Consider the following 72,089-nt stretch of genomic DNA (forward strand, 5'->3'; position numbering starts at 1 on the left):
GAGCTGCCTCCTTCCTGCCCTTCCAACATCTAAGGTTCGTCTTTGAAATCCCTCCCTGAATTGACCTGATTTCACCACAGTGGGTTCCTTTGTGTAAGCTTGACTTTGAGGCAGTCAGAAATAGTTGTTGGTTTCAACTACCACTGAGCAGGCTTTAAGGGTTTAAACAACCATTTAAAACACAGTGCTGGGCTTCCCTGGTGGCGCAGTGGCTAAGAATCCGCCTGCCAATGCAGGGGACACGGGTTCGAGCCCTGGTCTGGGAAGATCCCACGTGCCACGGAGCAACTAAACCCGTGCGCCACAACTACCGAGCCTGCGCTCTAGAGCCCGTGTGCCACAACTACTGAAGCCCGTGCGCCTAGAGCCCGTGCTCCGCAACAAGAGAAGCCACCGCAATGTGAAGCCCGTGTACCGCAACGAAGAGTAGCCCCGGCACGCCCCAACTAGAGAAAGCCCGCACGCAGCAACGAAGACCCAACACAGCTAAAAATAAACGAATTAACTAATTTTTAAAAATAAATAAAACACAATGCTATGGATCCATACACGCAGCCAGAGGTTGAAATGGTGAGATTCGAGTCCAAATCCCACCTTTGTGACTGAGGGGTCCTTTCCTAAGGAAAGTGGGATCTGGACTTTGGCTTGACATGAAAGCAATATGCTCACTGGTGCAAGAGGAATAAACAGGGTAATTTCCAAGAAAAAGTCACATTCTTAGAGAGTGATGGGTAGAAGGTTTAGCTTCAGCAGGAAGACCTCAGCACAGCACCCTCTGCAGCCCGAAGTCCCGGGGTGGAGGAGGGAAATGGAGGGCCTGGCGGAGGGGACCAGAGCAGGGATTGGACACAGCACACGAGGAATCTGGGCAGGGGAGGCTCTGAGGGCCCAGGAGGCAGGGAGGGACAGAAGAGGCGTAGAGGGAACAATAAGGAATGTGGGAGCCACATGGAAGGCTGGAAAAGGGGAAAGCAGACCAAGTGCCTGGGGGAAGAGTCAGAGAGCCAGAGAATGGCTTGAGCAACAGGAAAAGAGGGAGAAAGCGACACAGAGTTAGGGGACAGAGAAGAGGTCAGGGAAGTTGGAAAGGAAGAGTGCAGGAGGATGGGGGTGGGCACAGACACACACAGAGACAAGACTCCCTGGTTCTGACACATTCTCATCGGTGACCCCTGCTCCATGGCATGGCCTCTCCCCATCTAGATTGTCCTTGTTTTCTGATTGGTTAAAAAAAGAGCTACTAATACCATCCCAGTCTATCTCAGAGGGACGTCAGGACCAGGGGAACACACATCCTACCCCTTCGCACATACTATTTTCTCTGACTGCACCATTCTGCAGCGTGTGCACTGGGAGACCAGTGCAGCTGGAATGGAGGAGGGTGGTGTGGGATGAACCTGGAGGGCTGGGGGCCGTGGAGTCCATGTGAAAGGTTTTGATCTCTTTGGGGTAGTTGTGGTCAAATTCATAAAGTCCTGATTCCTCTTTTCCATTATCTGTCCATCTCTGGCATGCCTGCTTCACCAGTTGCAAGTATAAACACAGCTGCACCTCTTTTCTTTTTCCTATTAATTGCTGGAGCCCCCATGTCAAACAGCTCACATGTAAAGCCTCTCCATCCAGGCATCCAAGAACCCCAAGGTCTTACTTGGTCCAAAGGGGAATTGGTCTCCTTCCAAATACCCCAGAGAAGATGAGAAAAGCTAGTGAGCTCAGTTGTGGTCTGCCAAGCCTCTGGTCACTGTCGAGCACTGCCCCACACATATAGATACTTGAGTGCTGTTGAGGGGAGGAGAGCCTCCAGGGATAATTTGGACTTACCTCGCTCACGCTCAGCCACTGTCTCCAGAGCTGAGTGGGACGTGGCTGGGCCTACAGAAGTGTCCATCTGTCAGCCCCAACTGTTCAGCACCAGCCCAGTGCTCCTAGAACCCTTGGTGTCCTTTCTCCCAGGGGACCCCACATGGATGCTCCTAACCCTTCACAAAGCTCCTGAGTGTGGAACGTCTCCATGAAGCCCGGCCTTACTCCCCTCCCCTCCACTACTTCTGTAGACCAAGGGCAACTGTGGAGCATTTTTGTCAGGGCACAACGGATCCCATTACACTCCAGCCAACAGATACCAACTGGCCTTAACTTCATAAGACCAAACAACCTTTCCCATGATAACAAAGTCTATCCTATGGCTATGGGTACCAGCCAGCTCCCTCTATTTCCAGACATAGGTGATGGTGGCATTTGGAGTTTGTTTTCATGGTTTCCCTCTCCAGCACCTCATTATTATATTATTATTAATATATAAAATGATGAAATCAGAAAATTTCAATAGAAAAACATTCCACGTTTCCAACCAAATAAAGACATTTATACCAGCATGTAAAACACAAAACTCACAGTTTCCATGGGTGAATGTGCTCCCTAGAAGCGTAACTGATGCATTCCATAAAGCCTTATAGGACATAGCAGCCCACAGAGCAAGCGACGGCTCTGGGCCCTGCCACTGCGAGTCCCACTGTGAAGAGAGGTTTTATTGTAGAAACATTTACTCTGAAAAAATGTTACTGCTATACATATCCTGAACCTTAATTTTTTAATAAAATGAAAAATTGCGACATCTTTACTTTTTTACTAACGGTATTAAATATACTTTCAGAATGCTCTAAAAGCTTTAAATATGTATTTTTCCATGGCTTCTTGGTCATTGAAATAAAAGACCCTAAAAACCTATATATTCTCATATCCAGAATATATAAAGAACTTTCAAAACACAATAAGAAAATAACCAAACCAATTAAAATATAGGCAAAAGATTCAAACACACACTTCACCAAATAAGAGATAAAGATGGCCAAATAAACATATGAAAAGATGCTCAGTTAAAGTCACAATGACATCTATTAGAATGGCTAAAATTAAAATAAATCAACAACTGATGCTACCAAGTGCTGCTGAGGCTATGGAGCAACAGGAACTCTCCCCTTCATCGCTGATGAAATGAAGGGAATGTAAAATGGTACAGCCACTTTGGAAAATAATTTCACAGTTTCTTATAGAGTTAAATATATATTTACCATATGATCCCACAATTCCACACCTGGGTATTTACCCAAGAGAAATGAAAACACATGTCCGCACAAATTATTATAGCAGCTTTATTTGTAACTGCCTCAAGCCGGAAAGAATCCAAGTGTGGGTGAATAAGCGGTGGTACATCCATACAACAGAACAACAGAATACTACTCAGCAATAAAAATGAACTAACTGCTGATGTACCCAATAACTTGGATGGATCTCAAGGGTATTATGCTATAATATTTAAAGAGTCTAAATTATAAATATAGCTATTTCTATACAAAAAGGTTTTTAGAGAAATTTTCACTATAAACAGTGATATCAAGCCATAATGTAGGCTGAAAGGGTTAAGGAATTCTTTTAAATTAAATAAAGTTATGAAGGAAGGAATAACCCATTTCATTATATTAATTCAGCTCCATAGCAGGAGCTGCCATGGGAGCATTGGTCCAGGGTTTCCAGAATATGTGGCTCCCCTGCACTTCTGAGCTTGGCTTCAGTGATAGCACCTTACATGCTTGTGCCCACTGCTGACCCCACCCCTGCTCAATTTCAGATACCCACCTATTTTTTAAAAAATAAATTTATTTATTTATTTATTTTTGGCTGCATTGGGTCTTTGTTGCTGCATGTGGGCTTTGTCTAGCTGTGGCGAGTGGGGGCTACTCTTTGTTGTGGGGCACGGGCTTGTCACTGCAGTGGCTTCTCTTGCTGCGGAGCATGGGCTCTAGGTGCACGGGCTTCAGTAGTTGTGGCACGCGGGCTCAGTAGTTGTGGCATGTAGGCTCAGTAGTTGTGGCGCACGGGCTTAGCTGCACCACGGCATGTGGGATCCTCCCAGACCAGGGCTCGGACCCGTGTCCCCTGCATTGGCAGACAGATTCTTAACCACTGTGCTAGCAGGGAAGTCCTACCCACCTATTTTTGGAAAGGCTTTAGTAGTTGCAAAGTAGTCTCTTCACCAGCATAGCCCTGGGGAGTCAGGAATTCCACAGATAACCCATCCTTGTGCCCTGGAGCACAGCAATGTCCACAGTCTTCCCCAGAAATCTAGGACATCCCAGACTCCCTGGGACTCTGCAGCTATCTTCATCTCCTTTCTCAGGGATGCTCGGGGCCCAAGCATCAAAAGCACATTAAATAAAAATGATGACTCACCAACCGAATGTTTAGGCCTTTGAATGATTTACCCTTTCGCACAAAAGGTTATGCAACTCATGCCCAGAGAACCCCAGAGCTCCCCAAAGCAGATGGCCAAGGAGAGTCATGTGCCATCAGAGACGGTCAAAGAGCAAACATTTCAAAATTATGCCTCTTCCACCAAAGACAGTACTTCTGCTCAAGCTCACCCTTTTGCCCAGTACCCAACCATAAAGAGTTTGCTTGTTGAATCAGCCTAAAGGGTGAACACGACATCGTTTATCTGTTTATGTAGCAGGTTCTTCTACCCAAAGTATCTGACCAGTTTTCTTGATTTTACAAATCGTCACTTTTCCACCATCTGTGCCAATGGAATGCAGTAGTACCATAGACCCAGTTCCCTCATCATGGATGTCTGGCTTTGGAAGGAACCTCAATACTCATTTGTAGGAACTGACTGTACTCTGCATCAAGGCATCTGGTCACCAGAGAAGGAAGCACTTACTGGGGGCTGGGAAACGTTCCTCTCCTGCTCCCAGCTGCACTCTCCCCAGCACCATTTGGTTATGAACAATGTTCCTGTGATGGAGGTGGCAAAAGGGCCCCATTCTCCCCTCCTTGTACCTACCACTCTCTCAGTGTCACCCTGCAACTCTGTGTACTCACCCCTTCAATCTGGCTACCCTGTGTCTTACTTTGGCCAACAGAATGTGGCAGAAATGACAGCACACCAGTTCAAGCCTAGGTCTCAAAAAGCCTGATACGGTTTTGTTTGCTCTCAGAACCTAGGCACCACCATGAGAAGAAGGCCAGGGCAGCCTGCTGGGAGGATGAGGGACTGCGTGGACAGGGTTCAGTCCAGCCAGCCTTCCCCGAGCCAGTCAGCTTGCAGACTGCACGCAGGTCAGCCAGCCCAGCTGGGCTCCTCCAGGCCTAATGAACAAACCAAGCTGAGCCAACCCACAGGGCTGGGAGCTAAATCAATGGTGATTGTTTTAAACCACTGAGTTTTGGGGTAGCTTGTTACACAGCAAGAGCCCTCTTTTCCTTTGCCATAGGAAGGTTCCAATACCTCACATTCAAACTACTCTTTGTGCTTGCAGGCAGAGAGAAGAAATTAATTCTTCCTACTTCTTATAGCTGAATTAGGTGTGGGTAGAAAACACTAGACTCCATTTCTGTTTCAACTCTTTCACTGCCTAGCCAACCTACATTTTAAAGAATTTTACTTATGAGATCAATGGTAGATATATTATTTTAAAATGGCACTTTCTGTCCCAACTCTTGTTGAGGTTTCCACCAATGACACCATATAACCAACATTTGATACCACAGTACATCATAGAGATCAGAAAGAAGTCAGATCATTATTTCACAAAAAGCTTTGTTTAAACAAGCCGTGAAAAAATTTTTTTATCATCAAATATGTTTAATAATCTCTTTATCACATTCCCCAGTTTTTCATTATTGTCTTCATTTCATTCTGTTTACATTTGTCATATACATCTCTATAATACACAGACACAGACCTATATTTGCTATATACCTCCTATCATTTAATTGTCTTTGGATCAATATAGAATTAGTAGGGATCAGCATGGGAAAGAATACTACCTTTTTCTGAAAGTAGATTCTTATGTATTTATTTAGCACCTTTTATTTAAGGATCTCAAAATACTTTAACATTCACTGTAGCATCCTTATGTTATCTCTAGTTTGGGAAAATGTCAAAAATTAGTGCCTTTTTATAGGAAAGAAAAGGAAAGTATTAGTGAGATGATGACAGTCACAGTAGAAACTTGGGTCTTTAGCTCAGCCTTCTCCTTTGTAAACTATACTTTGTTTAATATGTCAAAAGGTTTAATGGCGTCTTCCATTTTTATAACATCTCTCTTTGGATGGATGTGAACTAAAAGGGCAGCACAGACAGTAAATTCCCACCAACGGATCATCCTGGCAACACAGTTATTTCCTGCAGTTTTTCATGTCAGCTAAGAAGCCCCATAAATTATAGAACCACCTCTGCTTCTCCATTAAAAGTCATAATTGATGGCTACTATTCTAGCATTTCCAAGAGACCTGCAACCGACAGGGAGAAACCAGTGATCAACGATCATTCCCTTCAGCTGGGCATTTGCGGCCATTAAAGTCTGGACAGTGACTGCTATCACCACTCTTAAAACCAACCAGATCTGCAAAATTAATTTTAATGTGCTTAGATATTTTAACTTTAGTATTTGAGGAGAACAAATGCTCACTGGCCACAACAGATGAAACATCCTAGGTAATTCCTTTCACTCTGACTCACATTGTACGTTTCCTCACAAGAGCACTGATGCTAAGAGAAAAGCACCTCTATGGTAAGTTTTCTTAAGTTCACAATATAAGGATTTGGGTTTTTAATGTAAACGCATGGAAAATAATAAGAATGTTTTCCACTTCTACAAGGCTAAATTACAGATACACGATTTTTTAGGAAGAAAATGGTGCCTACTGCCTAAACACATTTATGCTATTCTTGTTTAGAAAGAAAACAAACGCACAACTTTATTCTTCCTTTCTTGAACTTTCCTGGCACCTTCCTTTCACCGTGTGTGCAGGCCATCCCATGTCCTACTCATTTTCCACACCTTTTCCAGGGACACATCAAGAATAAGAATGCCAAGTGCAGCAACTTGGATTTTTGAGATTTAGTTTCCCAAGTACCTGATTGCCTCTGCTGGGGAGGGTACTACATTCACCCGGGGGAAATGAACCATTTTGAGATGGAGTAAAGGAGGCAGACACGAATTGCAACTTAGTGCTGCCTAGAAATTAACACAAACTTAAAAAACATTCAGGGTGAAAATGGGATTTCCCCTTTTCCTTCCTTTAGAAAACTGAGAACTCAGAAAAGTTTTCGAAAGCTACAAGTCCCTCCTCTTGTTCTCTGAGCCTCCCCCCAGGCTTCACATTTCTAGCCTTCTTCCAAAAGTGCTTAGTACAGACTCCTCACCTCTCCCCGCCCCCGCCATCACCAAAACACAGTCATCTACTTGTGAAAAGGGACCAAAAGAAAACATATAAAGAAGACCATCACCCTTAGGAGACTTTTCAAGAAAATCGTTAAATAGTAAAAAGAAAAAAGGGCGGACAGTATCAAGAGAAACGTTATGAGAGACAGTGAAATACAAATATCAAACATGGAGGACGGGGTGGGGGAAGGGATACAGATCCAAATAGAACAGGACGGCCATAAAAACAGATGTCGTAAAGAGACAAACTACTGACGAACTAATAATGGGAGGTGGAAGTGGAAGAGGAAAAACTATAGAAGGAGGTAAAAAGTGGAGTAACAGAAGAGAGCAACGTGTACCTGTGCAATTAGTAGACACGTGACCGTGGATGGAAGTGAGTAGTAATAACAAATGTACTTTTGTTTGCTTGTTTGTTTTTAAAGTCCCTGATTCTATTTAGAACAAGATGGATAAAGAACGTCCGGTCATTTGACGCAGGTGTACCGAACGGAGGGGCTCAACGGCACACCTCTGGGGCCACGGCCCCGCCCCATCCCAGGCCCCGCCCTCAGCCCCGCCCAGGCGCGGGTGCACGGCGGCGTCGTCAGCTGGGGACGCGGCTTCCGATGTGCGCGGCGCGGAGGGCGGGCTGGAAGGCCCGCAGCTCCGCGCCCGCCCGGCTGCAACCGCAGCGGGTTCTCGGCTGCTCAGCGCCGCGTCTCGGGCGCGCCGGCCTCGGCCTCCCCCTGCTCCTGCACCGGCCGCGAGGCCTTGTCGGGCCCGGGGGCGCCTCGCTCCTGCAGCCCCGGGCCCACCTCGAGGCCGGCGCACGTGTCCGGGAAGCGCGGCCCGAGGCCGGCGAACGAGTCGCAGCACGGCGGGCTCTCCTCCTGCACCGGGCGGCCCACCGGCTCCCCCGCGCAGCCGCCCGGCCCCGCCGGACCCTCCTGCGAGTTCTGACTGACGTAGACCACGATGATGTCGCCCTTGAAATTCATCACCTGCCCGCTGGAAATAAACGTGGAGTTACTGTTTCCAGTCACATTTCCTACAAGGGGAGAGGAAGAGAGAACACGCAGAGGGTGAGTCATCAGTTCTGGGCGAGAACTTGGTCTTGTGAGAGGAAAGTTTCCCAATGCATGGGGGGCCCGGCCCTCTCACGGGGGGCCCTTCCTCACCCACCTGTCCCCTAAAATGCATGGGGCACTCCCCGTGGTTCCTTCCTTTGCCGTCTCACCGGGCCTGACTGAGGTGGAGGAAGGAAAAAGGGAGGGAGAGAGAAAGAAGACAAGGGAAGAGAAGCAAGACAGTGGGCCATCCTCAGGTTTTGTCGTTGGCCACAATGACCTCGGGGGACACTGGCAGGAGAGCCCGCCCGCATCGCAGAATCACGACGGGATTTAGATGTTGCAAAAGGGTGTGCGCATGTGATGGATAACGCAGCAAACACAGCCAATGGTTCGGCAATGGTCAAATGCATCAGGAAGGGAAGCAAAGGCTGGAGCGAAGGTTGCGGCCTGTTAGGACCCTGGAGCCCACCGCAGCCCAGCCTCCTCTCTGACCAGACTCTTTCACATCTTTTCACCCTCCCTGGAGAGGTCCCTAAGCTCAGCCCTGGTGGGCCATGGGGCCACCCGGGCTCAGTATTTAGCAGAAATTAATTTCCTTAACATTTTTTCAAACTCCTAGAAAAAAGAGAGATGCACAAGACTAAAATGGAGAAAAGCCAACCAACCAAACAAAAACAATCTTACAAATCACTCTTTCCTTCCATCCCTGGGAGGTGTTTTGTCCTCAGGGGGTTCTGTCATCACTTTTTGTGGGTGACTGTATTTAGCCAGTCTTTAATTAGTGGGCCTTTTGAAAAACAAATAGAAAGTTCAACAAATGTTAGGAAACCTACTGCCTCTTATTCTCCTATGTCAAAGACTGATGCTCTACAAATGACCCAGGTGAAAATAAATGCCACAAACCAAGCAGATGCAGAAATGCCCGAACACTCAGCATCGCCAGCAGAATCTTTCAGTCTGACCAGGGAAGGTGAACATAAAAACAGTGCCTCACTATTAACCTCATCTTTTTTTTTTCTTCTCTGTTGTGACAAAGCTTAATAATAACTTACACAAATAAAATCGTTTCTGTCATTACTCTCCATGAAGAGATTTCTCCCAAATGTGGAAGGCATATTTTGGATGGTCTCACTGAAATACCAACAGCATACAGGAAATACCAGGAGCCTTCCCTGCACCCACAGGGTACCTTCACAGATCCTGAGACAAGCACAGTGGCCCATTACAGGGATTTCAATGAAAACAGAGATTTCAAATATGAGCAACAAATTGAAAGTCACAAGGGAGGATTTGTGACTCACGCTCCTTCTCCCGTTGGCAGTTGTATTGGGGATGTTACTAGATGGATGGTGGCAGGGATTTATTTGCCTATTAATTTCCCCAAGCGACTTGGGCAAGTACAGCTAGTATTCCATTCACTAACTAGTCAGATTGACCCATGTTCTCCATTCCCTCTAAAATACACAGACATGATCCCACAATCCCATTCCTGGGCATATATCCAGAGAAAACTATGGTTGGAAAGGATACATGCACCCCAATGTTCATTGCAGTGCTGTTTACAAGAGCCAAGACATGGAAACAACCTAAATGTCCATCAACAGATGAATGGATAAAGAAAATCCATTGTGGTACATATATACAATGGAATATTACTCAGCCATTAAAAAGAATGAAATAATGCCATTTGCAGCAACATGGGATGGACCTAGAGATTATCATACTAAGTGAAGTTAAATGAACTTGTTTACAGAACAGAAATGGACTCATAGACTTAGAAAACAAACTTAAGGAAAGGTGGAGGGGGGGGATAAATTGGAGGTTTGGTATTGACATATACACACTACTATATTTAAAATAGATAACCAACAGAGACCTGTATAGCATATGTAACTCTACTCAACGTTCGCAATAACCTAAGTTGGGAAAGAATTTGAAAAAGAATAGATATATGTATATGTATAACTGAATCACTTTGCTGTACACCTGAAACTAACACAACATTGTGAATCAACTATCCTCCAATATAAAATAAAAATTTTTAAAAAACATAGGTGTTCATAACATCGAGCATACTCTATGCTACAGGTCTACTCTCTACTATGCCTATGTCTTTCTGCTCTCACCAGTTACCAAGTTAGTTCTTAAGTCTGTTTTTAACTAGTTGAACCTATTAGGAAATCTAATGAAATACAAGCGTACCTTGTCTTCTTGCTCTTGGGTTTATTGTGCTTTGAAAATACTGCGTTTTTTACAAGTTGAAGGTCTGTGGCAACCCTGCATTGTCAGATGATGGTTAGCATTTTTGGCAATAAAGTGTTTTTTTTTTTTTTGCGGTACGCGGGCCTCTCGCTGTTGTGGCCTCTCCCGTGGGCCTCTCACTGGTGTGGCCTCTCCCGTTGCGGAGCACAGGCTCCGGATGCGCAGGCTCAGCGGCCATGGCTCACGGGCCCAGCCGCTCTGCGGCATGTGGGATCTTCCCAGACCGGGGCACGAACCCGTGTCCCCTGCATCGGCGGTGGACTCTCAACCACTGCGCCACCAGGGAAGCCCGGCAATAAAGTATTTTTAAACTGAGTATGTACATTATTTTTTTAGACATGACATTGCACACTTAATAGACTATAGTGTAAACATAACTTTATATGCACTGGGAAACCAAAAAAATTCGTGTGACTCACTTTATTGTGGTGTTTGCTTTATTGCGGTGGTCTGGAACTGAACCTGCAGTATCTCCAAGGTCTGTCTTTATGTAAAGTTGCGAAATGTGAGTAAGTGTGAAAAAAAGGCAAATGTTTCTAAGAAAACTGAATGCTTTGCAAGGACCCAAATAAATGTGAGCCACTAAACGCAAAACAAAAGACATCAGCAAGCTGCTGAACTGGTGTGTGGTGGCAGCTGTTAAAAGAAAAAATGAAAAAGAGACTTTAAAAATGCAGAAGGAGTTTGCATTCAGACTTGTTATGCCTGGAAATTAAGATGGTGTGGTTAACGTGAAAAAGGCTCAGGAAACTATATTCAGCCAACACACATGTCCCTATACTAAAAAATCAGTGTGAATGCAAGTTATATGTTTTAAGTTTAAAAAGATGTTGAAGAGGTGAACTTGTAAATGACTTTTTCAAGTAACTCAACAGCTGCTAACTGAGAGCTGATATAAGGTCTCTACTGTAGCAGCAGCAGGATGAATGAGCATAATAACTAACACAGGAGAAGTCTTCCTAGTTGAGGGATCACTAGTTAACAGAAAAAGTCAAAGTGAGAAATCAAAAATAATATGTGTATACCATAAACCATATTCCAATTTAAAATGTACTGTGTTTAAAAATAAAAAATAAAATAAAAAATAAAATAAAAAATAAAATAAAATACCATGATTATTTAATAAGAGCAGCAAATTTAAGTTGCTTTAAAGTATTTTTTTTCTTGGTATAATTCCTTTAGCTTTTTATTATTACAACATTGAAGAACAACATGGTTCTGTTGTTCTTCAGTATCTTGTAAAGCTACATGAATTTAATATCTTTTTTGTCCTCTTCATATGGCTTTATCTGTTTATGTCATGGTATATATAATTTCTCCATCATTTAAAATTTTATTTCCAACAAATCATCATCATGACTCCATTGTTGTTTACCTTCCTCGTCAGAATCTTCAGTTTGTCTGAACTCAGATAAAAACCCTTTTTTTTTTTTTAACCATTATCTTACACATCAAGATTTTGTGTTAAACTTTTCTTCTTAAGAATTTCATTCCAGGGGACTTCCCTGGCGGTCCAGTGGTTAAGACTCCACGCTTCCAACATAAGGGGCATGGGATTGATCCCTGGTCAGGGAACTAAGATCCCACATGCCATGCAGCCAAAAAAACCAAAAAAAAAAAAAAATTTTCATTCCATGCCTTTGCCTCATGGTAAACAATATATTTTTGATATATTCTGTAGGATCGATATACTTATTTTCTATTTTTTTTTCCAAAATGGAATTCAAACCCTTTTTCCTAAGAAATATATGTAAACATTTCATAATTCTTCGATCCACAGACTGGATCAAGAATATTATTCTTGCGGGGGGCACAGTAGGGAGGGGAGGACCAAAAAAAGGCCTTTAAACTCCTGACGAATAGGATGTAAAGAAAAGCTACCTAGAAAGAATATGAGATTCTCAGTTTTATTCTTCACGTGTTTCTTCATCAAAAGTACAATTAATGACAAAAACGACCTTCGATCAAGTCCAAGTCTGTTCCATTCACACTGACTTTTATGGGAGTAGTAAACTGGTACAGACTAAACTTTAAAAAGCTCTACTTATTTGCCAGTAACAGTAAGTGACAGCAGAGCCATCTTCGGGGCATGTGACTTGTGCAGTTGCACAGGGCCCGCCCCGTGCTTGTTTAATGTTCTGTTGTCATCATCTTGAAATTCTTACTAATTTTTGCACAAGGGGCTTCATATATTCACTTTTCACTGGGCTCTGGAAACTTTGTAGCAGATGGCAGACAGCTATAAGGAGTGCTGCTCTGTTTCCCCCTCCCCCCCTCACTGATGCTCTAATTTAATGCTACTCTTTTTGGAGGTAACATCTTATAAGTTGGACATGTTTCAATATTGCAGACACATTTGCCGATCTAATTTTCTCTATTGATAAAGAACTCAACGTTCAGTAAAACTCTGAGTTGCAGAGGCTACCCATCGGTGCTCCTAAAACGTGGACTCTATGATATGTTTCCCTGGTGTTCAAGCCACTTGCCACCTGCTATAAAACTTTCAACACCCACTTTCTGATAGAGAACTGAGGCTTGTCCCTTTGAGAAAAGGTCTGCTGACTGTATCAGTTATACCTGTCAGGCTTTGCCTCTGATCTCGTTTTGGTTTCTTTAAAGTGAAATGAGAACCAAGCCAGCTGCCGAGCAGTCTAAGTGCAGAATCCTTCCAGAGTTTTATTGCCTCAACCTTTCATCATCTCACCCTCTCAACTTCAACAGCAAAAAGATTTTAGCAGCTCATTCTCTGAATCTTCCTGAAGCACTTAATAGTTTCATAGAAATAATTCTCATGCTTATCAACTTCATTTTTTTCTTTTTTAACTAGTTAATGCAACAGTTAAGGTTTTAAATTACAACAGGATCAGCTCACACTCATAAGACTGGGCAGATCTATGGATTTTAGTAAGCGCGGCCATTCTCTGGGCGGGAGCAGAAGGTCCGGGGTGTCCTAGAGTGACCCATTAGTTGTGAGTAATCAGTGTGCTGTCTGTCGGCTTCCGTCAGGTCACTCTACAGAGGTTAGGGGGATGTGGGCTAATCTGTGGTTAAGTGAAGCTAGATTAAGATTAAGCTAGATCACTATTATAATACTAATAGTGATGGAACACCTCAAATCCAGAATTTACTGCGTGCTCCCTCTGTGCCAGGCTGGCTGCATTACAAACGCCAGCTCGCAGTTCCTCCGCATGTGAGCATTCCAGGCTTCTTTTTCCCCCTCTACTGACTGACATGGCTTCAGGGATGAAAACTGTCCAGCCTTCTTTCTCCAGCCTCATCACAATACAGACTCACCTGCAAGTAATCTACTAACATCCATGGCATCCTAGTCTCACCTGTCTCAACTTCAATAGCGAAGAGGTTTCAGCAGCTTAGCGTGGTGTTTCACGCTCTGAAGAGCATGACTGGTGACTAAAAGGGTGGTGGTTTCAGTGGCTGCCCGAGTACAGGAGGGACAGAAATGGGGTTGGGATAGAGGAGAGCGCAGGACCCTGAAAGCTCTGGTCCTGCCCTGGCTCGGCCTCCACTAGCTGTGGAGTTGGGACAAACTACCTAACAACTCGGTCTCCTCTTTATGAAATGAGCATCAATTTTCAAGCCCAGCTAGCCTGGCAGCGTGCAGCCGCCCAGAGCAGGCATATGATAAATGAATGAATAAATGAACGTGTGAATAGCCAGCAGGATGGCATAGGGTCAAACGAGACAGTGGATTTGAAAATGCTTGGGAAATAGCACAGAATTTCTCACAGGTGCAATGCTGGCATTATTACTCCCAGAATGTAATGTTTGTGCTCATGGAACTCCCCAGGAAACGAGATTCGGGAAATGTACTGAGCGGTCATGTTATCTTTCCATCCCTGTCTTGTTGAAGGACTTCAAAATACCTTGAAGACTGAAAGGGCACTTACCTCTAGCAATCTAACCAACTTTTATTTTCTTTGCTGAAATAATACATCATTCTGACAGTCTCTGGTTTGAACACTCATCTATGTAATTCTACACAAATCCCCCACCATCTCATTTCTCATCGTGCAAGTCAGCAGCTAGTTGAATGTAGCACTAGAGTAGGTCAAGGTTTTGAATGAGTTGGTAATATCCTTACCCTGCATTACGCCTCAGTCCTGAACTGTCTTTGTTTACAAACAATCGTTCCTTGAAATCAGCTTTCTGCCTTTCAGAGGGTTTTACACGGTTGTGTGAACGGACCTGAGAGGCCAAGGCCCTGGGATGGCAAGTCAAAAGGATCCCACATCAGCAAGGTGGGTGCTGCGGGCCCCCTCATCAGCATGGTTGCCGGGGTTTCCACAGTTGGTACATGCCCGGAAGGGGTAGCCCTCTCCACTGAGAGCCAAGGAAACCCCAGGACGTTCTGATGTCAGGGGAGACCTTCTCCCTTGCTGGTGGCTGGCTAAGGGGGGAATGTGGAAAGGGAGGGATGGGGTGCATCAGGCTTGTCCAAGATGCCTTAAGAAGGCTCAAGGCTTTCATAGGTCCCATTAGTCCACAGACCTCTGGGAATACGAGCAAAGCCAGGCCTGTCACTTCCCTCTTCCCTACTCTCCGGAGCTGGCTTTCCGCCAGCTTTCCCCAGCAAGCTGCCTCTGGCATTTATTTTAGTTTTATTTTACTTTCAAAAAAAGATGGGGTTGGAGGCATGTGGAAGAAAGAGCTTTCCTCCCAAAAGAACCGGTGACAGTGAAAACAGTAACTTCCTGAGACAACTGGCAGAAGAAAGGGGACTCAGAGGTCAAAGTAGCCATCACCTGCACAGACACTAGCGCCCCTTCCTATAGAATCGTCTGGGCCTGGCCTGGCCACTGCCCTGCGCTCAGCCTGAGGAGCCAATGATCCCAGCCCGAGTTTGCCCTTATTCTACAGCACACTGAGGATTCTCCAGTGCATGGTAAACAAATGAAATCAGTAACATTGGCACTGATTTATGGGGAGACAGTGCCATGGTTGAAGGCACAGGCTTCAGAATCAGAGAGCTGAGTCATGGTTTCATCGCTGACTCGCTGTGTGGTCCTGGGCGAGGAACTTGCCCATAGGATTCCTGTGAGGAAGTGGGAAGGTAATACCTACACGAAGCACTTAGCCAGCACCTGCTAACTAATACCTATGATGTCATTGATAAAAATGCAACCTTCAGGATGTCAGAACAGGCTTAATGTGTCTCTGAACACAAGGGGATTGATAATGTGTCTTAATGTGTCTCTGAACACAAGGGGATTTACTTCTATGTGAAGGCTACCCAAAAGGATGATTTGAGAATTAGCATGACATGAGGGTTTTTATTAAATTAGAAAATCTGAAGAGTTTCTAACATTTAAAATGGGTTGGTTGGCTTAGCATTAATATTTAATATGACTTAGCTAGAAGAATTTTCAGGTCACTTGAGAGAGTTAAAAATAGCATTTTAAGTCAACAGAAACAATGAATAAATGAAGTATCTCATCATGACCAGAAAGATGTTTATAGTTTGCTAAGTCTCTGCTTTGCATAGCAGGCCCCGTGGAATCCCTATTTCTCCGGCAGAGAGAACAAAATTCCTTTTAAGAACTCAAACCTTGACACAATTTACATTTTTTAAGCAAGGTAACGCATACTTGTCTTCTCAAAGGCTTATTATGTTGTTTAAAATGTATAACGTATGAATATTAAATCACAAGAACTATAGCAAATAATATCACCCAATTGTCATGTAGATTTTCTTCCAAGGAAAAGAACTAAAAATATATACAAATCCACTCAAATTACCCAGGCTATATTGGGTTCTTTTGGAATTTTTTAAAAACTTATTTTATATTTAACCCATATGCTTCTCATGTGATTTTCCTTTTTATGGAAATGCAAGATCTGTTTCAGGCATTTGGAAGAAACTGGGTCTATGATGATATGGGAAGGGAAACAGTATTTAATAGTTCCATTCTGAATCATGCTTGAAAATTACTTAGAATGGCTGACAAATGAAACCCTTCCAAAATTAGAAGAGAAGGAAGGGAAGTAGGGCTAAACTAAAAGATATAGTGAACAAATTTTTCTTATATTTTGAAATAATGCATTGACCTTTAGCATCAATGAATGCTGAGTTTTATTACCAAATAACTGAATTTAAAAATATTTTTAACTTACAGAATCTGTGAGCTAATACCTGCCCTTATGATACTTAGCTAAAAGTCAAACACAAGTTAGTGGATGGCATTGCAACAGGACAGAGAAGACAGTTAGAAACAGAGGACTGTCCTTTGCTCAGGGGGTGGGGAGGAACAGGAAGAAAACTGAGGTAAGAGAATGTTTATCTGTCTTTCAGGATGGAAGTGGATGGTCAAGAATAGTCATTTCAGGACGGGGTGGGGCCCAGGGATGGGAGACTAAGGGTGGGAGTCAGGCATGTACCCTAATCTTCCAGTGCCCTTGGCTCCCAGGCATTAGCCTAGGTACGTCTATGCCACTTGGATGGACCAGGGCATCCTTTTTTCTGCCATCTCTGCCTCCTCTGCCCAGGACACCTAAGTCTGCCCAGGACAGCTAGCGGCCATCCTTCCATCCCCTGCCTGGTCCCCTGCTCCCCTGAACAGACCGAAGAGGTAGGAGGCTGAGAGTGAGTTAGGGAACAAACAGGAAGCTATGGGCTCTTATTCCTTTAGTTATTCATGACTGGATGGATGGAGGAATGAATGAATGAATGAATGAATGAGCTTATGAACATTTATTCATTTATACTGTGAGTAAGCTGCCATGGGAGAGACTAGAAAGATCGGGAGTGGTGAAGGTCACGGCAATTCCTACCAACTAACTGTTCGTGGCTGCCTGAAGATGGCTGTTGCTAAAGGTATGAGTGTGCTGGGCTCGGTGAGAAAGATGCCAAGACGAATTACGAGGGGCTGCCGAGGGCATGGAAGGGGAGAGTGGCCACCCAGGCAGCCAGCGTGCATCCCTGGTTTAGGAAGCAGCATTTGAGCTGGGACTTGAAGGTCAGGAGGAGCTGGGTGCTCTGGAAAAGGGGACCGTGCGGGGACAGGGTGGCCACACTTGGGGAGGCCTTTTACAGTGCAGAAGCCGGAAAGTGAGAGATTCCCACCAAAAATGGCTGAGGCTGGTGTTGGCCAAACTTAGGTGGGTGAGCAGGTGAAGAGGCTGCAGTTTAGGGGGGCTGGCCATGGAGGGCATTGCTTTCTCAAATTATTGATTCTTTTTGTGTTGTCCATTCCCTAGCACCAATCCCTACTTGTTTTCCAAGCTTTTCCAAGTCTCCGTGTCTCAGTGGACCCTCAATAAAGATTTGATAGAGAATCATGTAGCTGGTGCTCATGAAGAATCGTTGTGGGCCCTGGGAACAAACACCTCTCTCCAGTTCAGAAGTGTCTGAACCAATTAAGTGATCTCAGGAGCCAGAAGCAAGTCACAGGCCAACTAGTGATCCATTAATCATAAGAAGCTGTTTCTTCACATGACATCATTTTCTAGACACAGAATTCTCCAAACTCCAGGTGAAAGGGCTTATAACCAAGGTAACCACCGTCATGTCATCAGGATAATTTAAGATGTAAATCAAGACATGGTTACGCAAAACAAAACCACAAGTATGTTTTCCCCTTTCATTGGTTTTTGCTGATAACCCTCCTTGTGCTTTAAGAGCTGTGACACTGCTAACACCGACTTAGCGTCGGGTATTATTTTTGAAAGATAGGCTTGTGGAGCTGTTTGAAGAACAATCATCCTCTTCAAAAGGAAGCTGGGTGCAAAGGAGATACTTTTCCCTACTTAGGTGGTGCCCAACCCTGTCATTTCTGCAGAAACCACTTGATTTGGCTGTAAGTTTTTTTCTTCTTAAATACTCACATATAAAATTCCAAAAGCCAATAAAAAGGTCACCTCCCTCAAGTCCTGAGAGCACAGTGGCTTTCAGGAGATCATGTAGAATTAACCCCACCCAAGCTCCATCCTCTTTCACACATTTTATAGAAGATAAACTATGACCCAAAAAAAAAGCAATAATGAGAAAGTGCTATTTTGACCAGGAATCAGAAGGCCTGTTTATGTAGAAGTAATTATGGAGAGACCTGCACAGCCTCAAAAATCAGTCTGGCTGCTACTTCTCCTCAGGCGAACATGAATTTGGCCCACTTGCTGGCAACTGTCTACGGGTGTTTTACATGGCTGAGCACCAGATTAAGACAGAAAAAGCAGTGTCAACTTTTTGCAAATTAATACCACTTAGTTGATGACACGCTTTTTTTTTTTTTTTTTTTTTCTTCTTCTTTCCATGCCTAAATGTTTAGTGCTGGAGAAAAGAAAGATAAAAAAAGCAGAGATGGGCACTGCTTTAACTCCTTATAGGAGAGCTCGGATCCGCCTTTTTGGTTTCATGACACAATGAAAAAATTGATCTCCTTCACTTTGGCCAGTGCTGTTCTTCCAAGAACTGCTGCTGCTTTTCACACAGCAGCAAACATCACCTTCCTGATGTTAGCAACTGAAAAACAGGTCTGTCCCCTGGCAGCATCAAGAGACGTGGCAGCTGCCAAACTGAGGTTCCGCCTCCCTCCTCCCCACACCCCCAAATACTCGTGTTCTCTCTGTGTGTGCAACCAGTGGGAAGAAAATTAACCCGTAGAAAAGAAAGAGAACAATACAAACGAACCACAGAGCCAAACTTTTAGACACGGAAATTACTTAAAATCTTTGAAAAAATAAGTTGAGGTCTTCTGGAGGAAAAACACATCAGTTCTTTGAAAAATATCCCCAAGCCCACCTCCTCCTTTCAGTTGGACTGAGAACTGATAGAGAATTTACACCTCAGTGAATCTGTGTAGTTGCGGCAAAACCACAGACCTTGGAGAACAGATTCAAATTCACTGTTCTACCCAATAAGCCAGGAGCTACCATCAGCATGGGGCAAAACAGTCTCTATTTAGGGCCCGACTGAGCTACCTCATGGTTATAAAATAATTCAAAGACCAGCTGCTAGACCCGGTGGCGGTCTAAATAAAGAGGCAGGAAAGAAAAAGAAAAAGCATCCCAGGATGAAGGTGGTCCATGAACGGGCTTTGTGGTTTTAGAGTTTGGGAGGATTCTGTGAAGCCCCTTAAATAGTACATATGCATATATTCATTTTTCTGGAGAGAGGGTCTATAGCTTTCAGAAAATTCTCAGAGATCCCTGACCACCCCCTTCCCATAATACAGCAAATAATCCCCGGAACCAGAGGAAGCCCTCACCATCAGCAGAAAAGTTCCCTGTAACTACATAATAAAACAGAGGATGTTCTACCTTCGCAGAAAAAAGTTATAATATTACAACTGGTGGGCTATTCACGCTCAAGCAGTGGTGCAGCAATAAATCTCTATAATGATTTTAAATTGTAAAACCATCCTCCTGGTTCCATAAATATATCCTATGCAGTGTTTATAAAAGGGGCTTCTCATAAAAAGCATCAAAGGACAGCCACTGCCTCATTAATCTGGCCCAGAATCAACAAGCTACACTCAATAAATATTAATTAATCAATGATTAACTAAACAATTTTGTTTGTTGTCCTGAAATTTATAAGAGCTTTTTTAGGGCGAAATTTGAGGCCTAGGTCACTTTAAAGAAAAAACCCAAACCCGGAAATCTGAGGGAACGCCTTGCCTTCAGCCAGTCCTGTGGTCAATGTTGGCATTGTCTTCAGGGGTCAATGCGGGGATTTGAGGTCTAATCCCATTGTGAGAAACCTGAATGCAAAAGGGCATGGGGCACATATAAACCAAGAGAGAGCCCCAGGGGTACAATCCACAAACCCAACATGTGGACTGACTCAAAACCCAGCCTGTAAAGAGGCTTATCAGGAGGAAATGCTCGAGCTGAACTTTTCCCACATTAGCGTCCCTCTTTCCTGAACAGCACGTGACGCTTGTCCCCAGATACTGCACAGAGACCAGGCCTTTTTGCTCAGAAGGGAGAAACCAGCAGAGTCACTTACCTGATGCAGGTGGCTGCTCACTGGAAGGGCCTCCAGAGCCAGGACCTCCCCTTGTGGAGCTGGGAAGCCGTGCATCAGCCCCATCCATGGGCTGGCCTCCCGCCTCTGCCCCTTCAGCTGCTTCGGGAGGAAGGCCCATGCCATAGGCGCTCTGGGGCAAGGGTCCACTTTGGGGGCAACCCATCAGGGGTTCCCGGTCCTCCCCAGCAGGGCTCCTGCAGCCGGCACAGCCATCTGCAGAGTTGGAGCTGGCTGCCCAGTGGGGCCAACTGCCACCCTCCACTTCTCTTTGCAAGTACTTTTCGGAGGACATAGGAATCCAGTCAGTCCTGCACAGAGGCTCAGCGAAGTGGCAGCTTTCGGAATCCACCAAGCTCTCTGTCCCAGTGAAGCACTGGCTTAGACTGTCATTCTCTCCCACCTCCAGGGGTTCAGGGAAAGGCGGTGTGGATGTGCTTCCAGGCTGAGTGAAGAATAATATAGAGTCTGGGGTCCGGGGGGGCCTGTCCACGTATTCGTCTTCTGTGGGAATCTGCCTGAAGGGGTCCCCCTCAATCTCGCTGACCAGGGTGAGCATCCCGGCATCTTCTCCCGGCACACAGGGACCGCCACCTGCACACGCACCTCCACTGTCAGGACAGCACATATCTTCAGAAAACATCTTCTGTTCCAGAGTCAGCAGTAAGACACCCTCACAGATTTCACGCTGACTAGGGGCTTCCACACGAGTGCCGCTAAGATTGCTGCCTGAGGACTCCTGCTGATTTAAATTCAGAAGGCAGAGCATTAATCCAGCGATGTTAGAACATGGGTCTGCTAAACGTGGCTGAAAATGGTGCTTATCGTAATTATTTCCACCATAACAAGTACAGATGGAATACTCACTATGTCGCTTTATTTGGGTTATTTAAGATTAGGGGGTGGGGAGAAGCCTCAGATAGAGTACAACCAGAATCAGATGAATCTAACTGCATTTCCAATGGGATAGCATGTTTACACTGAAGCAAGGGGGAGAGCTGACCCAAATAACTTTAGAACACAGTATTTTGTCTATACCCTCAATCTAAATTTTTAAAAAACCCTGTAAACAAATATTGAACTCTGGTTAGTAGCTTTGCTTTTTGCTGTGGTATGGCTTAGGGATTCTGAAACTACTCTCTGTGTATTCTGGAACTGAGTAAATATACTGAGAATAATCGGAGCTGGGTTTCTTACTGTTGGAGAAGGGAAGATTCAAATACAGCTAAAGAAAGACTACAATAAATCCTGTAGTGTTGGGACCAGAATTGGAGAAATCAGTATGAGCTCAAGGTTTACAATTTGTATGTCTTTAGGGACTTCCCTGGTGGCACAGTGGTTAAGAATCCACCTGCCAATGCAGTGGACACAGGTTTAAGCCCTGGTCCGGGAAGATCCCACATGCCACAGAGCAACTAAGCCCGTGCGCCACAACTACTGAGGTCGCAAGCCACAACTACTGACGGCCACGTGCCTAGAGCCCGTGCTCCGCAACAAGAGAAGCCACCACAATGAGAAGCCCGAGCACCGCAACGAAGAGTAGCCCCCGCTCGCCGCAACTAGAGAAAGCTTGCGTGCAGCAACAAAGACCCAAAACAGACAAAAATAAATAAATAAATTTTTAAAAATGTATATATCTTTATACTTAAGAACCTAGACCTAAAGGATATAGTGGGATAATTAATGAAATTTTAAGATCAAATGTAAATTATTGATATATAATAGTATTGTACCATTACTAAATCTTTTGATTTTGATAAAGGTACTATGGATATATAAGAGAATGTCCTTGTTCTTAAGAAATTCACATGAGTATTTAAGGGTAGAGGAACATGATGTCTGCCACACACTCTAAAATGGTTCAAGAGGGCTTCCCTGGTAGCACAGTGGTTAAGAATCCACCTGCCAATGCAGGGGACACAGGTTTGAGCCCTGGTCTGGGAAGATCCCACATGCCAGGAAGCAAGTAAGTCCATGCGCCACAGCTACTGAGACTGTGCTCTAGAGCCCATGAGCCACAGCTACTGAAGCCCGCACGCCTAGAGCCCGTGCTCCGCAACAAGAGAATCCACTGCGGTGAGAAGGCTGCACACCGCAGTGAAGAGTAGCCCCCGCTAGCCACAACTAGAGAAAGCCGCGCGCAGCAACGAAGACCCAACGCAGCCAAAAAATAAATTAATTAAATAAATAAACTTTAGGGCTTCCCTGGTGGCACAGTGGTTGAGAGTCCGCCTGCCGATGCAGGGGACACAGGTTCGTGCCCCGGTCCGGGAAGATCCCACATGCCGTGGAGCGGCTGGGCCCGTGATCCATGGCCGCTGAGCCTGCGCGTCCGGAGCCTGTGCTCCGCAATGGGAGAGGCCACAACAGTGAGAGGCCCGCGTACCACAAAAAAAAAATAAATAAATAAATAAACTTTAAAAAAATGGTTCAAGAGAAAAAATATACATATGCATACACAAACGTACAGATAGCAAATAATAAAGCAATGTGAAAATATAAACAATCGGTGGATCTGAGTATAGGGCAGGTGGAAGTTTTTTGTACTATCTCACTGCTTTCCTACAATTCTGAAGTTATACCAAAATTAAAAGCCACCAAAATAACTACAGAGTACAGGAATGTGACTGCTCTTCCCTCCTAGGAATCTGTCCTAGGCAATAGAGATTGGCATTAAAATAATAATATAAATAATACATGGGCAGAGAGATGACAGAAATGGAATGAAATACAAAGAAAACAGCATTTAGGATGAGCACTGACTTGGGCTTTGGGTTACTCTGTGGGGATCAATCCTGGGATTTGAGGTTCCATCCTCTCAACGAAGTACCCATTCACAATTTGACTCAATATTTGACTAATAATAGTTATATCAGCCAATTTTTTTTTTTTTTTTTGGCCTCGTGCACTCGGCTTTGTGGGATCTTAGTTCCCCGACCAGGGATGGAACCCGGGCCCTGACAGTGAAAGCGCCGAGTCCTAACCACTGGACCATCAGGGAATTCCCCCAAATTGTTAACAGTACTTAAAGGAGGCACTTAAGACTTTTAAATTTACCTTATTTCCACTTAGGCGGCCGCAAGCTTCATTGACCCAGTGCCACAAATTAGCTAGAAAAACAAAGTAAGGATAAGCGCTTCACATTATTATTTCCTATTTCTAATTCAGCATTATTGACCACTATGTCAGATCAATATTGTCTTTAAACAAAATCGTCTGCAAATCTGAGAGTGAAACATTTAAAAGAAAATCAACCAATTTAAAGACTATGAAGGCATCTTCCTCCTCCTATCAAAAACAGAACTTTTTGATCTACGTAAAGCCAAATCTGATGCCCTAATGTTCCACTGAATACCTTCAGGCACATCTGAGGGCTGTCAGAGCTGCTGTTTTGACTACAGACATTCTCATGCCCTTAGCAATTTTTCTTTGACTATTAGGGACGCTGTTAGGTATTGTAGGGGAACAAAGGTGACGTGGGTCTAGGGGACTTAGCACAAATATATGTGTGATAAAAGTCAAGTGCATGCCAGAATGCTCTGTCAGGCCCCACTGAATTCCAGCGGGCCCCGAATCCTTTTCCCCCACACCCTGCTGCTTCTCAGAAGAAAGAAGAATATGTTCTGTGGCATGTACAAAGTATATCTTCCTTAACTTTTTAAAACAGAACTGATGAAACTTAAAAGGTCAAATCTATGAATTAAAAAAATCTATGAATGTATAGAATACAAAGATAAAATTTTATCCCACATCCACTGAATATCTGATGGTGAATTCACTATAAAGACTAAAGCTAAGAGGTTGTCCATTTTCCACTGGAAGATAATGACGTCATCATAATAGGTAATGATGCCTCTTATGTGACCTTGCCTGGTCTATTTAACCTCTCTGAGCCTCAGTTTCCACATCATAAAACGGGGGAAATAATATCGCCTCCCTCTCAGTGCTGCTGTGGAGACTTAGGACACGTAAAATATGTAGAGCAGTGTTGGCACATGATAAATATTTAATATGTCAGTTACAACTATCATCATCATTACTATTCGTGCTTATTTTCTATCACTTTAAAATTATATAATAATAAAGATACTCCAAAAAAAGGAAAGTTGCAGCTCTTTCCTTTTAGGGATCAGGAGTAGACAATTACAGATGATACTAAAAATAACATTTGTACACAGAGGTGGTAACTGCTCCTAACTACTGTGATAATCTCTCTCCTGGTTGATTGCAAAAGCCCTCCTTACTGGTGGGTCTGCATCCACTCTTTCTGTACCCCCCAAATTTGTTTTAATTACTAAAATAGCCAAATACGAAAACCACAGGGTTGTTCTGCCTCCCTCTGCTCAGGATGGGAGCACATTTCTTAGCAGTTTCATGTCACACTGGTTCTGACTTTCTGTTCCAGCTGCGCTAACCTTCCAATCCCCCCAACTTGCTCTGCTTCCTCCAATCATGCAATTCTCTTTGCATGGAATGCTTTTGATTCTCCTTAGCTCCCCTTGGGCTAGTTCATTGCAACTTGTATTTCAGATCTCAGGTCCCCTGACTCCGCCCTGGGAGGCCCTGGCTGACCCTGAGGCTGGACAGGCAACTCTGTCACCCCTGGAGCTCTTGCACCTCCCTTTCCACACTCAGCCTCATTCTATGGGCCAATCCTTGCCTTGCTCACAGAGAAGCTTCTTCCATGAGGGCACTGGCTCTGTTTGTGTTGCTCAAGGTTTTGAGACCCCAGTGTCTGTCCAGTCCCTGGTAGCCAAAAAACGTGTTGAATGAAGGGATGAAAAGAAAGCTGACAGTCACACATCCCGACCTAGTGATGGGCGGGCCCATTGCCTTTGCCATTGGTAAGATATGGCCAAAAGAGATTATCACAGAGAAAAAAACTAAAGAATAAAACACTGGGGGTCTGTTTATCTCCTGAAAACATGGCTATATGAGTGAGCAATCCATCAGCATCTCTGAACATGCATTATTCAAATCCCCAGTTCTGATGCTGGGGAGGTGAAGTTGCATTAAATGACAATATTCAATAATGACAGACTTTTTAAAAAGTTAATTCCAACTTTTCCTCTTCAAATACTCTCTGCTTAACACTGGCATCGTCAGTCACCATCTTCCCTCTTTAACCTTTTGATTGCCCAGTGTTACATTAGACAATGGAATGTTAATGGAAATAGTAAGATACGCAGGATTTCATGAAGTCTATGGATGTGACTGTGAGAGAACTGATGGAATCACAGCAAAGCAAAGGTGGACAAAACAAGTGAGCAACTGAAAATGGGAAAGGATGGTGAGACCACAGGTGCTTCAAAAGACAATGATGTGCACTAGGTTTAGGAAACGTAGCGAAGCCTTGGACAGTTTCTTAAAAATTACCCTTTGTAGCTTTGTAGTATAAAAGTCAAACAGGATGTGATGTTAAAAGACACTATCAAACCATTTTTTTTTGTGGAAAAACTATTCCCAATAAACAAGACAACACTTGATTACTCATTCTAAGAATGATCACCTGCATTTTACTGAATATAAGACCACTTATTTCCAGAATTTTAAATTCACCTATCAGGGTAACACCCCAGTCAAAACTTTCCATCTGTCATTTACCTGAACATTTTGTCTCTGTTTTAATTAAGTAATTAATTAAATTTAAGTAATTAAAAATGTGTGTTCTAGGATAAATGCAACCTCTGTATATCTGACAGTATATAATCTATACAACAGTCATTGGTTTCCTGCACCTAGAATATTTTTGTTTGCATACACATAAACAGGCACAATGGATTTTTGTTCATTTGTTTGTTTTGCCAGAGAACAATGAATTAGGTATAAAGCGTGTGTCACCTTAGTTTAAACAGATCACCAGAGGCAGTCGGAGGGCAATATACGCCTCTTCAAAGCATACACCTAGAAATGTATCTATTGGCTTTAAGATTCATTTTCAAAACCCACCATAGACACAATACCTGTTAGTGCTTTCCCTTTTTTCCTATAGTAAACACCAAAGATGACAGCAGCAACTAATGCCACAGATATGAAGAGAAGCAGAATAATTAAACTGGGCAAGTAAATCTGGGGTTCTGTGTTGGAAGAAAATGAGAAAAATAGCATTAAAGATGGTTTATTTTTACTTTCTCCATTTAAAAACATAACCCTGGGCCTTCCCTGGTGGCGCACTGGTTGAGAGTCCGCCTGCCGATGCAGGGGACACGGGTTCGTGCCCCTGTCCGGGTAAGATCCCACATGCCACGGAGGGGCTGGGCCCGTGTGCCATGGCCGCTGAGCCTGCGCGTCTGGAGCCTGTGCTCCGCAACGGGAGAGGCTGCAACAGTGAGGCCTGTGTAACCCAAAAAAAACCAAAACCAAAACCAAAACCCATAACCCTTTCAATCAAACCCCAGAATCAAGGGTGTTGGTGTGGAATAAGAACAATAGGAAGGTCCCCGGCCCTGACTATAGAATTTGTCAGGAAGAGCTCCCGTTCAGAAGGGTGAAATCAACAATGCAGCCCGGTCCTGCCGGCTGCCATAGCTCTGAGGGGCCAGCCCAGGACCATATCTAAATGCTTCTACTTTAGAACAACTCTAATAGGGATGAGCACACCATCCATCATCTTTGTTTACCTACAGAACACTTCACTCTGTCTAGATGGATGGGCTCTGGAGGCAAAAGGAAGCCCCTTATCAAATCTCTTTCCAAATAACAACATGGCACCAGGTTTTGCTGGTCATGAGAACAGAACCATAGCCATCCTGCAAAGTGTTTCAGGCACTTCATCTACAACACAGTGTGGACTCAACCATTTTTTTCATCCCCCCTTGATCACTTAAATGCTAGTACCTTTATATTATAAGCTCTTGGTTTACAAGACCTGGTTTCCGGACTCTTGCTTTTCCTCTCCTTCTGTCTTTTTTTTTTTTTTGGCTGCATTGCTGCTGCACGCGGGCTTTCTCTAGTTGCGGCGAGCGGGGGCTACTCTTCGTTGCGGTGCGTGGGTTTCTCATTGCTGTGGCTTCTCTTGTTGCAGAGCTTGGGCTCTAGGTGCACAGGCTTCAGTAGTTGTGGCACACGGGCTCAGTAGCTGTGGCTCACAGGCTCTAGAGTGCAGGCTCAGTAGTTGTGGCGCACGGGCTTAGTTGCTCCGTGGCATGTGGGATCTTCCTGGACCAGGGCTTGAACCCGTGTCCCCTGCATTGGCAGGATTCTCAACCATGGTGCCACCAGGGAAGTCCTCTCCTTCTGTTTTTTTTTAAGACAGTTTTTTATTCCCTCCTTTATTCTGAATGTCCTCTTAATGGTCTTTTTAAAATGCTGCTCTGACCGTGCAATTCCTTATCCAGAACGCTTTGATGTTCTCCCGTTTGCCAAAATGTCAAAGCTAAGGCCTTGATTTTCTTAGTCAACGTTCATCAACCCCATCGCTCTGTGGCCTAGGTTCTCTTGCCTCATTAGAAAGGTTTTCTTGCCACTTATGCCTCCTCCTGTGCTGTGATACCTGGACCCACCTTCACAGCATCTCGCTCACCTGGGTAAGCAGCTTCCGCCATTAACTGTCAACTTTCTGTCAATCATTGAAACTGTACTTGAGATTGATTTGATCCACAGGATGTTCCAGAAATAATGATGACTACCTTCTAATAAGTTGCTAACTCTGGCTGGTGACCAAAATCTCCCATAGGTACCCTGCTGTGACCACTGTGACAACCAACATCCTATCACATTTGGGCATTTTAATTTATGTTTGCACCTCAGTTTTCTTTCTGGTTTTGGCATACACAAATAAATTACTAGTTATCCATTCCTTTTTTGGGCACATACGAATAAATTACTAGTTATCCATTCCACAGTAGAAAATTATCAAATAAACAACATATCTGGAATTAAAATACTAATAAAAATGAAATACTGAGCTGATCATGGATAGGACGAGATGAAAAGGGAGAAATGGACGCCTCTGGATATAGCATGTAATTCGGGAGAAATCTAGAAGAGCTGACTAGACTGGGGCACATCTACCCAACCAACCTGCTCTATTCAACATACCATTTGGTGGTTTTATAGGTGGAAGAGAACTACAAACCACATCTGATTTATCGGTCCCGTGAAGTGCTTCTGTCTCTCCAAGAATGGTACAGCTGTGAGGGGAAAGGTAGGTAAGTGCTTTGGTTTTATATTCTTATTAAAGCTACAAAAGGTTCTATCCCTTTAGATTGCAAGCTCATTCAGGAGAGGAACCAGGTCTTTGTGGATGTTTGAATTGCCAGTGTCTAGCCACACATCATTAAGGTGGACAAAGCCAATAGTAACTACGGCCAGTGTTCTCTAAGAACTACTCTGAGAGCATGGTCCAAAAGAGAAAAGACTGATGGCTGCAGTAAAGAAGATTCCAAATTCAATTACCATGGCTAAGTGATAAACTTTGGATGAATACCCTTTCGAAGTTGCAATCACAGAAAATCTTTTCAAAACAAAACTTGGATAAGTGGATCAGAAAATAAATATTTTACGAGAATTCATTTATTGGGAACTAAAAGAATCATGAGATTCATTATGAGTATTCAACAACAAGCATGCCGTGAAAGAACTCAGGAATTTCACTCTGGATATACTCACATAAGTGTGAGATAGTATATAGAAAAGATGATTCATTGCAAACTTAGTTACTACTCCAAAAGACTGCAAACCACTTAAATGACTATCAATAGAGAGCTTATTAAATAAATTATGGTACATCTCTATGATGACATACTATGTAGCTATAAAAAGCCACAAAGATCTAAGTGAACTAATATGGAATGAGCTTCCTTCAGGATTTATTATGCGGAAAAAAAAAAACCCAAGTGTGTAAACATTTAAACAGGAGGCTTCTATTTGCACATACACCACACACACACACACACACACACACACACACACACACACACACATCTTTGTACAAGTAAACCAGTGATGCTGGGAAGCTGGGAAAAGTGGGACTGGTGAGTGATAATAAGCATCGTTAAGTAATTTGCAACTAAATAAGGTTAGAAAAAGGGAAAAAGCAGCTGCAACTATAAGTCAAAGCTTCAGTCAGACTGAATCTAACAAGCAATACACAGCTCCTGTCACACATCAGGGAGAAGACTGGCTGCACTGGTTTATGGCCCTCACGCCCAATTGACAGACTTTTTCTGTTGTGAACCTGGCTTCCAGAGGAAGCCTCATCAAACGGAATCAGTCTGTTTTCAAAACAGACGAGACAGCAGAGGCTGAGTTGGGTTTAAAATCAACAAACCCTCTGGGTTCCTTCGTTGTCACTTACTTGGTCCAGGGTTTGCACTTTTCTGTGGAGGAAGAGGCGTCGGAGAAGTAGCCTGCGAGGCAGGGCTCGCACACCGTGTCCTTGTTGAGCTGCACTGTCAAAAAGACCAACGGACAAAAGAACACAAGACAAACGAGGACACTTAGAGATCGGCCAGGAGGATGGTCCAGAGGACCAGAGATCAGAAGCGCCCCGCCTGCCTCTTGCCTCCCCATTCCTGCCCTCACCACCTGCGGCCGGTGGCCGAAGTCCTCACAGACTTCAGAGGGCCCGAGACCCCACAGCAGGTGACAGCACTGTGTCCAGAGGGGAACTGGCTCACTGTCAGGGCGCCAACGCCAGATCTGAATTAGATCTAGCTCTCTGGTCCGGACCCTCTGCCGGTCAAAGCCACCGTCCTGGTCACCGATCCTTCGTTTCCTGGCCAGGGAGCCTGCTATCTGTTCTGTTTTAATCAAGCACCTGTCTGTTCTCCCCTGTCTCTCCTTTGGGGCTTACACCAGGCTTTGGGTACAGAGAATGGCAGCCCATTTACCGCTTTTAAAGGAAACTTCTTGTCTTGACCCTTTCTGATCAAGACTCTCACCAGTCTAAGTATCAGAGTGTTGACAAAACAAAACAAAGAGAAAAGAAAAAAACGAACCAACCTACAATATAGGTCTCTTTCCCCTAAACCAAGGGTTGGTAGTAACAGTTTTCTATAAAGAGCCATACAATACATATCTTAGGCTTTGCAGGCCCTCTGGTCTCTGCAAATTACTTGTAGTGTGAAAGAAGTCACAGATAATGTGTTAAAAATAAATGGATGGGGCTGTGTCCCAATAACATCCTATTTACACAAACAAAAGTGGTGGGATGGATTTTGGACCCCTGCCTTAAGCCATAGCACTGAAAGCAGGAATTGATCCTGGTTAGTAAGCTGTCTTCACCTCTCATATTCCACATGAACTACATTATCAAAATAGGAAATGTCTCAGATTTCCTATGTCTATTACCTTTACTGCAATTGACACATGATGACCCTTTGGTAATTCCAGTAAAGAAGGACACTGGCTACCATGTGATATCATAATAAGCAACTGGCTTGTGCCAAAACCACAAATCACTCTTGAAATTAGTAGCACTTCTGTGGTTTACTTTCATGAATAAAACCCTAAAATAAGGAATTACATTTTCTTTGTCCAAAGTCAAGTGGGAAGTACATGGGCAAGGGTGTGAAAACAGATATGGGGTATTTGGGATCAGGTTCAGTTGTTCTGAGTTCAAATATACTGCAAGGCAGGGGTAAAATTTTCAGTCATCCACATCACCCCCTCTACCCTCCACCTATTGCTGAAGAATGCACCATTTCCAAAGGAGCAAAGCAGAGAGGACATTGAGCAGAGAAAAAAAAAAAAAAGCAGAAAGGGACCAGCACCTTTTTATTTTTTTGTTTTTTTTTTTCCAGCACCTTTTTTCATGCAGCTAACAAACTTTTGGAAAGGCTCTGGGTCTTGCCTATATCTCAGAACCAGAATTCAGAAGGGAGCAGGCTGTCATAGGGAGATTTATTTTAGTAATTAAAATATCGTCAGACTTCTTCCCACGAGAAAGCCTGTCTGGTTTAATTGAAGGACTGACTGTGTCAGACTCTGTGATGGACATTTTCCTCCATACGAAATGAAATGAATAATATTTTAAATTCTCCCAACCCTGTGTTTTACTTTTATAATTATAATATAGCAAAATATAATATATTCAGCTTTTGGACCAACTGTGTATAATAATAACTGTAGTAACAACTCAGTCCAGAAGAAATGTTTTTACGCTTAGAACCCTGAGTCACAAGAAATTTTTAAAAATAAAAATTTCAAATAGGCGCATTTTTTTTTCATGTGAAAGAGTATGAAAAGGTGATTAGCATAAACTTCCCCGAGCCTAAAAATACATTATGATAAAACTCTGTGGGGAAGGTGAAATGGATACAAATCAAAGGAGAGAAAAGAACTATATAAAATTTCCAACAGTTAAAGACGATCAGTGCATTTTTAAATGGATGATGATGGCTATTCAGTTGCTATCCCATGTTTTGATTCCGCTGAATATTTTAGAAAGTGTAACTTACTGCTGTTCCAATTCCCTGGAAACTAAGTCCTTAAGCGACTCTTTCAATTTGTAATAAAAATGTATAGCTGTCTATTTAAAATGTTGGCAGGAGGTGCACAGCTTTTCAAAATTCTCCTAAGAGGGTGCACATGTTTTTAAAAAAGTTTGGGGACCCCTGCATGATCCGGTTCCCCCCTTAGTGGGCATGGGAAGGTTCAAAAGGAGGAGCCTTGATAAGAGCGCGTGGGCCGAGCTCTCACATTCCCCCGGAGGCGCACAACCTGCAGTCCGTTCCCAGGGAACCCTAAGCCTCCTCCAGCGCCCCCTGGTCCCGAAGAGTGTCATGACTCAGGGAAGCCGTCTGAGAGGCCGCTTTGGCCTGGGGGTACTTGCACGGCTTTGGGAGCGCCGCCCGACGCGGGACCCCGGCTCGTACCCGGGAGCCGGGCGCCGAAGCCGGGCGCGCACTCGGCGTTGCGGCGGCAGCAGCGGCAGTCCTCGCTCCAGTGGTACCCGGCGGTGCAGGCGCAGCGCCGCGGAGCCGTCCGGTTGCCGGGCTCCACGGCCACCAGGGCCTTGCCTGCGGGAGAGAAAGAGGGCAGCGAGGCAGCGGGAGCAAGGGCGGATACACACCTTCCACCTCGTGCCACTCGCTCTCCAGCACCACCAGCCCCAAACCACCCAGACCCCCCCCCCGGACGCAGCGCACGGATGAATCACTCAGGACACTGGGATTCAGGAACTCCCAAGTTCCCCCTCACACTTCCTGTGTTGGCACTAAAACATCCCAGAAGGTTTTGTTGGGTTTTTTTTTCTCTCTCTCTCAATAATTAAGAGCCTTGTGGTTTTTGAAAAGTCAGTTTTCATGTTGGTAGGAAGATTAAGGCCTGGGGAGTTTCTGATCATTGACTATTTTGACGAATGCAAAATAATCGACTTACAGCTTCTTGAGTTTTAGTAAATTCAAATGTGATAAACATTCTTAACACCAATGCTAGATCAGACCTAAGAGAATTGGGTTTCTGGAGACTGGGGAGTCATCTTGGGATCCCGCAGGACTGCAGGATTATTCAGAGTCCTGAAAACAGGCGTCACTGTGGGATTAGATACGGGCAAAGTAAGGAGGTTGGGCCTGGTGACAAACTTGGAAATTAATCTCTCCCCCCAAACTTAGGATAACACGTTCGTTGTCTCTTTTCTCACAACACATAGCAAAGCACTCTCTCCTTATCTCAAACCTCCTGGCCCTTTCCAGTTTTTGTGGAATAGAGGTAAATGCTCACACACAGTCGACCCTCATTATTCGCTGGTTCATGTAGGCAATTTCGCCTACTAGTTAAAACTTAATCGTAACCCCCAAATCAATAACTCCTGGTACTTTTGCAGTTATCCTCCAACACATGCAGAACAGTGAAAAAATTTTGAGTCACTGGCTGGACGTGGATGTCCCCAGCCAAGGGCAAACGGGGTGACACTGCCTTCTAGTTTTAGCTGTCACACTGGAAATCAGAGTTCTTTTTGTGGGCTATTTAGTGTCCTATTTTTGGCATTTTTGTGCTTTTTATTGGTGAGTTCACTGTTTAAAATGGCCCCCAAGCATAGGGCTGAAGTGCTGTCGAGTGTTTCTAAGTCCAAGAAGGCCATGATGTGTCTTCTGGAGAAAGTCCATGCATTAGATAAACTTTGTTCAAGGCTGTTTATTGTGAGTTCATTGTTAATGAATCAAAATATTTCTTAAATAAGGTGTCTTTAAACAGAAACACATACAAAATGAGGTTATGTTCACCTACCCAGGAGTGGTGGTTCAGTATTTGCTAGCTCAGTGTTTGTGGTGACTTTATAGAACATAACTACCATGAATAACAAGAATTACCTGCACACACACATGCATACATGAAACAACACAATAACGTTTATTTAAAACAGACTTCCTACTCCTCCTATACATCCCCATCTCACCTGGATTATCCAAACAGCCCTTGTACTTTATATTTCTGAATACTTATCAGAGTTTGTTATGGACTGATGTTTGTGTCCTCTCAAAATTCATATGTTGAAATCCTAACCCCCCCCCCCCCCCACCGCAGTGTGATGATATTAGGAGGTGGGGGCTTTGGGAGGTGATTAGGTCATGAGGGTGGAGCCCCCATGAATGGGATTAGTGTCCTTATAATAAGAGACGGCACAAAGCTTGCTTCCGCTCTCTCTCCATTCACCACCACGTGAGGACACAAGAAAGTGGCTGTCTTGAAACAAAGAATAGGGAACACACCAAGACCCCCGCCATGCTGGCACCCTTATCCCAGACTTCCAGCCTACAGAACTGTTCTGTATATATATTTGTTGTTTAAGCCACTGAGTCTGTGGTATTCTGTTATAGCAGCCTGAACTGCCTAGGACAGAGTTCCAAGAGAAAACAAAGAAACCAGAAACCTGTTCCCTCCTTCACTGTCTCAAGTTATAACCAGCAGGGAGGGAATGCTTCCTGTTCCCATTCTTTTCAGACCAGAGCTGGGTGAACCTGAGAAGTCTCCACTCCCTTCTGTGTCCACTCTCCAAGGCCCAGGTCAGCTCTGAAGCACCAAGACCAACTTGCATAAACATGGACATACTGTCTGGAACATACGAACAAGTGTCATTTTCCTTGGAAAATTTGAATTCCAGTATCCCACTCAAAAGTAAGTGCATGTGGACTTCCCTGGTGGCACAGTGGTTAAGAATCTGCCTGCCAATGCAGGGGACACGGGTTCGAGCCCTAGTCCAGGAAGATCCCACGTGCTGGGGAGCAACTAAGTCCGTGCGCCACAACTACTGAACCTGTCCTCCAGAGCCCGCGAGCCACAACTACTGAAGCCCGTGCGTCTAGAGCCCATGCTCCGCAACAAGAGAAGCCACCACAGTGAGAAGCCCGCGAACCACAACGAAGAGTAGCCCCCACTCGCCGCAACTAGAGAAAGCTTGCATGAAGCAACAAAGACCCAACACAGCCAAAAATGAGTAAATAAAATAAATAAATTTATATATATATATATAAATTATATATATATATAATTTATATATATATATATATATATATATATATATATATATATATATATATATATATATATAAGTAAGTGCATGTAAGCCTGTGTGGTTATGAACAATTCTGACATATTTTAAAATATCTTAATGCGCTAGGTTTGGGGCTTTCATCAATTTTGGCAGTAGACAGAGTGAATCTTTCTTTCCAAGAGACAGCAATGAGTCAAGCTCATTACTAAGCAGTGGGAAAGAAAAAAGACGATCAGACGCTTCTGCTCAATGGAGTTTCCACGTTACCTTCTCTGGACAAAGTCCGCCAGCTGTCTCTAACACTTTAGAAAAATTACGATGTTTAGAAAAATGCTTATTTCCTAGTTCTGTCTACTGAAAAAGCAAACAAACCAACCTATATACAAGGATCAATCCAGTAGCAATGAGTGCTTCCCAGCACCCAGACTGAAGCTGCTAAATAAGATGTTCTGCTGAAAGCAATGAGAAATCCTTGGAGAAATGGCTGATTCCACCTTTAGGGCAGGAAACGTCCAAGGTGAGGCTGGGAGCAAGAGAGCTCAGGACACCGGGGTCCACATCAAAAGACTTGGGGGCCACCTGGGAGAGGTGAGATAATCCATGCACCAGTAAAACTAGTAACCGCAATAGATTAAAACACCTCAAAGACGTAAATGCATGAGTTCATAACATTCGTACAATTCCTTTGGAGACAACTTGGTGATCAAGTCATTATTTTGAAAAGTGGTAAATAAAGTTACAAGCATTCATTCTGCCTTTCCTGTATATACTGTACTTCAGGGTAACAACCCGTTGATGAGGGAAGTTTCTCTTTAGAAAGCATTCCAGCCAATAAAGGAAGAAGGGATGATGGAATTAGAACATCACTTTTCTGCAGCCCCTAATGAAAATGGATCTAGGCCATGATCATCAACAGCTGCTAATATCACCCAAAAGAGAGAGCAGCAGCTACTCTGTGAGTACTGACATCATCACATTATGCTCACCTTTGAAGGAGTTTTGTCAAAAACAAAGCAGAAAAACCCAGATTCTGATCAGCCTTCTAGATCTAATAACCCCTTTACAGGAAATATCGGAGATATAAATATTCATTCATATATATATATATATATATATATATCTGAATCACTTTGCTGTATAGCTGAAACTAACACAACACTGTAAATCAACTATACTTCAATAAAAACAAAACAAAACAAAACTATTCCAGAACAGAAGTTCTACATGAAGAATTTTAACACAATCCTTCTGGGATCCGAAGCACATCTTTCTGGGGGTCTGTGGTCAAAACTTCTTCCCATGGCCCCTAAAAGAGACAATATTGCTGTATCTAAAAATATCATTTATCCACACAGCCCCCGACATGACTGACTCACCTGTATCACAAACTTTATGCAGCAAGCATTTATCTTCTTCATTCCAGGTGTCCAGGTATTCATCCGGGCCACAGGGCAGACAGACGCTTTCAGAGGTAGCAGTGCATTTGGAAGACAAGTACTTTCCTTGAATTAGAAGGGGAAAAACATGCACCAATCAAAAATACTTCCTCCCAAAAAAGGCAACAAATCAACAAAAAATGTAACAATCTGGGAATTCCCTGGTGGTCCAGTGGTAAGGACTCCGTGCTTTCACTGCTGTGGGCCCAGGCTCAATCCCTGGTCAGGGAACTAAGATCCTGCAAGCCACGGGGTGTGGCCAAAAAAAAAAAACAAGCACCAATCTACTGGACCCCTTACATGACCATAATCCCAGGACATCCCCCAAAGGTAGACTGATACATGAGATAAGACCACATCTCACAGAGACGGCTCCTCAGCCCTCCCGGCTGGCTCAGGTAACCTCTCCTGGGTTTGCTGTGCCTGTGTTCATGGCAGTCTTTTAGATCTTCTAAGTAAAAGATCACCCCTTCCACCCCAAACCTCTGCTGACTAAGAAAAAGAACTATGGTTTTCAAACTGGTGCCTACAGAACTTGAGGGGTTCCCTGGGGGCTAAGCAAGAGGAACTTCCTCTCACCTCTCCCCTCCCATCTTCAAAACCCCTCTACTGTCAACCTGGATAGTTAACTTCTTTTGTCCCAAGTATACTGTGGGCTCACGGTTAACTTAGTTTGATCAGAGAGTAATACACACACACATGCACGCATGAAAATCACTGGATCTTCATTCTACGAACCCAAAAAGTATTTGTAGCTGAAATATCTAAAGGATCTTGTTATAAGGTAAGCACCTTTTCCTCAAAGCTCTCCTCCTCTCCCCAGAACAGTGAGTGAGTGAGGACCCTCTGGACCTGGGGCTTCACTGAGGCCATAGAAATACTTGGTCACCTTCTGGCAGAACAACTTTGGGGAAGTGGTGACCAGTCCACCTTCTACCCCTCAGCAGGTATTGTGGGGAGGAGTTATAACAGGGTTTCGGCAATTTTTAGCAGTGATTCTAGGATAGATTACCACCCCCAATTCTCCGCTAATTTCTGTGAAAATAATACTTTTTTTTTTTGGCCACACCGCATGGCTTGCAGGATCTTAGTTCTCCCACCAGGAATCAAACCTGGGCCCCTGGCAGTGAAAGTGCCGAGTCCTAACCACTGGACCGCCAGGGAATTTTGCAAAATAATACTTTTAAATAAGAGTTGTATCTCATATTTTGAGAGTTTGAATCACAAACTTCTAAAACAGAGTTTCAGAAACCATCTTGCCTTCTCAAGAAACAGCGTTTTGGAAAGCTGGTACTTAATTCATGTTCCAGCATGTACTTAATTCAAGTACCAGTTTCTGAAATTGTTCTTGATTTTTAGGTGATCTCATCTACTGAGAGAAAAGTTTTTGTCTTCAGAGTGACAAACACCACTACCTGCCACCGCCATAAAAAGCCTACCCAATTTCTTTTTTTTATCTGGCAGGATAGAAATGGTTCCTTAGATTAAAAAGAGAACCCCACCCGCTTTTGGAGTACAATGACAGGAGGTTTAGAAGTACAAACCTGGTTCACATTTGTTACAGCATCGTCCAAGGTGCTCGTAATGCCTCTCGCTAGTACACGGAGAGGTGATCTGAAAAGTCACCTAAAGAGAAAGTGCGCATCAGGTAGAGATTAGGCACAAGTTCTTTCTAGAGAAAACAGAAAATGAATTACTGACTCACATTTCTGAAAAGTATAAGAAATCACCATAAACAGTCCTGAAACAGCTCTGCATAATACCACCCCCCTCCCAAAGATGTCGCTTTCCTATTCTAGCCCATTTCTCCCTAACAATGTACAAAACCAATGATTCTGGCACCCAAATCCATTTAAAACAATATCGGTCATGCTCATGGTAATAGGCTGGATGAAAGGGAAATTTACAAATGGTACACAGAAGGTTGAAAACCACTTTACACAACCCACGTACGAAATTGGTCCCACTTCTGTGTCATCACATGGTGGACAGTTTGGTCAGTCCACTTTGGTCATAAAACTGTAGAAGGACAGAATGGGGCCCCTTAACATGTGTCTCATACCAGGGGAGGCCAACTGTGGTCTTACAAGCTAGCTCTGATTTTAAAAAGATGCTTAATACCGCTTACCTTTTAAGATTTTAAACATGCAGAGAATCTGAAAAAGTGGGACAGCAAGGGGTTACAGGAAGCCTTCTGGCTTACCGCCCGCTGGCTGAGGGATCCCTGACAAGCTGCTTCAGCTCTTTGAACCTTGTCTCCTTTCTGTATGATTCTAATACCAATACTAATTTCCAAGTCTGCTCATCTAAGCAGAACAAAACAAAAAGCCAAGTCCCCTACAATCACTCAGATTCTTCTCAGTTTGCCACAGAAAAGCTCTTTTCTTTATCAGCTTTCTCAGTGTCAGAAAAAAAACCACACATTCCTGTTGACAGGCAGGCAGTAGTGGAAGCGTTGGGCTCAGCTGCAGACTTCACACTGTGCGTACCAAGAGTCCGGCTCCTGCTGGGTCCCAGGGATCCAGAGTTACAACCTTGCCCTCAAGGGACTTCCGCACACCAGGGTGTGTGCTATGATGGAGCCAGGTGGGTCCCTCCCTCAGCTGAAGGCCATGGGAGGTGTCCCAAGGAGTGTGACAAGTGAGCACAGGTTGGCAGGATAAAAAAGAACTCAGCCAGATGAGGAAAAAGGAGCTGGCCCGTGGAAGTGGAGGGCAGGGCAAGGCAGCTGTCTTTGGCAGAGTATGAGATGTTCAAACAGGGATACTGAGGCCTGAAGTGGCATGTCGGGTGGGGCTGGCAGTGGAGACCATCAGCAGAGTCCTGGGAGACGAGACCAAGGATGGTCAGAGCAATCAGAGGGCTTCACCTGCCTATTCGAGAGCTTGGATGGGAGGTGTAGAAATAGCGTAGCCTGGAAGAAGTCGTGCATCCTCACAGTACCTCAGTTATGAAGGAAGTTTTCTAGAGAGAGCACCACACCCAGAAAAACCCAGGCTAGCTGAGTAGGGTGTGCAGGATGCCCCCAGTATGGACCTCTCCGACCTCCCCCAGGCCAGGTAAAGGGCTTCCGGGAGGGCTGGGGCCAGGGACAGTTACACTGAGGCTGATGAGAATGTCAAATGTGCTTCTGGAGCCAGGTATGCCAGGAAGGTTGTATTCGGACTTGCTTCCGAGACCTGTCTAACACTCTCTGTGGACCCCTGATAACATGGACTGATGTTCCCCGAGCATTCACCACATGACAGGGTCTGGTGGACAGTGCAGTGAGCCCACTGGACACTAGGAAGAATGATGTAACGGAAATCACCCCACCGCTCCTTTCGGGTCTTTTTCTCTCTGTTTTTATAGGAATCTGTTTCTCTGCGCCTGGCACGGTAACGTGTGCACACAGAAGAAAGACACGCAGAGGCAAAACGGTGAAGCTGAATTCGGCCAGGGCAACTTTTGTCTCACACACAGGATCTGTCTGAGCCTGAGACCCATAAGAAAGCTGCAAGAGTCTCTGTAAGATGAGCACAGACTTTGTCTGTATTACACACACAGCTTCTCTTTAGGGGGATTTGGTAAAAGGACTCCCCCCAGGCAGCAGCTTAGAAGGTCTGTCAGGTGCTACAGGCTGTGCCCTGGGCTCCAAATCCTGGTACCTGGTGAGCATCACTGACCTGAATATGTGGACAATTTGTTTACACGTTTAGGAGAGTGGCAGTGATTCATTCAACCCATCCACCGTCTAACCCAGGAGCGTAATACCTCCTAGCAAAAATGGGGAAGCTACTGATTCCAGAGGTAACCAGATGTCTTAGCTCTGAAACAGATTTTCACAGATTATTCCTTAGAATCCGTATCTGTCTCCTAAGCTTACTGTGACTTTACACCTGGACATGTCTTCTTTTTTAAAAATGGAGATATAATTCACACACCATGAAACTCACCCTTTCAAAGGCTGCGATTCAGTGTTTTTTTTGTATATACACAAAGTTGTGCGACCACTGCTGCTAACTCCAGAACACCTGCATCACTCCAAAACTGATATGTCTGTTTGACACAGCTCTAGGATCACAGATCTTTTAAGTTGCATAAGCAATTCTGCTACTGGGAGAATTGGCTATGGTGAGGCAGAAAATTATAGAATTAATCTAATTTAAGGTATAGCTTAAACTGAACCCTATTTTATTCTTGAGTTACATCAGATACTTTGCAGTACACCTTCAAACCTTCAAAATGGCAATAAATATACAACTCAAAAGGCAACATACATACATAGATACGGTTAAGGAAATGTGGTTTGTGGGTAAATAAAAAGAATCTGGAAAACTCTCTGTAGGCCTACACCTTCAGAAGGCAAGATGTGCCTTTGTTGTTTTTTTTCCTTCTCTTGTTCTGCCTCTCTGCTTCTAAGAAGCTCTCTGCTTCTTTTCCCCCACTGGCAGAGCTGCAGCTCTAGGATGACCTTCTTATTAGAGGATCTGCAGCTCCCCGGACCTCACATAGCATGTAAAGCTTGCCCTGTGCTGGTCTCACCCTGATCCTAAGCTCCACATCCAGGAACCCTGTGGTTTGCTCTCTGCACTGCAGTCCCCGCATTTGTAACTATTAGGAAGTCCAGATCTTGGACACCCTGGCCTGTCACCTTTTGCTGATCCCCTGAGGACTTGTCCCTCCATGCTACAGGCCAGAAGGGCTCTACCTGCCTGCCTCCTGGATCCCAAGTTCCCACATCCAACCTTCTTGGGCTCGGTTTCCGGTTAGCCTGAGCTGGATCTCCTTGACACCAGCCTCCCTGTCTGGATAGCCTGCCAAATACATCCCCAGACTGGCGTTTTTTTGATGTGAATGAACGAATGCCCTTCAGCTCCTCCCAGTCTGACCCCTTCTTTTTCTTTTTTAACATGTTTATCGGAGTATAACTGCTTTACAATGGTGTGTTAGTTTCTGCTGTATAACAAAGTGAATCAGCTATACATATACACATATCCCCATATCCCCTCCCTCTTGCATCTCCCTCACACCCTCCCTATCCCACCCCTCTAGGTGGTCACAAAGCACCTCGCTGAGCTGATCTCCCTGTGCTACGCGGCTGCTTCCCACTAGCTATCTATTTTACCTTTGGTAGTGTACATATGTCCATGCCACTCTCTCACTTCGTCCCAGCTTATCCTTCCCCCTCCCCGTGTCCTCAAGTTCATTCTCTATGTTTGCATCTTTATTCCTGTCCTGCCCCTAGGTTCTTCAGAACCATTTTTTTTTAGATTCAATATATATATGTGTTAGCGTATGGTATGACCCCTTCTTTTTCCTACAGATTCTAGCTCTGACATCTCCCATCTCAACAGCAGCTGGGAGAGCCTCCAGGCTGCTCAAGCCCCTCCTGGTCCTCTGGCCCTTCCCTCCCAACAGCTCAGAATTTGGGCCTGACTCTAGCCCCCAAGACCAAACTCCCAATGGTTATGAGGCAGTAGCTCTTATTATTGGTAGCAATCCTAGTAAGGCAGTAATTTGATAAAAACATGTTCCTGCTTCAGTGTTTCGGAAGCAACCTCCCAGGGAATGGGGGGATTCAGCAGAAGGCTGCAGATTTTCAGTTCATCGGGTGATTTTGTCAACCACCTCCAGTCTCCTCTCTTTGCCCAAGATGTAGCAACAGAAGGCTTTTGGTGACCGAGTTGAGACGTACAAACTTTGAGTTACCTACGTTTTTGTCTAGTTTGCCTTCTGGATTGACTTGTTTCCCTCTAAAACAACAGAGCTTCGGAACCATCGTTGTTTTCATTAAGCAAATAAAGCAGAACCACTTCCAAAATGTCTATTTATTGAATAAAGAATATAGTCACATACATTCAAAATCAGGTCTGTTGCAGCGCTTGTGTTTTGGGGAATACGATTTGATTCATGCATGGTACTTAGAAGTCTCGTAAAAATCCAGCCATGTCCTACCAACCACAGTTCTTAATCAATAAACTACAAAAGTAATGTTTGGCCCCCAGAGTTTACATCGACTAACTTCTGCTTTCTGACAGACTTCCCCTGAATGTGTAAGAAACACTAGAGTCTGTTTATGGCAAATAGCCTTTACATCCCCTGCCTTTCCTTCCCCCCATATAAATTCCTTGGAAAGTCTAAATACAGGAGTTAAAATGGCAAGACAATACATCTGATTTATTGGCCATCTGTTGCCTCACTTTCTTGTGTGTTTTGTGTCATGTGTGTATTTGTTTCAGGGCATACGGGCTGGTATTTAATTTTAACGGCTGACAAACTCTTCTGGAATAAGCATGTCTACAGTCCGTGCGAGGCTTTGGGAGGCCGGAGGGAGATAATAAATTGTACATCAAAAACGTCTTTATAAAGCTCTGCGGATTTATTTCCCAATGTAATGTCATGTTGGGTCTAACCCTGAGAAACCCCAAGCTGAAGAAACAAAACATTTCTGTGAGCTGAGCTGCAGAGACCGGAGGATCTGTATTCAGAATCCTGCAGGGAAGGTTGACTTAAATATTTATTTTTCGTGCTGTTAATCAACCCAATTGTAGTGAAAGCCGTTATGAATACTAAAATTACTTTTCTGCTCTACTAAAAATTCATGCTGACATATAACAAAACAGAAAGAAGCTTGGCTCCTTCTGTCAAACCAAGGGGAAAAGAACCCAACCCAGACGAACAAATGGGGGATTTTCCATAGATTTCATTTTATAAAATATCATCCATGACTATACTTGAGAATTTGGCTGTAAATTAAGTAAAGGTGGTATCAAATTTCTGAATGTTACAGTCAACTGAAAGATGTGGTTTTTCGTAAGAGAGAAACTACTAGATGTGAAAATAACACCTAATAGTTCTGCTGCCCTTGAAAAAAATATCCTTGAAGAAAGTCACGGGGCTTCCCTGGTGGCGCAGTGGTTAAGAGTCCGCCTGCCAGTGCAGGGTACACGGGTTCGTGCCCCGGTCTGGGAAGATCCCACCTGCCGCGGAGCGGCTGGGCCCGTGAGCCATGGCCGCTGAGCCTGCGTGTCTGGAGCCTGTGCTCCGCAACGGGAGAGACCACAGCAGTGAGAGGCCCGCGTACCGCAAAAAAAAAAAAAAGTCACGAATGAAAAGTGCTCTAATCCAGAATAGAATAGAAATCAATTACTAGTGACCTGTGTTCCCGAGAACACCAAGAAAGCGGCTTTACTATGAGGGTCTCACACCAGGAAATTGTTTCTATCTGAAGGCTTTTGTTTTTAGAAATAAATGAACAACAAAGAAACAAAAGGTCTCAGTCATAGGCCAGAGGAACCGACAAACAAATGCTGTTCCTTCTTGTCCATTTCTTTGAATGTCTGTGTTTTTAGCTGGCTGAGCAGTCAGGCCAGAGATGAAGTCTGAGTTTCTCCCCTCAAAAAATTTCAGTTAGTGAATCCAAACACAGACCCTTTCAACCGAGATGTTCTAGGGGACCTGCTCAGTTTGGTCCCTTTCTTAGCTCCTTTTCTCCAGAAGCTTCCAGTGGTCCTGCTCTATTTTATCCAGCTTTCTACTCTTGAACATGGCACAGTTATATGTCTGTTACTGCAAAGAAAGCATCCACTGTCATGCCTCTCGGTTAAAAGTTCAGAATTGGAAGTGTTTATCATAGAGGAATCATTTTGAGCTTGCACATCAGACAAGGCAGGTTTCCAGAGAAAAGAGAAAAATGAAACACTAACTGAAGTAAAGTCTGACATGCCAGAATGTAGGGATTTAGCAGAGCAGAGGCCAGGGCCAGAAAGACACAGGGAGAAGGGAGCATGGTACCAGCATGCTGGTGAAGACGGAAGAAGCTGCCTGGCCAGGTAGCTCCCCTGGTCGGTTAGGGCAGGGCAGACTTCAGGACAGGATTCTTCCAACCAGGGCAGCTCTTAGAGTTGAGCTTCCAGATTGGCCTGGATAGAAGAATGTCTGACATTTCTTTAATAAAACTGTCTACATTTCTACAATTTGAGGACAAGGGGGGAAAAAGTCAGTTCTAAGCCTCAGTCTCTTCACCTGTAAAATGGGGCAAATAATTGCATCCATCCCACCGCAGTGAGGATGAGACGGTATAATTCATGGAAAATGATGTATCAATGGCAAGTGGCAATACTCAGGAAAAATGAAGGCTCTGCTTTTTCACTTTGAAACGAAGGAACTTTCTAGCAGGTAGCTGGGGGAATGAGGCGGGACGGGAATTGCATCACTCACTCACTCAGCAGAGGGGCGCACACCTGGCTGGCGGTCGGTAGGGGGGATGCTACTGTAGGCACCTGGGCAGAATCGGTGAACACCAATTATTTTTATCAGATCGTTCTCGTAGAAAAATTCTGAAGGCCTGGCAATTTTCCCGAGCGTACCATCCCTGTTTAGTTTTAACATGGCTCTGATGACAAAAGCTGACGGCAGAGTGTTTCAGCTGGGCAACTGGAAAAACATGATTTTGGGGGGTTTTTTCTGGCTGCACCTCCAGGCTTGCAGGATCTTAATTCCCTGACTGGGAACAGAACTCGTGCCCCCTGCAGTGGAAGTGTGGAGTCCTAACCACTGCACCGCCAGGGAATTCCCAGAGAAACATGTTTTTAATCCAAAAGGCTTATTTTTTTTTTAATGCATGTTTGACTTCACATAAAGAAGTGCTTTCTCATGAGACTGAAATGGTGGCAGGTGGCCCGAGTCATGGTAGTGGCTTTCTGTCTGGAGCTTCAGTTGGTGATGGGGACGGAAGCTGGGCTGGGGAGGGAGCAAGCTTACTCAAAGCTTCTGCTGATAAAGTGTTTGCTAGATTCTGTCAGTGATTTCTGTCAACTGGGACAGAATCGAGCTATGACCAAATGCCCTTCTAGACATTTTCATTTTAGAAAAACTCAGAATTTCAAGCAGAAAGAATTTCAAGCTTACAGGTTTACAGAGAAAACATCAGACTTGTTTTTCTTCTGCACAAACCAAAGCTTCACATTTCATACTTCAGAACATTACACAGGCACCTATGAAGATAGTATGTTACCAATTAAAGAGACAAAATAAAGGAGCAGTTTTTGGGGATCTCCTGTGCACCCCAGCAGATCACCCCGCGCACTCCCTGGAGAACACTGAACTGTGGAACATGTTAAGAGTGTGAAGACCCCACGTTATGCAAGCCAGGTATGTGGTCTAAGTCATGATGGAAGTGGATACAGAGAATCAGAGGGTTTAAATAGAGAACTCCCTGAGTGTCCAAAATACTACAATTCACTTTATAGAAATATATTTTACACACAGCTTTTTTTTTTTTACATCTTTATTGGGGTATAATTGCTTTACAATGGTGTGTTAGTTTCTGCTTTATAACAAAGTGAATCAGTTATACATATACATATGTTCCCATATCTCTTCCCTCTTGCATCTCCCTCCCTCCCACCCTCCCTATCCCACCCCTCTAGGTGGTCACAAAGCACCGAGCTGATCTCCCTGTGCTATGCAGCTGCTACCCACTAGCTATCTACCTTACGTTTGGTAGTGTATATATGTCCATGCCACTCTCTCGCTTTGTCACAGCTTACCCTTCCCCCTCCCCATATCCTCAAGTCCATTCTCTAGTGGGTCTATATCTTTATTCCTGTCTTACCCCTAGGTTCTTCATGACATTTTTTTTTTCTTAAATTCCATATATATGTGTTAGCATACAATATTTGTCTTTCTCTTTCTGATTTACTTCACTCTGTATGACAGACTCTAGGTCCATCCACCTCACTACAAATAACTCAATTTCGTTTCTTTTTATGGCTGAGTAATATTCCATTGTATATATGTGCCACATCTTCTTTATCCATTCATCCGATGATGGACACTTAGGTTGTTTCCATCTCTGGGCTATTGTAAATAGAGCTGCAGTGAACATTTTGGTACATGACTCTTTTTGAATTTTGGTTTTCTCAGGGTATATGCCCAGTAATGTAATGGGATTGCTGGGTCATATGGTAGTTCTATTTGTAGTTTTTTAAGGAACCTCCATACTGTTCTCCATAGTGGCTGTACCAATTCACATTCCCACCAGCAGTGCAAGAGTGTTCCCTTTTCTCCACACCCTCTCCAGAATTTATTGTTTCTAGATTTTTTGATGATGGCCATTCTGACTGGTATGAGATGATATCTCATTGTAGTTTTGATTTGCATTTCTCTAATGATTAATGATGTTGAGCATTCTGTCATGTGTTTCTTGGCAGTCTGTATATCTTCCTTGGAGAAATGTCTATTTAGATCTTCTGACCATTTTTGGATTGGGTTGTTTGTTTTTTTGTTATTGAGCTGCATGAGCTGCTTATAAATTTTGGAGATTAATCCTTTGTCAGTTGATTCATTTGCAAATATTTTCTCCCATTCTGAGGGTTGTCTTTTCATCTTGTTTATGGTTTCCTTTGCTGTGTAAAAGCTTTGAAGTTTCATTAGGTCCCGTTTGTTTATTTTTGTTTTCATTTCCATTTCTCTAGGAGGTGGGTCAAAAAGGATCTTGCTGTGATTTATGTCATAGAGTGTTCTGCCTATGTTTTCCTCTAAGAGTTTGATAGTGTCTGGCCTTACATTTAGGTCTTTAATCCATTTTGAGCTTATTTTTGTGTATGCTGTTAGGGACTGATCTAATCTCATACTTTTACATGTACCTGTCCAGTTTTCCCAGCACCACTTATTGAAGAGGCTGTCCTTTCTCCACTGTACATTCCTGCCTCCTTTATCAAAGATAAGGTGACCATATGTGCGTGGGTTTATCTCTGGGCTTTCTATCCTGTTCCATTGATCTATCTTTCTGTTTTTGTGCCAGTACCATACTGTCTTGATTACTGTTGCTTTGTAGTATAGTCTGAAGTCAGGGAGCCTGATTCCTCCAGCTCCGTTTTTCTTTCTCAAGATTGCTTTGGCTATTCAGGGTCTTTTGTGTTTCCATACAAATTGTGAAATTTTTTGTTCTAGTTCTGTGAAAAATGCCATTGGTAGTTTCATAGAGATTGCACTGAATCTGTAGATTGCTTTGGGTAGTAGAGTCATTTTCACAATGTTGATTCTTCCAATCCAAGAACATGGTATATGTCTCCATCTATTTGTATCATCTTTAATTTCTTTCATCAGTGTCTTATAATTTTCTGCATACAGGTCTTTTGTCTCCTTAGGTAGGTTTATTCCTAGATGTTTTATTCTTTTTGCTGCAATGGTAAATGGGAGTGTTTTCTTGATTTCACTTTCAGATTTTTCATCATCAGTGTATAGGAATGCCAGAGATTTCTGTGCATTAATTTTGTATCCTGCTACTTTACCAAATTCATTGATTAGCTCTAGTAGTTTTCTGGTAGCATCTTTAGGATTCTCTATGTATAGTATCATGTCATCTGCAAACAGTGACAGCTTTACTTCTTCTTTCCCGATGTGGATTCCTTTTATTTCCTTTTCTTCTCTGATTGCTGTGGCTAAAAGTTCCAAAACTATGTTGAATAAGAGTGGTGAGAGTGGGCAACCTTGTCTTGTTCCTGATCTTAGTGGAAATGCTTTCAGTTTTTCACCATTGAGATGACAAAATTCAACACCCATTTATGATAAAAACCCTGCAGAAAGTAGGCATAGAGGGAACTTTCCTCAACATAATAAAGGCTATATATGACAAATACACACAGCTCTTGAAAAAAAAATTCTGCTGCTGAAAGTGAGGCTCGGTACTTCCCTGGTAGTGCAGTGATTAAGAATCCTCCTGCCAATGCAGGAGACATGGGTTTGCGCCCTGGTCCGGGAAGATCCCACAGGCCATGACGCAACTAAGCCCGTGCGCCACAACTACTGAGCCTTTGCTCTAGATCCCAAGAGCCACAACTACGGAGCCCTCATGCCCCAACTACTGAAGCCCGCATGCCTAGAGCCCATGCTCTGCAACGAGAAGCCACCACAAGGAGAAGCCCGCGCACTGCAATGAAGAGTAGCCCCTGCTCACCGCAACTAGAGAAACCCCGTGCACAGCAACGAAGACCCAACGCAGCCAAAAATAAATAATTTACATATATAAAAAAGTGAGGCTCAACTGTTCTGATTGGTACAATATGAAAAGATGTGTCTTTTGAGAAGAATGTGAAGAAAATGATGACCTTCACGAATACTATTATAATAATTGACCTGCTACTAATGGATTTGGGGCATTCTAAAATGCATTTTACGAATGTGTTTCCAGTGATCAAGAGTATTCAGAGCTCCAACTCGAAAGTGTTCATCACAGCTGGTCAACTCCTGCTGGTCTCGTTGAAAACCCACTAATATAAATCAACCCCCTCCCCACATACAGACCACTTCCCATGAAGGGGTTGTGAGTTGATTTCCTCATTATGCAGACACTAGAGTAAGGCCAGTCATTCCTTTGCCTGAGTCATTTGCCTTATCTTGTAAGATGACTTTTCATATGATTATGACCAGAAGACAAATTCCGGCCTGGTCTAGGGTTTAATAATACAAAGTACCAGTCTCTTAAAAAGCTCTATCATCACATCTTCAAAGCTTTCTTTACTGAGCTTTCATATATCAATACTTGTGCAAGGGATTGGCTTGTGTAGGAAAGGGAATGAGTCCATCCCTACCCTCTCAAAGTGTGTCGCAGCAGAGGACACAGGCAGATAGAGAGGAGAGAAAACTAACAGATAGAGACCCACAGGACAATACAAGATCTGGTGCACTGGAAAGATCAAGTTCCACCAAGTCCCTGGATGCAACCCTCACTGGTCACGGACTGGGAAGGGGAGGGAACCCGGCCTGGGATACACGGGAAGGAATCACAGAGGGAGATGCACAAAGCCCAGAGGGCAGGGGCAAGGGCAGAGGAGTGAAGAATGGGGCTTGGGTTGGTGGAGGGGGAGAGGAGGGGCAGTGGGAGACCTGAGGCAGATGCGGAGGCAGGGGAGTGGGGTCCTGGGAAGAGGCAGCTGTAGAAGGGCGGTCATTTTTAGCAGCACCATGGAGTGTACTGCAAACAATGGTGGAATGAGAAGGGCCAATAAGAAGGTGTGAACTCCTTTTGGCAATGAACAGTGTCTGATGGAGGGAATGACTGGTGTCTTATGGAAGGAATAGCCATGTAAAGAGCTGGCATGAACAAACAAGGTAGGGAGTCTGGATCTTGCTGGAGGAGCAAAGAAAGTGGCTTATCTCAGGGAGATGAGAAAGGGCTGTCTCCATCGTGAAACACTGAATTTAGGTCTTTTTATGCCAGTCCTTCGAAAACCCATTTTAAAAAAAATTGGGGGGCACTTTAATTAAAAACTGTTTTTATTGGGGTGAAAATTATATATATATATATATATATATATATATATATAACTAAATTTGTCATTTAAACCATTTTTTTAGTGTACAATTCAGTGGCATTAATTACATTCATGATGTTGTATAACCGTCACCATGGTCTCTTTCCAGAACATTCTCATCACCCCAAACAGAAACTCTTTTAACCATTACACAGTAACTCCCCATTTTCCCCTCCACCTGAGAACCCTGGAGTTAAACAATAATGCCCCATTTTCTCCAGCCCCTGGTAACCTCTATTCTGCTTTCTGTCTCTGTGAATTTGACTATTCTAGGTACCCCATATAAGCGGAATCATACAGTATTTGTCTCTTTGTGTCTGGCTTATTTCACTTAGCATGGTCTTCAAGGTTCATCCATATTGTAGCATACATCAGAACTTCATTCCTTTTTATGGCAGAAGGATATTCCATTGTATGAATACATCACAGTTTGTTTATCCATTCATCTGTTGATGGATACGTGGCTTGTTTCCACCTTTTCCGTGTTGTGAGTAGTGCTGCAGTGAACACTGGCACACAAATATGGCCATTCTATGTTCAGCTTTTTGAGGAACTACCAAACTTTCTTCCACAGTTGCTGCACTATTTTAATACATTCCCACCAGAAATGCGGGAGGGTTCCAATTTCTCCACATCCTTACCAACACTTACTATTTTCCATTTTTTTGGTAATAGCGATCCTAATGGGTATGAAGTGGTCTCTCAGTGTGGTTTTGATTTGCATTTCCCTAATGACTAACGATGCTGAACATCTTTTCTATGTGCCTGTTGGCCAGTTTTGGAGAAATGTCCACTCAAGTCCTTTGCCCATTTTTATGGGGTAATTTCATTTTGCATGCACCTGTTCACAGGACTCAGTTTAGCTGTCAACAGCACTGACTTATTATACAGGACTGGAATGGTTATTAGAGGGCTGTAGGAGGACCCTTGGGTTCATTTTTACCAACTTGAAAGAAATCTTTGATTTTCCTGTTTAAGAAAAACCTTCCAGTCTAAACGGCATCACTGCATGGCTCTCTAGAAAACAATCAAGGAGGTTTAGCATTTAAGTAAGACGTGCTCAGTGAGTTTACAACCTAAAAGTGGAACAAATTAAATATGCATTCACTTACTCCTCAAAGGTTAACTGAACACATCCTATGTGCTAGAGACAATTTTAAGTTTTTTGGATACAGTAGATACTAGACAGAGAGAGTCCTTGCTTACATTGTACTTCTTGGGAGAAGAGTGACAGTAAACAAACATGTAACGGAATCTAGTTGGAATGACTGCGATGAAAAAAATAAAACAGGATAAGTAAGGTAATGGGATTATGAGGGGGAGCCTCATCAGATGAGATGAACTTTTGAGTGGAGACCTGCATGAAGTGAGGGAACAAGCCAAATTAATAGCAAGTGTCAGGTAGAGCAGTAGTTCAGGTGGACAAAAAAGCATTTGCAAATGCCCCCAGGAGGGTGTGTGCCTGGCTGGACCAGGAACAGCAGGAAGGCCTGTGTGACTAGCGCAGCGAGGAGAGGCTGGAGTATAAACTCACACAACTGATGACATAATTTACCCAGATCGTGAGTTAATATGCACCTGCAGCTCCAGGACTGTGTGATACTGACTTTAGGTTCGTGGTGGACATAACGTTTTAAATAATAAGCACTTCATACTATTTTTATCACCAGGCAGGAAATATAATATTTGCCATAAGAGTTTTTAATTTTTACGTTTAATTGTGATAAAATACTCATAACATAAAATTTGCTGTCTTCACCGTTTTGCCACCAGATTTTAAAAAAATAGATATTATACAGAGAAAAAAAAATCTGACTCAGGTCAGGTTTGATTAAAAAAAGAAAAAAAAAAACCCTTAAAAATGTAGAGTAATTGTGGCCTATTAGAAGTCTTGGTATATTCACCATTTCGATTTAGCAAACGTTACAGTTGATTTCATGAGCTGTCTTGAAAGTTGCTGTTTATGGTCCCATCAGTATTTTTTTTCTCTGACCACCTTGATTCCAGATAAGCTCCTTTAAGAAAAATAGTGCTGCACTTATTTAGACAGGAGCATATAAAAGGTCTATTGATTTTTGCTCAACTCTCCTTCTTACTTTCCTCCCAATGTATTTATTATCTCTGCTCCTAGACAAAAAAACATAGGGCCTAAGGGAAAAGAAGAAATAACTTTGCACGCCAAAACTTTAATTGCAAGTTTCTTTGTCTTCCGAGGAGATAATGGGTGAGAAAAGTCTGCAGCCGTGAGCTACCTGAACTGAAGATCCAAGGAAGGTTAGCTTCCTAAACACAGTAATTAGGATGGGTTTGCCTTGTCCTCACATTGTCACCCCACAGGCTCCAGTGAATGCCCCTTTATTCTCCCAGTGTGAAAGGATTTTTTTTTTTTTGCCATTCTTGAATTTTTTTTTTAACTTTTATTCATTTGAGATGAGAACTGCTTTCTCTTCTTTCCTGTAGTAAGCGCTAATGGCCCCTGTGCTTCCAAGCGTGTGCTGATCTGCTGGACGCCAAGGACCCTCCTAGGCTCTGCCTCCATACTGGGGGTGGACCAAGCTAATAAGGTGGTTAGCCCCCAAAGTGGCAGGGGCAGGGACTAGACTTCCCCCCGCCCGCCTCTTAAAAGTGCACAGAATCACCTGGAAATCTCATTAAAAGGTGATTTCATTGGGTGGGTGTGGGGTGGGGCCTCACCCTGCATTTCTAACAAGCTCTCAGGTGATGCCCATACTGCTGGCTGTTGAGTGGCAAGGTCAGAGATCGTTCAAGACCAAGATGAAGTCCAGCGCCTCAGCAAGGCTCCCCGGACCCGCATGTGTGCTCAGTCTCACCCCAACCCCTCCTCCTACCGTCTCCTCGGCAGCCCTGCCCTGGATCCTAGGCCTAAAACACACTGCGGCCCCCGGCCTCCACCCCGCTCCATACCGTCCAGCCAATCCGTGTCATCCTACTCAACCCTGGAGCCTAAGTCAACCAGTCTGACACATGACCTCGCCCACACTGGCCACTTTGGTTTAACCTCAGATCTCACACCTGGACTGGTTAGCCCCTTGCACTAGATGATCTCACATCCACCAGGACTGTCTCCTGTCCCAATCCCTTTGATGCTCTACGGTTGTTTTTCGTGTGTCTGCTCCTCCTGGTAGACTGAAAGCTCGCAACTAGGCCCTCAGCACACCGCCCCCATCCCCCAGTCGCCTGTCCCCAGCATTTTTCAACAGATGGCCCTACACCACTTTCAGGGTCACCCCCCGCTCAGGATCCTCGATTAACTCGCCGGCATTCCAAGCCCCCTCACCTGGTTTTGCGTCCCCCGTGCCTGCTGACCACCCACACGCCACTCTACTAAGCGCGCCTGCTCCTGTGCCAACCCTGTCCCCGTGCTTTGCTCGGCTCTCCCCGCCTCTACCACCAATCCAAAGGCCAGCACTCCCTCCTGCCTCAGCCCATCCCACCTCTCCTGGGGAGCCCTGCCTGGGCACTCTGACCCACGAGACCCTCCACCCTTCCTGTATCCCACCATGTATCTCATGTATCCCACATCTCACACGCTCTGATGTCCTCACAGGGCCACATGCAAGGACATCAACTAGATTCGAAGTTTCTGGAAGGATAAGCCAGTGCTGGCGACTGAGCAGGTGCTCACAGGATGCTGGACCTGGGGGGAGATGCAGCGGGGGGACCCTCCCCATCGAGGTGGCTGGGGCACCAGACACCACTGCCCTGGCCTCCGGAATAATCACTGTCATGCTCAGCACCCTTCATCTATCTTGCTTTTCAAGACTTTACACCCCACACCTACTGCTATCCCTGGACTTGTTTGAACTCGTCTCTCTTCTTCCTTTTTTTTTTTTTTTAACACAGTTGAGCTTCATCTTCTCTTGTCTCAGCCACAACTAACCTACACTTTTTAAAAAAACAAACCATAATTCAAAAAGAGTCATGTACCACAATGTTCACTGCAGCTCTATTTACAATAGCCAGGACGTGGAAACCACCTAAGTGTCCATTGACAGACGAATGGATAAAGAAGATGTGGCACATATATAGAATGGAATATTACTCAGCCATAAAAAGAAACGAAATTGAGTTATTTGTAGTGAGGTGGATCCTAGAGTCTGTCATACAGAGTGAAGTAAGTCAGAAAGAGAAAAACAAATACCGTACGCTAACACAGAGATATGGAATCTAAAAAAAAAAAAAGGTTCTGATGAACCTAGGGTCAGGACAGGAATAAAGACGCAGATATAGAGAATGGACTTGAGGACATGGGGAGGGGAAGGGTAAGCTGGGATGAAGTGAGAGAGTGGCATGGACATATATACACTACCAAATGTAAGACAGATAGCTAGTGGGAAGCAGCCGCATAGCACAGGGAGATCAGCTCGGTGCTTTGTGACCACCTACAAGGGTGGGATAGGGAGGGTGGGAGGGAGACGCAAGAGGGAAGAGATATGGGGATATGTGTATATGTATAGCTGATTCACTTTGTTATACAGCAGAAACTAACACAAGGTTGTAAAGCAATTATACTCCAATAAAGAATTTTAAAAATATAAAAAACGAACTCAACCACTCAAAATTATTCGGTACTTTTAAGCGCTGCACTGTGCCAGGTACAGGAATCTGACTCTCCTCCACTGCCATGTTCACAGAGCAGTGCCTCTCCATCCTTACCGTGAAAAAGAATCAACGGGAAATCTTTCTAAAATGCAGATTTTCTAACAAGCCCCCAGGTGATGCTGACACTGCTGGTCTTTGAGTAGCAAGGTCAGAGATTACGTTAAAGACCGAGAGCCAGAACTTTCTCATATTCCCAAATGCTGTACAGTTGTCTCCATTTACGTAATGGACATTGAGAACAACCTCGCCCATCGCTGGAGACAGACATTTATCTTGAGTGGGCCTCATGCAACACCTACTGCGTGCCAGGCACCATGCTTGAGGCTTTCCCTTCCTCATATTTCTGCTTCCTCACAAAGAGACAAGGCAGCCCATTCAGATAGCGATAAGCCGACTGGCACAGTGCCAGACACAGAGCAAATGCTCTAATTCTAGGTAAATTAATGAATAATTTTTCCTGAAGGACCGTTGTGATCTTATAACTTCCCTTTACAGAAAACTATGATGGTTTCCTACTAGCTCTGAATCAAATTCACACTCCCAAGCATGGACTTGGAAAGGTTGCACCAATTGGGGGCAAAATTAGAGACACCCTGCGGGAAAGGGGTGGCAAAATCAAGATCAGAAATCTCTTCCTGGGCTCAAACTGTCTTTTCTAATAGGAATAGAACACAGGTCCGCCTAATCAACACACAACACAGCTCCTCCAGCCTCTTATGCTGCCCCTCATGCTGGGAACAGAATGCCTCTCACACTGGATGAGGCCCCTTTCACCAGGCCACCCTGGACTCGCTGTCCAGGCACAGAGCAGCCGGGTGCCAGTCACACCTGCACTCCCTTGCCCGTGAGGACTGCTCCATGCAGTTAAGATGACTGGTTGTGGGCTTCCCTGGTGGCGCAGTGGTTAAGAATCCGCCTGCCAATGCGGGGGACACGGGTTCGAGCCGTGATCCGGGAAGATCCCGCATGCCCGTGGAGCAACTAAGCCCACGCGCCACAACTACTGAGCCTGCGCTCTAGAGCCCGTGAGCCACAACTACTGAAGCCTGTGTGCCTAGGGCCCGTGCTCTGCAACAAGAGAAGCCACCACAATGAGAAGACCACGCACCACAACGAAAAGTAGCCCCTGCTCGCCACAACTAAAGAAAGCCCACGTGGCAACGAAGACCCAATGCAGCACGCCCCCCCAAAAATGTCCTCCTTCTAGAACTTGCAATCTTTTAAAAAAAAAAAAAAATGACTGGTTGTGCATTCTAGTGCTTTGGTTATTTGTAATTTTACAACTAAGTAGGACCTCAACGGCCTGGTCACAGGGATCCCAACTGGGACACAGAAAACCTAAGCCCATCAGAAGAGGCACTTTCCCCCCAACCCACCCTGTCCAGGACAGAGCCTGGCAGGTGGCAGAAGTGGGATAAACATGGCCTGTGAACTGTCTTGACAAACACAGGAGCAGGGCTATAGTCAGTGGTACAGTACAGTTTATTTCTGGTGGGGGTGTGTGTGGCATAGAGGAGTCAGAGATGCCTTTGCTTCAGGAAGTGGCAAAGATGATTCAAAATGTCACATTTCTTTTCCTCCTGAGTCAGGGACCAACTGGCACATGGACCCTATGCTGAGACTGCTCAGGGTGCCTGTTTAAACTCAGCCTTAAAGTCATAGTGTTCTTCCTTCTGCTCAATGACAGTTAACAGAAAGGCCTCAATAAATGTACCTCCTTGAGCCGAGCCCCACGAATGCAAACTGGTTATGCTATTTCCCAAAACGCTAAATAAAGAGCTTGCTTCTGCCCACCCACCCCCCACCATGTCCTGGAAGTTTCTTTCTCTGCTGCTTACCTGTCGTACAGGCGACTACATAAGCAGTTTCCCTGAGGGGTTAATGCCACGCCACTGGGGTGGACACCTGGGAGGGGTTCCAACTCTGCCACTTATGAGCTGTGCAAACTGGACCTCTCTGTGCCTCACTTTTCTCATCTTCCTGGCAAGGTGGAGTGAGGATTAGAGAAAATCTATGTAAAGCACCTAGCACATGCCTGGCACACAGGACGGAGTCAGCAAGAGGCAGGTGCTTTTAGTACATTAACCACATATATTAACTTACAGCTGAGCTCAAAATCTTTTTATGGAATCCCACGTTTACAGCAACGGTTCTCAAACTCGAGTGTGCGTCAGAATCCCCTGCAGAGGTGGTTAAACGGTGTCTGATATAGTGGGCCTGGGGTGGGTCCCGAGAACATGCATTTCTAACAAGTTCCCAGCTGCGGATGCTGGGTCCAGGGCCCCCCCCTCCACAGGGCAGAGTCCCAACACCCTCCTGAGGTTTGTCTGTGACTAACCAGCACCCCTCCCATCCCCAGCTGGCCTTGGCCTTTCCCGGTCTCTGGCCAGCTCCGGGCCCCGGACAAACGGACAGGACTTGAGTTTCTCCTGTTTGGCTCTGCTTGTCCCACCTCTGCCCCTTCCCATCCTCACTCTGCCCTCAGACTCATGTCTGTCCCTCCAGGCCCAGACAAGCGCCACCTGCCCAGCTCTCCACAGCAACCCTGTGCGCTCTGCGCTCCCGTGGCGTCTTGCTCTTGGCAGCTTTAGACCTACTTAACTGCAAGGACTGAAGACGGGGCTGTCTTATTTTCCCTACTAGGTGGGGAACCCTCCAGGGCACAGGCTGTGGGGTAAGTCTGACGTTTTCCAGAGTGTCTTATGGAAGTGCAAAACCAGGGTCCAGAGAATTGAAAGGAAAAAAGGCTGACAGAGATGTTAAAGGAAGTAGCATGAATAACCCGAGCAAGGGGAAGTAGTGGGCTGACAATCTTCAACGAGAGAAACACAAAAATAAAGAAGACGTTGGCCAACTGATCTTTACCCCCATGAAAGAATAACTTTGAGGAAACGGAGTCAAATTGTGACACAGTATTAGATTCTGCTATAGGGAAGTTCCTGCCGCTGGGAATTGTTAAATAATGTACTGGAGTAGCAAGGGTGGGTGTGAATAATCTCTACTAGGCTTGAAAAATGGAACAGATTCTCAATTCCCATGAATGTTTCAGACATGATCCTGTTCTACCTTGGGTACAAAATTGAGAACCCTCGACAGATATTTTTTCAACTGGATGTGAATTTGGCGGCTGTTTGTGCTACTTAAGGATACACTTCTAAGTTAGTTGCTAAGTATGTTCCAAGAAGGAACAAATATTTTTTAAAACTCAGAACCTTAGAAAAGTGGCTCATTTCCCATTCTGGGGGTGGGTAACGAGAACCCAGGCTAGCAAACGCTGCAGTGCTAATAGGATTTGTGAGATAGCACACGTCCACTCTCCCTGCTTGCCAGGTTTAACCACCACATTCACAGAATGTTAGAGTTTTTCTTCCTCATTTTTAATGGAAAGCCTTCAAATTTCTGGTAGCTGGAGGAAGTGGCTCTTGTACTCTCAACACTGCACAGGAAATGTAATGAGTTATTATTACTCTGATGAACCGAAAGGGTAGTTTTTGCAGTCGGTTCTTCCTACCACTTGGAAACCTGGCAGCTCTCTGACTTTGCTTGTGCCAGACGGGCCTCTGTGTCACCTGCTAGCCTAGGACTTTTTGCAGTGGGGAGCAGAAGCGGGGGTGGGCAGAGAGGAAGGGAAACACTCAGCTGAGGCACTAATAGCCACCAGGAAAAGGTGTCTCATGCAAGCAAAAAGTTTTTGCTGAGCTGTGGGTCCAAGGTAAACACTGCTTCTGCTGGGGGCAGGTGACCTATCTGAGGCCAGCATGGGAAGACCACGGCGCAGGCCACACCAGCTCTGAAGCTGGACTCTTTGGGGGGGTCACTGACTGCTTATCTCTTTAGTCCTGAGTTTTAAAACTCTGCCTACATCCTGAACCTCTGATTCAAAGACACCTTTAGGTCAGGAAATGGCTCTGAATTCCAGAGCACACAAATTTCCTGCAGAGCCAATGCCTTGGGGCTCTTAGCTTGTTTTTCAACCCCAGTGGGGTCTAAGGACCTTTGCCTCCCAGTAAGATAATCCAAAGCAGATGCGATTCCATATCCTAAACTGCGACCTTCTTGTTTGTTTGGGGAAAAAACAATCCTTCTTTACTTGAACCTGAACCTGCTTTGATTCTGATTTGGACTAAGACAGAAGTTTCCTTAATAAACTGTGAAAAAATACAATCAAATGGTCAGCTATTCTGTTTTGACATCTACCATGTTTTTTTTTTTTTTTTTAATAATAGGTCCAACCACATCCTTTGCCCTGTATCTTCGGCGCCCAGCACAGTCTGCTGGCTCTGAAATCGCTCCTGCACTTCTTTCTCTTGCCACCCTCCTGACCCGATTCAAGCCTGTACCAGCTCTTCCCCAAAGCAGGGGCTGTGGCCTCCTTACCACGCCCTGGACCCCCTCCTCCCCCCAGTGCCATGGCACCCTTCCCCGTGACCTCCACATCTGACCACGTCCCTCCCCAGCTCACAACACACGAAGATAAAATCTAAACTGTTTTCCTTGCACAGAAGGCCCTTGAGTGCGGGCCCCGCCCCTCGCCTGCCCTTGGAGCCCAGGAACACTGTCCTCTTCCGAGTCGCCTGAAAACGCTGCACTCGGTCTGGTCCCCCCACCGTTCCCCCCACCAGGCAGAGCACAAACCAGTCTTGATCCCCTAGCCCACATGCTGCCCCCTTGCCCCTCTTTCTGTGCTTTGGACACACACAACCGCACGGTAAGGAAAAGGGGGTATTTTCCGCCGGCACTTCCAGGCCGGTTAAAGCGTTCTTGTCCTGGGCGCCCACCACACTCTGAAAGCACTCTTGATGGCACGAGTGTCCCACTGCATTCTGTCTGCACGCATCTAGGCCGGGCGCTTCCGGGAGACGAGGGCTATGCCCCTGCTCTCAGTCTCCTTAGCCTGCTGCAGGGCGGCCCACCTGGAGGAGGAGCTCGCTTCGTTGAGCTAAACGAGCACATCTAACACAAACGCAGTCCTCTTTCTCACTGTTGAGCGCCGTGCCCTGGACGTGGCAGACCACAGAAATCCCAGGCTGGGGGACGCCGGTGGCGCACAGGACAAAGACAGAGAGCAGGTTAGCACACGTGCACGCAGACGCGCTGAGACGGCTGCCGGGCGATGAGCGGGGCCAGCAGCCGCTGCCCACGAGAGGGAGGGCAGGGCGCCAGTGAGCCCGGCAAGAGGGAGGGCAGGGCGCCGCGGAACCGCGCCCGCCGGGCTCGCGGGCAGGACGCAGCCTGACGGCGCCTCTCGGAACCAGGGCAGAGGAACCGCGGGGCTGCGCGTAACCAAGCCCGCCGCCCACTCAGTGTTAAACCTCAAATGCGCACTGAGAACTTCAGACCCACCCGCTCTTCTGTTTTGCTGAAGTCCACTGTCTCTCTCGTGGTTTCTTCAGGCTCGGGGCTTGGGTTTGGGGGGTAGAAAGGAGGAGTTGAGCTTAATCTGTGTTCCTAGCAGTGGGTCCTACAGAAAGCTCCCACGTGGCAGCCAGAGGGAAACACGAAGGTTAGGTGCCCAACTTCCTACAAACCAGGTGGAGAATTTACAGGCGCTTGCAGGGAGAATCACCTGGCGCGCGAATCCCACCCACGCCGGCTCTGGGGGCCGGGAGGTGGGGTCAGGTATGCTTCCCTTGGGGGCTGGGGGGCGGCCGCTGCAGGGAGACAGCAGCCAGGCCACAGCTGTCCTGGCGGCCACCTGGCCCGAGGGTAGATGCCCTGGGGGGTGACTCACTCGTAGAGAGGGCAACTGTAAGGGTGGGAGGCAGATCCACATCCACAGGAGTCCACCCACACAGCATCCTCTGGACACACCATGTGGAACAAAACACCACTATCTTTTTCCATGCGCTTCAAAGATAGGAAAATAGCATGGGGGGAATTTTAATACTGATCTGGCAGAGAAAGTTCACGTGGTACCTTCTTCAAACAATACTCTGCAAAGGAGGCCCTGGTTTGGAACTCCCCTTTTCATGGCCTCATAAAACACTGATTTATTGACCTTCAAAGACATACCTTTATTGTTTCAGTTTTCCTGGCATATGAATTTCTGGTAGATAACTGAAAAAGCAAGCTCATATTTCCTTATCAACACGGAGAATATGTTCATATTACAGATGTGCCATTTTCGGGGGAAGTGGTGGGAAGGAAATAACAGGGAAGGCATTTGAAATATTTATCAACAAAGTGAATGAAAAGGACACTGATCCCCAAGTCTGTGATTCTCCAAACAAAGTAGTAACTTATGGCCAAGTCTTCCCACTAGGATGGGCTGGCAGGGCAGGAAGGCAGCCGGGGCGGTCACCTACCTGCCCTACAGTCCCAGTCCCACCCAGGGGATTTCCTCTGCGGGGTGTCCCCACAGGCCTTCCAGGGCCCTGCGGCTTATCTGCTTCTGATTAGTCTACATTACCACCTCAACAAGGGCCATACAAGTGTTATCTCAAAAACTATAAATGTTTAATGTCCTGTCTGTCATGGGGTTTCTTGAATTAAGCTAGCTTCCCAGATAGCTTTGTGCTATCTATGAAGTCATAAACATATGTGGGTTTTCTCTTTTTGGCAAGATTCCTTTAGGCCTAAACCACTGACGCCACCCTCTCAGATAGAAAGCTTTCTTCCCCACAACAGCCTCTTGGGATCATTCCCTCTCTGACCCTTGATTTCCTACCCATTCTCCGAAGACCGCTTCAGAAGCCCCCTCCTCCAAAAGTCCTCCCTGATTCCTCCAACTATACTCCCTCCTTCCCTCCACCACCCTCTGCGCTTCTCGTATCATAGGCTGCGTTATTATTATCACAACTTCACCTGTCTCATCCTCTTGACTGGGCTGTGACCTGTGAAGACCCAGCTATGTCTTCGCCTTGTTTCTCACCAGCACAAGGTTTCACATCCCAAATATGTTTGCTGGCCTGGGTAGGAGTGAATCTGCCCTTAGGTCTTGGATATCTAGGGATAGATAAACATGGCTGTGTGATCAATTACCTCAATGAAAACAGCCTGCTCCTAGAGTTTCTTACTTGGAATAAACAGCAGAACTATCAACATAAAAATTTTAAATGTTTTTTTCTGTAGGCAAATACTATTCTTATGTCTGAACTCATTTCCCTCACACAGGCGCAGAGAGATATAAGCACAGAGATGTTTTAAAAGGCAAAACTTACAGCCCCCCAGGTAAGTTTAAATCGATTTAATACAATGTAAATGAAGCTAAATACAATACTTGCAGATAGCACACTTTCCAGAAGCTGTTTTTGCCAACTATCTTCCAAAACCAATACCTCCTCCATCCTCCACACTCAACAGTTCTTTAAGCCTTGCCCAGTGTGTGATAACTAATCGGCAGTGCAATTCCTTTCTTTGAACTAATAGATCAGGTTGGCCAAAGAAGCAGTAATTGAACAGAGTGCTTGTAACCACAGTATCTTTGGGGGGTAATGCTACAACATTACATCTAGCTCCACCTTTCAGAATTAATAGATTTCCACTGGGGAGACTAGGCACAAACTTACATCATTTGATTAGAGCCATCCCAATATCATTTGATTGTTTCCTGTTTAGGTATGATTTTAAAACGCACATAATATAAGTAGCCAAAAGGGAAAGGCGGGGGAGGGGGAGATAGCACGTGCTGAAAGACAGCTCTGAGAAATAAATGTTTTGATAGCAAATGAGTTCATGTTAGAACGTACTGCATTTTACACATATATGTACATATGTAGTTTTTGCAATAACACTGTGAGATGCTTTTTTTTTTTTTTTTTTTTTTTGCGGTACGCGGGCCTCTCACTGCTGTGGCCTCTCCCGTTGCGGAGCACAGGCTCCGGACACGCAGGCTCTGCGGCCATGGCTTACGGGCCCAGCCGCTCCGCGGTATGTGGGATCTTCCCGGACCGGGGCACGAACTTGTGTCCCCTGCATCGGCAGGCGGACTCTCAACCACTGCACCACCAGGGAAGCCCCAAGATGCTTTTTTTTAAACTGTGTAGTGAGCAGGTCTTTCTCAGGTGGCTAAGCTGTTCACTGGAGCCCTAGTCCTGTGGTTCAAATAAGGCAGCACCCTGTCCAACCTGTTGAACACTTAATTAAGCAACACCTGAAGTGTTTAAAATGAAAAATTCCAGCAGGCTTTTCTGCCTTCTTTGCCCTCAACCATTCCTAGAGACTCATACAAGTAGAAACGAAATACACTGAATCTTCCTGAGAATTGTCTGCTCCAGCCTTATAGCACGTTCCTGTTATTTCTGTCAAGGCTCTAATCCCAGGCTGGCTTCCCCCTCTCTTCCGCACTCCAAACACAGTTCTCCAAGTGCTGTCCCCCTTGTCTTCTTGGGGTTTCGAGCTGTTGCCCCGAAAGCTGTTAACAAGAGCCTAAGCCAATCTTTACAGAGAAGGGAAATCTGAAACTGCTGAAACCCAGAAAACCACCAATATTTACCCTTCCCTACAAGGCTTTCATAGTATTTGTGGTGCTGGGCTTCCTACACTACAGCTCTCCTCCGGGGTGGGCAGAAAACCAATAACTGGTTTTATTTATTTGGCAGCTGTACCGAGTGATCTTGTAAAGAAATCTCTTCTGAGAGGACTTGGGGTGGGGAGGACAACAGGACATAGGAAGATGCTCTTGTTCTGGCCCCCCCAGACCTCTTCACGCCCTTTATCAGCCCTGTGGGCCGCCAGGGGAGCCCCGGATGCCTCCTGGGTTGGGAGCCCCAGCAGGCCTGGCCCAGTGAGACTAACCACTGCCCGCTGTGCCCGCCGTCCCGTCCCAGTCCCATCCCGGCTGAGCGCACGGAGGACAGGGCTGTTTCTGGCTCCCCTACTGGCTTGAAGCACCCCAGGTACCTTGGTGTCTCCAACTGTGAACACTATTTTGTCCTAACATCATCAGAAGGGTTCTGAGAACAAGTGATTCTATGTCATTCTGGGCCAGAACCTGAGCCGGTGGACCTTAAACTGTAGGGAGGAGTCGGAGGGGAGAAGGGAGACATAAAAAAGAGGGGAGTATAAGAAAGAAATCTGATGTCAGCCTTTCTGAATAAACTACCAAATCCTGTTTCACCACACGCCCGGGAGGCGAGCATCACTCTAGTCTTCAGACTACCAGCGAAGCTGAGGTGGGGAGAGCGTGTAAAGCCCAGTTAGAGGGAAGGACCGAGAGCTCTGGCGGGGCCAAAATGGCCCGAAAGGAGAAATCGTATGTTGGGATGGTTACTTAACGTGGGCACTGTCCGCGGCTCCGAATTTTTCCCTCGCTTTTTCTCCTGTTCGCGGGGAAGGGTCTGTGTCCACGCTGCTACCTCAGCAGCAGCTACACTGAGGGGGCACCTCGCAGACGCTCCAGAAATGTTTAGAGAATAAACGGCACCACCAAAGCCTGCCACTAAGTAGGACTTTTGGAAGCGCCCGTGTCCGGGTGCTGGGGTCCCGCAACTCTCCGTTCTGCACCCCAGTTCCCCTCCACTCGCCCGTTCCCTCCTTCCACGGTCCAACACGTACCCCCCCAGCTCTCCGCCCTCTCCGCCCCCCAAATCCTCAGCTCCTGCGGCTCCGTCCAGGTCTCGGTACGTCTGGCAGCCGCCGCGCCGCGTCCTTCCTCAGTTCCCGCGAAGGCGTCGGGCGCGGGACCCGGCGCGCGGGGAGCGGGAGCCGGGGCGGCCCCCCTTACCTGCAGCTGGCCGAACAGCGCGCAGAGCGCAAGCAGCGCGGGCAGCGGGCGGCGCCGCCGGGCGCGCGGGTCCATGGCGCGAAGGGGCGGGCTGGGCGGCCCGCTCTGCGGCCTCTGCTGCCCAGGCGGCGCGGCAGCCGGGGGCCTCGGGGTCGGTCCTCCCCGCCGCCTCCGGGCCCCGCCCCGCTCCGCCCCGCCCCGCCCCACCGCCGCCCGGCCCCGCCCCGCCCCACCGCCGCCCGGCCCCGCCCCGCCCAGCGCCGGGCACCTGTTCCCGCCCGCCCGCCCGCCCGCCCGCCAGGTGGTGCCCGAACGAGGCGGGCGGTGTCCGCTTCCCGCGCCTTGTTGGGGGGGTGGGGGGGACGGAGAGGATTCTGGGAGGTGAGGGTCGCGGGGGGCGACCTGGGGTGCTCTCCGCGCCCGCCTCCCGCGTCTTCTGCCGCAGTGTGCACCCCTGTACGCGACCTGCCTTCGGGTGTCTTTCACGGTCACAGACGCGGCCGGCCTGCATCCCAGGACTGTTGGGGCCGGACTTCCGGGGAAGGAAGACAGCCCGGCGGCCTGGCCCCCGCCTCGCGCCCGCGCTCAGGCTTCCCGGCGGGGCCTCCCAAAGTAGGTGCACCTCGACCAAGAGTTAACGAGGAGAGGGTCTCCATCGGAGATTCCAAAGAGCTCAGTGAAAGGATCAACCCAATATAGCGTCGAGCACGCTTCATCATATCCCTTGTTCTGTCTTCCGGCCAGAAGCCACTTCCTCTTGCCTCCTCCAAGCTGTCAGCCACCACGCTGTCTCCGCCCCCTGCCTCATGTGCTTAGGAGTACGTCAGCTCTCACGTGCCAGGTGGATGCTGGATGCACACGTACACCCAAGCCTTTGCACAGATAACTTTTCTGTGTGAAAACACTGGTCCTCAGGTCAATAGAATGTATTGTTTTGAGTTCCAGAAGCATCAACCTGTCTTAACTTTTAGCCCAGCAAGTGGTGTATCTTAGTGAATATTCCATGTGCACTTGGAAAAACTGTATTTCACTGTGGCTGGTGAAGTGTTTTATAAATGTCAATTAGGTTAAATTGGTTGAAATACCCATATTGATTTTGTCTACTTGTGAGAAAACTGGAAATTTCCAACAAAAACTGTGGATTTGTCTATTTTTCTTGATCTTTCAGTTTTATTTCATGTTTTTGAAGCTCTGATTAGAGGCATAAACATTCAGGATTACTATGTCTTTTTGATGAATTGATCCTCTTATCATTATTACATGTTCTCCTTGATCGGTGGTTAAATTTTGGTTTCTGAAACCTTTGATACTGTATAGCCCTTCACCTTTCTTATGAATAGCATTTACATGGTATATCTAATTCTGTCATTTTACCTATCTATGTCTATTTAAAGTGACAGCATGTAATTGGGTCTTGCTTTTTCAATTTATCCAGTTTGACAATCTCTGTCTCTTGATTGGAGTGTTTAGGCCATTCACATTTAATGTGATTATAGATATGGTGAAGTTTAAGTCTTGCTGTTTGTTTTCTGTTTGTTCCATCTTTGCTCCTTTTTTTCCTCTTACCTTCTTTTGGATGATTTGAGTATTTTTAGGATTCTGTTTTTTCTCCATTGTTAGCTTATTTTATATACCTCTTGTTTTGTTCTTTTCAGTTCTGGGTTTACAATATGTATCTATGACATCACAGTCTACCTTCAGATAAAATTCTGCCACTTCAGTATATTGTAAAAACCTCAGAATGACATACTTCCATTTCCCCTTCCCACCTTTGTGCTATTGTAATCATGCTAATTGCTTTACTTTGTAACTCCCTGCTGTGCAGCTTGATTGGTACACTGCCCAGTTACTTTTGTGCTTTTTGGAAAGCAGTCTGGTAGTGTTGATTAAAAAAAAAATAAAAGTGCAAATATCCTTTGACAAAGCAATTCCATATCCTAGTAAAGCAAACAAGTTACAGAGTAATACCATCCCATGTTGTAAACAATAATCAGAAACATTTATTTACCTGAGCAGAGGAAGTTTCTGGAGACAATAATAGTAGCAAACACTAACAGCATCCTTACACTTACAAATTCATTGAATCCTCACAACAGCTTTGTAAAAAATACTGTCGTTAGTCCCATTCTACAGATGAGGAAACTGAGGCATAGAGGTTAATAACTTGCCCTAGGGTCACTTGCCGAAAAGTGAGAGAGCTGGGATTCAAGCCCTGGCTATCTGGCTCTGGAGTGTGAGTTCTGCCTTACTAAGCACGAATTTATTTTTCAGGTTTTAAAAAATTGAACTGTAGTTGATTTACAATATTTTGTTAGTTTCAGGTGTACAACAAAGAGATTCAGTTATATATATATTCTTTTTCAGATTCTTTTCCATTATAAGTTATTATAAGGTGTTGAATATAGTTCTCTGTGCTATACAGTAAATCCTTGTGGTTTATTTTATATACAGTGGTGTGTATCTGTCAATCTCATCCTCAAAATTTATCCCTCCTCCCCCTTTCCCCTTTGGTAACCATAAGTTTGTTTTCTATGTAAGTCTGTTTCTGTTTTGTAAATAAGTTCTTTTGTATCACTTTTTTAGATTCCACATATAAGCAATATATTTGTCTTTGTCTGATTAACCTCACTTAGTATGATAATCTCTAGTTCCATCCATGTTGCTGCAAATGGCATTATTTCATTCTTTTTTATGGCTGGGTACTATTCCATTGTGTGTGTGTGTATATGTATCTATATACATACAATATATATATCACATCTTCTTTATCCATTCATCTGTTGATGGACACTTAGGTTAAAGCACCTAATTTTTAACATTAGGTGAGTTCCAAAAGGAAAAGGAGAAACTGATAATTTTAACTTTTGATGTTCCTAAGCTATTTACACTGAGGAAAAAGTACTTTTACATTTTAACTGACAGGTCTGTAAATTTGGTAAACAGATGTTAAAACTCCAGATGAAGTAAGTACAGGAATGGTAAAAAATACAGATTAAAAAATATTTATCTGGCCTACTGTTGTCTTGAATGTGGAGACAGGCTTTCTGGAAACAGTAGTGTGTGAGATTATGATTTAGATAAAAGGAACTGACTTGTGGGAGAGGGTACTTTCACTGTGGCACTTTATGAGAAATACCAAGGGTTACTCCTGGCACATTTCCAACATCAACTCCTTTTTTTTTCAGAAAAGTTTAGGGGACTTAAAACTTCTGCTTGGAAAGCCCCAGAGGTGAGTGTGCTGATTTTGGAAGCACTCTGAACAACGGAATGTCCATGTTAACATATTAAATCTACTAAAACAAGTTTAATTGAAAAAAAATGAAAGTACTTTTAAACACTGTATTTACAGAGCTATCACTCAGATAATTCAAATATTTTATAAAGATTAATGTAGAATACATTTGTCATCAACAAGATCCATTAAAATGAGCTTGAGGACATTATCTTTCCTATATGAATAGCATTATTATGAGAAACATGGAAGTAAGTTAAATCAAATACTATCTTCCTCTATTAAGTGAAGGATGCATACACTGTAGCTAGAGATTGCTCATCATTTACAGAAACTAAGTGTTATTTATGATTTTTATAAGCCCCATATTTATAGGCACATGTACAATTAAATTTTGGTTATATGTAATAAATGTAAAATTCATTTTAAATAATAGATGTTTTAACATTTATTAAAGGTAAACATTTCCAATTTTTAAAAAGTAATCAGGTGACAGTGAATTGTTTTATTTGTACTGGGGAAAAATAAAACACATTATACAAATACAGGCATCGTAGGTTTATTTGAAAATTATTTTACATGGATAATGCACACCTCACCCCGGAAATCCCCACTACTCCCCACTTCTGCAGGAACTGTTTAGTTTTCAGAATCAAAAAGGTAAAATAAAAATATGGGTATCATTTTTGCTTCTAGTGGATGGTTTGTAAGTATTATAGCATTACATTTTAATGGTCTTTATTTAGGCATCTGAAAATAGACACTATCTTGTTAATGAAATGCTTATGAATGTCCGCAAGAATGAGAATTAATCAGCTTATGTAATTTTTTTCACGTGGTGATACAAAATAGTTACTGGGCAGAGCTAAAGCAAACACTTAAAAAGCAAATTTATTAAGTAAACATAAGACTTCACGAATCTTTCAGTAAAAGCTGACTAGTAAATACAAATGTTTTTATTACCTACCCTGTTATGGTTTGCTCCTCCACTCATCTTGCCTATAAAACTTTTAAAAGTAAACCATTGATAAATCAGTGTTCACTCACAGATAAATCAAGGTGCAATACTATCCCATAATGACACCCAAATATAATAGGAAATTTCCTATCTATGTTCGTAGAGAGATTGGCCTGTCGTTCCCTTTCTGAATTGGGTCTTGTCAAGTTTTGGTGTCAGGGTTTTGCTGGATAAGATTGAGGTATATGGAAGAACTTTGAAAGGGTGTATAAATGGTGTTATTTTTTTCCTTAAGTATTTGGTAGAATTCACCGATGAAGCCATTTGGGCATTGGGGTTTCTTTGTGGCATGGTTTTAAATTACAAGTTCACTGTATTTAATAGACATAGAACACAGAGATTTTCTATTTTTTTGTGTGTTGGTTTTGGTAAGTAGTTCATGTGTGTGTTTGTCTTTAAATAGGAATATGTTCATTCCATCTAATCTTTTAACTTTGCTGGTATACAGTCATTCATAAAATCTCCTAATTTTGATGTAGTGTTTGTAGGGGTTTCTTTTTAGTTTCTAATACTGGTAATTTATGCCTTCTCTTTTTCTTGGTTAGTCTTGCTAGGGTTTAATCAGAGTTCAATTAATTAGAATCAAATTTTTAGCTTTGTTCATCTTCCATATTGTATTTTGAGTTTTCTATTGCATTAATTTCTGATTTTATTGATTCTTCCACTTTGCAGTTCTTTTCAAACTTCTTGAAATTGAGATAATTGACCTTAAGCCTTTCTTCTTTTCTAATCTATGTATCTAAAGCTTATGTACAGCTCCCTCTAAGCATGGCTTTAGTTTTGTCTCACAAGCTTGATATTTTTGAATTTTCATCATTTAATAAAAATGTTTTCTAACCTTCATTACCCTTTCTTCCTTAACCTATGGTTTCTTTTGAAAGCACACTGCTTACATGTTCAACATTTGGCATTTTCTAGTTACCTTTTTGTTATTAATTTATAACTTAATTCCGCTGTGGTCAGAGAACATATTCTGTAGGATTTCGGTCCTTTGAAACTTGTTGAGAAGATTTGCTCTGTGACACAGCGTATCGTCATTTGTTAAATGCTCCAGGTACACTTGAAAATAAATGTGTATTTTGCAACTACAAGTCTTTTGCAACAGACTTCTTCATAAGATGATCAGGTCAAATTTATAGTCGTGTTGTTCAAATCTTTCATGTCCTTCCTGATTTTTAAACTGCTTGTTCTCTGTCAGTTTCTGAGAGGAGTGGGTTAAGAACATTCAAAACTTCCACTATGATTATATGATGATTTTTCCTTTAGTTCTGTAATTGTTTACTTAATATATTTTGAAACCATTACATGCAAAAAAAAAAAGATTTTAAAAAATCATTCTATTCTTCCTGTCTACAAGCTTGACATTCTTTTAATGGTTACTTAAACTAGAGATTATAACATGCATCCTTAACTTGTTAAAGTCTAATGCAAAATAGTACTTTTATTATTTCCTGGGCAATGCAGGAAACTTAGACTGCTTTAACATCAATCACATCCCATCCCCACCTTGTATTCTTTTTGTTGGGTATGTATATTTTAAATCCTATAAGACATTTTAAAATTTGCCCACATATTTATCTTTTTTATTGCTCCATATTCCTTTTTGCATCTCTAAGATGCCACCTAGGACCACTTTCCTTTGGCCTGAATAACGTTTTCTGGTTTTTCTTTGGTGTGAGTCTGCTGGTAAGAAATTCTGTTTTGGGGGTGTTTTTCTAGGGGGACAGTGTCTAAAAATATCTTAAATTGCCTTCATTTGAAGTTCTAGGGTGGCAGTTATTTTCTTTCAGCATTTGAAACATATAATTGCTTTGTTTTCTGTCAATAAGCCAACTATCAGTCTTGCAGTTGCTGCTTTTAAGATTTTCTCCTTGTATTTGCTTTCCAGCATGTTTACTATAACATATGTAGGCTTAGTTTTCTTTGAATCTATCCTGTTTGTAGTTCCTTGTCCTTCTTGATGTTGTTAGTTTGAGAAAATTTTTGGCCACTCTCTCTTCAAATAACATTTCTGCCCAATCTCTCTCATCTCCCCTTCTGCCCCATATGACTTTTACCCTCTTTTCTGTGTTTTGCATTAAAAAAAAAAAAAATCTGGGCTGCTTCCTGTTTCCGGTTCCACATGTAGAGAGCTTGGAAGTTGCTACTCTGTCCCAATGAGTAAAAAGCTGAACAAACTGAAAAATCAATAAATCTTCCTAAATCCATTTAAGAGAAGGGAGGTCACAGGGCACACCACTGCCCCCCACATTGGAGAGACTGACAGGCAAATACAGAGAATCACAAGTTACCAGAGCAGAAACTCACAAGCTGTAACCTCTGTGGGAACCAGGGCAGGGGTAGAAAAACCACAACTGTAATTGATCAATTGCTGGAGGCCCAGAGTGGACAAGCCTGAGAGTTAAAAACTCCAGGGGGACCCAGTCATAGAGGGGTCCCTACTGTTTTTGAGTTTTACCTCCAGGAGCTTGACCAGGTTCTCACAGCAGATGTCAGAGAAAAATCTCCTGGGCTTCTGGCAGGGGGAGGGGAGAAGAAACAATTTTGAAATACACCAGAGTGCTCTGTTCTTCCTAACAAGGCCTGCCCTTAGAAAAACTAGTTAACCTCAGAGCCTAAGCTGCTGGGTATTATCAGAGCCTAACCTGGGGAAGGGAAATACCCAACTCCAGCCCACTATTGCCATTCTGTCCCACGTAAGAGGGGAGGAAAAAGCTGAGAAACACTTGCGAAGTTCGAAGTCCAGAGGCACAGGCTCACAAAGACCGAGACCTAATCACAGGACTCATTAGAATGTTTCTCTTCCCCTGTCACCTACCACTCCATTACTAAAGGCCTATTTATAACAGTTGCTCTTACCTAGTACGTCACGTCTGGTTATCAGGAAAAAAACACAAGGCATACTAAAGACAAAAAACACAGTTTGAAGAGTCAGAGCAAGCATCAGAACCAGACATGGCAGGTATGCTGCGATAATCAGACTAGGAATTTAAAAACAACTATGATAAATATGCTAAGGGCTCTAATGGATAAAGTAGACAGCATGCAAGAACAGATGGGCAATGTAAGCAGAGAGACAGAAATCCCAGGAAAGAATGAAAAAGAAATGCTAGAGATAGAAACCACTGTACAGAAATTAAGAATGCCTTTGATGAGCCTATCAATAGGCTGAACATGGCTGAGGAAAGAATCTCTGAACTTGAGGATATAGCAGCAGAAACCTCAAAATTGAAGAGCAAACAGAAAAAGACTGAAAAAAAAACCCAACTACAAAAGTTATAACATATGTATAATGGAAATATCAGGAGAGAAGAAAGAGAGAAAGAAACAGAAGAAAAAATTGAACCAATAATGATGGAGGATTTTACCAAATTAATGTCAGATGCCCAACCACAGATCCAAGAAGCTCAGAGAACACCCATCAGGATAAATGCCAGAAAAACTACATACAGGCTTATCATTTTCAAACTATAGAAAATCAAAGATAAAGAAAAATATCCTGAAAGAAGCCAGAGGAAAAAAAATCTTTGCTCTTTAGAGAAGCAGAGATAAGAACTATATCTGACTTCTCCTAAGGAATGGAGAGACATTTTTTAAATGTTGAGAAATAACTCACTAACCTAGGATTGTATAACCAGTGAAATTATCCTTCAAAAGTGAAGGAGAATTAAAGACTTTCTCAGGCAAACAAAAAGTGACGGTATTGTTGCCCGTAGGCCTGCCTTGCAAGAAGTGTTAAAAGAAGTTATTTAGAGAGAAGGAAAGTAACATAGGTCAGAAACTCAGATTTATATAAAGTAAGGCATTGAAGAAATAATAAGTGAAGGTAAAATAAAAACTTTTTTCTTATACTTAA

General features: G+C 44.4%; 1 protein-coding gene across 1 annotated transcript; it reads right to left on the reverse strand.

The window, feature by feature from the left end:
* Positions 1-7,915: 7,915 nt before the first annotated feature.
* On the reverse strand, positions 7,916-41,289 carry TNFRSF11A (TNF receptor superfamily member 11a). The gene is made up of 10 exons (XM_065889415.1): positions 41,086-41,289; positions 37,940-38,021; positions 36,336-36,461; positions 32,342-32,485; positions 29,821-29,914; positions 28,563-28,654; positions 26,486-26,599; positions 23,580-23,632; positions 20,505-21,261; positions 7,916-8,256 (listed from the first exon to the last, which is right to left on the reverse strand). Exons 1-10 carry the CDS (start codon positions 41,287-41,289, stop codon positions 7,916-7,918), a joined length of 2,007 nt encoding a protein of 668 aa, XP_065745487.1.
* Positions 41,290-72,089: the final 30,800 nt, after the last annotated feature.

The sequence above is a fragment of the Phocoena phocoena genome, chromosome 13 (genome assembly GCF_963924675.1).
Source record: "Phocoena phocoena chromosome 13, mPhoPho1.1, whole genome shotgun sequence".
NCBI lineage: Eukaryota > Metazoa > Chordata > Mammalia > Artiodactyla > Phocoenidae > Phocoena > Phocoena phocoena.

Excerpts from the sequence above, each read along its gene's own strand:
- TNFRSF11A (XM_065889415.1), bottom strand. The coding sequence starts at position 41,289 with ATGTTAAAAAAGAAAAAGAAGGGGTCAGACTGGGAGGAGCTGAAGGGC. Across the intron at positions 28,655-29,820 it reads AAGTGCAAACCCTGGACCAA|CTGTACCATTCTTGGAGAGA; the intron begins GTAAGTGACAAC and ends TTCCCCTCACAG. Across the intron at positions 23,633-26,485 it reads AAAAGGGAAAGCACTAACAG|CTAATTTGTGGCACTGGGTC; the intron begins GTATTGTGTCTA and ends TTGTTTTTCTAG.